The sequence below is a fragment of the Schistocerca americana genome, chromosome 7 (genome assembly GCF_021461395.2).
Source record: "Schistocerca americana isolate TAMUIC-IGC-003095 chromosome 7, iqSchAmer2.1, whole genome shotgun sequence".
Classification (NCBI taxonomy): domain Eukaryota; kingdom Metazoa; phylum Arthropoda; class Insecta; order Orthoptera; family Acrididae; genus Schistocerca; species Schistocerca americana.
In genome coordinates, this window is record NC_060125.1 from 58773675 (window position 1) to 58845763 (window position 72089).

A 72089-nucleotide genomic window follows, 5' to 3' on the forward strand; every position below is an offset into this window, starting at 1 on the left:
TCCCTTGGACCTTCTTATTGACGATAAAACACAGAAATTGCATCCCAATTTAATACAAAAGGCACAATGCCGACTTAAGTAGAAGAGGACTGACACTCTAACTTTCTATGATTTGAACCTCTCCTGCGAGTCCACTTGTAGATTCCGATGCTTCAATTCAGGTTTACTGTATACCTTGCAACATCTCATTGACAATGAAACACAGAAATTGCATCGGAATTAAATTCAAAAGGCACAATGACGACTTAAGTACAAGAGGACTGACTCTCTCCCTTTCTATGATTTGAACCTCTCCAGTGAGTCCAGTTTTAGATTCCGATGCTTCACTTCTGGGTTACTGTATACCTTGCAGCTTCTTATTAACGATGAAACACAGATATTGCATCGGAATTAATTTCAAAAACACAATGCCGACTTAAGTACAAGAGGACTGACACTCTAACTATCTATGATTTGAACCTCTCCTGTGAGTCGAGTTTTAGATTCCGATGCTTCACTTCAGGTTTACTGTATACCTTGCACCTTCTTATTGATGATGAAACACAGAAATTGCATCCGAATTTAATACAAAAGGCACAATGCCGACTTAAGTACAAGAGGACTGACACTCTCCTCTTCTATGATTTGAACCTCTCCTGTGAGTCCAGTTTTAGATTCCGTTGCTCCACTTCAGGTTTACTGTATCCCTTGGTCCTTCTTATTGATGATGAAACACAGAAATTGCATCCGAATTTAATACAAAAGACACAATGCCGCCTTAAGTAAAAGAGGACTGTTACTATCCCTTTCTAAGATTTGAACCTCTCCTGTGAGTCCAGTTATTGTTTCCGATGCTTCACTTCAGGTTTACTGTATACCTTGCACCTTCTTATTGACGATGAAACACAGAAATTGCATCCGAATTTAATACAAAAGGCACAATGCCGACTTAAGTAGAAGAGGACTGACACTCTCCCTTTCTATGATTTGAACCTCTCCTGTGAGTCCAGCTTTCGATTCCGATGCTTCACTTCAGGTTTACTGTATCCCTTGGACCTTCTTATTGGCGATGAAACACAGAAATTGGATCGGAATTTAGTACAAAATGCACAATGCCGACTTAAGTAAAAGAGGACTGTCACTCTCTCTTTCTATGATTTGAACCTCTCCTGTGAGTCCAGTTTTAGATTCCGATGCTTCACTTCAGGTTTACTGTATACCTTACGCCTTCTTATTGACGATGAAACACAGAAATTGCATCGGAATTTAATACAAAAGGCACAATGCCGACTTAAGTACAAGAGGATTGTCACTCTGACTTTCTATGATTTGAACCTCTCCTGTGATTCCAGTTTTAGTTTCCGATGCTTCACTTCAGGTTTACTGTATACCTAGGACCTTCTTATTGACGATGAAACACAGAAATTGCATCCGAATGTAATACAAAACGCACAATGCCGACTTAAGTACAAGAGGACTGACACTCTTACTTTCTATGATTTGAACCTCTCCTGTGACTCCAGTTTTAGATTCCGTTGCTTTACTTCAGGTTTACTGTATACCTTGCACCTTCCTATTGACGATGAAACACAAAAATTTCATCGGAATTTAATACAAAAGGCACAATGTCGACTTAAGTACAAGAGGACTGACACTGACACTTTCTATGATTTGAGCCTCTCCTGTGAGTCCAGTTTTAGATTCTGATGCTTCACTTCAGGTTTACTGTACCCCTTGGACCTTCTAAATTAAAGATGAAACACTGAAATTGCATCCGAATTTAATACAAAAGGCACAATGCCGACTTAAGTAAAAGAGGACTGTCACTATCTCTTTCTATGATTTGATACTCTCCTGTGAGTCCAGTTTTTGTTTCCGATGCTTCACTTCAGGTTTAGTGTATACCTTGCACCTTCTTACTGACGATGAAACACAAAAATTTCATCGGAATTTAATACAAAAGGCACAATGTCGACTTAAGTACAAGAGGACTGACACTGACCCTTTCTATGATTTGAACCTGTCCTGTGAGTCCAGTTTTAGATTCCGATGCTTCACTTCAGGTTTACTGTACCCCTTGGACCTTCTAATTTAAAGATGAAACACTGAAATTGCATCCGAATTTAATACAAAAGGCTCAATGCCGACTTAAGTAAAAGAGGACTGTCACTCTCTCTTTCTATGATTTGATACTCTCCTGTGAGTCCAGTATTAGATTCCGATGCTTCACTTCAGGTTTACTGTATCCCTTGGACCTTCTTATTGATGATGAAACACAGAAATTGCATCGGAATGTAATACAAAAGGCACAATGCCGACTTAAGTACAAGAGGACTGTCACTCTGACTTTCTATGATTTGAACCTCTCCTGTGATTCCAGTTTTAGATTCCGATGCTTCACTTCAGGTTTACTGTATACCTAGGACCTTCTTATTGACAATGAAACACAGAAATTGCATCCGAATGTAATACAAAACGCACAATGCCGACTTAAGTACAAGAGGACTGACACTCTTACTTTCTATGATTTAAACCTCTCCTGTGACTCCAGTTTCAGATTCCGATGCTTCACTTCAGGTTTACTGTATACCTTGCACCTTCTTATTGACGATGAAACACAAAAATTTCATCGGAATTTAATAGAAAAGGCACAATGTCGACTTAAGTACAAGAGGACTGACACTGACCCTTTCTATGATTTGAACCTCTCCTGTGAGTCCAGTTTTAGATTCCGATGCTTCACTTCAGGTTTACTGTATACCTAGGATCTTCTTATTGACGATGAAACACTGAAATTGCATCCGAATTTAATACAAAAGGCACAATGCCGACATAAGTAAAAGAGGACTGTCACTCTCTCTTTCTATGATTTGATACTCTCCTGTGAGTCCAGTTTTGGATTCCGATGCTTCACTTCAGGTTTACTGTGTACCTTGCACCTTCTTATTGACGATGAAACACTAAAATTTCATCGGAATTTAATACAAAAGGCACAATGTCGACTTAAGTACAAGAGGACTGACACTGACCCTTTCTATGATTTGAACCTCTCCTGTGAGTCCAGTTTTAGATACCGATGCTTCACTTCAGGTTTACTGTATCCCTTGGACCTTCTTATTGACGATGAAACTCAGAGTTTGCATCCGAATTTAATACAAAAGGCACAATGCCGACTTAACTACAAGAGGACTGACAATCTAAATTTCTATGATTTGAACCTCTCCTGTGAGTCCAGTTTTAGATTCCGATGCTTCGCTTCAGGTTTACTGTATTCCTTGGACCTTCTTATTGTCGATGAAACACAGAAATTGAATCTGAATTTAATACAAAAGGGACAATGCTGACTTAAGTAAAAGAGGATTGACACTCTCTCTTTCTATGATTTGAACCTCTCCTGTGAGTCCAGTTTTAGATTCCGATGCTTCACTTCATGTTTGCTGTATCCCTTGGACCTTCTTATTGACGATGAAACACAGAAATTGCATCCCAAATTAATACACAAGGCACAATGCCAACTTAAGTAAAAGAGGACTGACACTCTCACTTTCTGTGATTTGAACCTCTCCTGTGAGTCCAGTTTTAGATTCCGATGCTGCACTTCAGGTTTACTGTATACCTTGCACCTACTTATTGACGATGAAACACAGAAATTGCATCGGAATGAAATTCAAAAGGCACAATGCCAACTTAAGTAGATTTTAGATTCCGATGCTTCACTTCAGGTTTACTGTATACCTTGCACCTTCTTATTGACGATGAAACACAGAAATTGCATCTCAATTTAATACAAAAGGCACAATGCCAACTTAAGTAAAAGAGGACTGACACTCCCCCTTTCTATGATTTGAACTTCTCCTGTGAGTCCAATTTTAGATTCCGATGCTTCACTTCAGGTTTACCGTGTCCCTTGGACCTTCTTATTGATGATGAAACACAGAAATTGCATCCGAATTTAATACAAAAGGCACAATGCCGACTTAAGTAAAAGAGGACTGAAACTCACACATTCTATGATTTGAACCTCTCCTGTGATTCCAGTTTTAGATTCCGATGCTTCACTTCAGGTCTACTGTATACCTTGCACCTTGTTATTGACGATGAAACACAGAAATTGCATCCGAATTCAATACAAAAGCACAATGCCGACTTCAGTAAAAGATACCTGGCACTCTCTCTTTCTATGAGTTGAACCTCTCCTGTAAGTCCAGTTTTAGATTCCGTTGCTTCACTTCAGGTTTACTGTATACCTTGCAACATTTTATTGTCGATGAAACACAGAAATTGCATTGGAATTTAATACACAAGGCACAATGCCGACTTAAGTAAAAGAGGACTGGCACTCTCACTTTCTATGATTTGAACCTCTCCTGTGATTCCAGTTTTAGATTCCGATGCTTCACTTCAGGTCTACTGTATACCTTGCACCTTGTTATTGACGATGAAACACAGAAATTGCATCCGAATTCAATACAAGAGGCACAATGCCGACTTAAGTACAAGAGGACTAACACTTACCCTTTCTATGATTTGAACCTCTCCTGTGAGTCCAGTTTTAGATTCCGATGCTTCATTTCAGGTTTACTGTATCCCTTTGACGTTCTTACTGACGATGAAACACAGAAATTGCATCCGAACTTAATACAAAGGCACAATGCCGAATAAGTACAAGAGGACTGACACTCCCCCTTTCTATGATTTGAACTTCTCCTGTGAGTCTAGTTTTAGATTCCGATGCTTCACTTCAGGTTTACTGCATCCCCTGGACCTTCTTATTGATGATGAAACACAGAAATTGCATCCGAAGTTAATACAAAAGGTACAATGCCGACTTAAGTTAAAGAGGACTGAAACTCACACTTTCTATGATTTGAACCTCTCCTGTGATTCCAGTTTTAGATTCCGATGCTTCACTTCAGGTTTACTGTATACCTTGCACCTTCTTATTGACGATGAAACACAGAAATTGCATCCCAATTTAATACAAAAGGCACAATGCCAACTTAAGTAAAAGAGGACTGACACTCTCACTTTCTGTGATTTGAACCTCTCCTGTGAGTCCAGTTTTAGATTCCGATGCTGCACTTCAGGTTTACTGTATACCTCGCACCTACTTATTGACGATGAAACACAGAAATTGCATCGGAATGAAATTCAAAAGGCACAATGCCAACTTAAGTAGAAGAGGACTGACACTCTAACTTTCTATGATTTGAACCTCTCGTGTGAGTCCACTTTTAGATTCCGATGCTTTATTTCAGGTTTACTGTATACCTTGCAACTTCTTATTGACAATGAAACACAGAAATTGCATCGAAATTAAATTCAAAAGGCACAATGACGACTTAAGTACAAGAGGACTGACACTCTAACTCTCTATGGTGTGAACCTCTCCTGTGAGTCCAGTTTTAGATTCCGATGCTTCACTTCTGGGTTACTGTATACCTTGCAGCTTCTTATTAACGATGAAACACAGATATTGAATCGGAATTAATTTCAAAAACACAATGCCGACTTAAGTACAAGAGTACTGACAATCTAACTATCTATGATTTGAACCTCTTCTGTGAGTCCAGTTTTAGATTCCGATGCTTCACTTCAGGTTTACTGTATACCTTGCACCTTCTTATTGACGATGAAACACAGAAATTGCATCCGAATTTAATACAAAAGGCACAATGCCGACTTAAGTACAAGAGGACTGACACTCTCCCTTTCTATGATTTGAACCTCTCCTGTGAGTCCAGTTTTAGATTCCGATGCTCCACTTCAGGTTTACTGTATCCCTTGGTCCTTCTTATTGATGATGAAACACAGAAATTGCATCCGACTTTAATACAAAAGGCACAATGCCGCCTTAAGTAAAAGAGGACTGTCACTATCTCTTTCTAAGATTTGAACCTCTCCTGTGAGTCCAGTTATTGATTCCGATGCTTCACTTCAGGTTTACTGTATACCTTGCACCTTCTTATTGACGATGAAACACAGAAATTGCATCCGAATTTAATACAAAAGGCACAATGCCGACTTAAGTAGAAGAGGACTGACACTCTCCCTTTCTATGATTTGAACCTCTCCTGTGAGTCCAGTTTTCGATTTCGATGCTTCACTTCAGGTTTACTGTATCCCTTGGACCTTCTTATTGACGATGAAACACAGAAATTGGATCGGAATTTAATACAAAATGCACAATGCCGACTTAAGTAAAAGAGGACTATCACTCTCTCCTTCTATGATTTGAAACTCTCCTGTGAGTCCAGTTTTAGATTCCGATGCTTCACTTCAGGTTTACTGTATACCTTGCACCATCTTATTGACGATGAAACACAGAAATTGCATCGGAATTTAATACAAAAGGCACAATGCCGACTTAAGTACAAGAGGACTGTCACTCTGACTTTCTATGATTTGAACCTCTCCTGTGATTCCAGTTTTAGATTCCGATGCTTCACTTCAGGTTTACTGTATACCTAGGACCTTCTTATTGACGATGAAACACAGAAATTGCATCCGAATGTAATACAAATGGCACAATGCCGACTTAAGTACAAGAGGAGTGACACTCTTACTTTCTATGATTTGAACCTCTCCTGTGACTCCAGTTTTAGATTCCGATGCTTCACTTCAGGTTTACTGTATACCTACCACCTTCTAATTGACGATGAAACACAAAAATTTCATCGGAATTTAATACAAAAGGCACAATGTCGACTTAAGTACAAGAGGACTGACACTGTCCCTTTCTATGATTTGAACCTCTTCTGTGAGTCCAGTTTTAGATTCAGATGCTTCACTTCAAGTTTACTGTACCCCTTGGACCTTCTTATTGACGATGACACACTGAAATTGCATCCGAATTTAATACAAAAGTCACAATGCCGACTTAAGTAAAAGAGGACTGTCACTCTCTCTTACTATGATTTGATACCCTCCTGTGAGTCCAGTTTTAGATTCCGATACTTCACTTCAGGTTTACTGTGTCCCTTGGATCTTCTTATTGATGATGAAACACAGAAATTGCATCCGAATTTAATACAAAAGGCACAATAACGACTTAAGTAAAAGAGGACTGAAACTCACACATTCTATGAGTTGAACCTCTCCTGTGATTCCAGTTTTAGATTCCGATGCTTCACTTCAGGTCTACTGTATACCTTGCACCTTGTTATTGACGATGAAACACAGAAATTGCATCCGAATTCAATACAAAAGGCACAATGCCGACTTAAGTACAAGAGGACTAACACTTATACTTTCTATGATTTGAACCTCTCCTGTGAGTCCAGCTTTAGATTCCGATGCTTCATTTCAGGTTTACTGTATCCCTTTGACCTTCTTACTGACGATGAAACACAGAAATTGCATCCGAACTTAATACAAAGGCACAATGCCGACTTAACTACAATAGGACTGACACTCTAACTTTCTATGATTAGAACCTCTCCTGTGAGTCCAGCTTTAGATTCCGATGCTTCACTTCAGGTTTACTGCATCCCTTGGACCTACTTATTGACGATGAAACACAGAAATTGCATCCCAATCAAATACACAAGGCACAATGCCGACTGAAGTAAAAGAGGACTGACACTCTCACTTTCTGTGATTTGAACCTCTCCTGTGAGTCCAGTTTTAGATTCCGATGCTTCACTTCAGGTTTACTGTATACCTTGCACCTTCTTATTGACGATGAAACAAAGAAATTGCATCGAAATGAAATTCAAAAGGCACAATGCCGACTTAAGTAGAAGAGGACTGACACTCTAACTTTCTATGATTTGAACCTCTCCTGTGAGTCCACTTTTAGTTTCCGATGCTTCAATTCAGGTTTTCTGTATACCTTGCAACTTCGTATTGGCAATAAAACACAGAAATTGCTCGGAATTAAATTCAAAAGGCACAATGACGACTTAAGTATAAGAGGACTGACACTGTAACTCTCTATGATGTGAACCTCTCCTGTGAGTCCAGTTTTAGATTCCGATGGTTCACTTCTGGGTTCCTGTATACCTTGCAGCTTCTTATTAACGATGAAACACAGAAATTGCATCGGAATTACCTTCTAAAACACAATGCCGACTTAAGTACAAGAGGACTGAGACTCTAACTATCTATGATTTGAACCTCTCCTGTGAGTCCAGTTTTAGATTCCGATGCTTCACTTCAGGTTTACTGTATACCTTGCAACTTCTTATTGACGATGAAACACAGAAATTGCATCCGAATTTAATACAAAAGGCACAAGGCCGACTTAAGTACAAGAGTACTGACACCCTCCCTTTCTATGATTTGAACCTCTCCTGTGAGTCCAGTTTTAGATTCCGATGCTCCACATCAGGTTTACTGTATCCCTTGCACCTTTTTATTGACGATGAAACGCAGAAATTGCATTGGAATTTAATACATAAGGCACAATGCCGACATAAGTAAAAGAGGACTGACACTCTCACTTTCTATGATTTGAACCTCTCCTGTGAGTCCAGTTTTAGATTCCGATGCTACACTTCAGGTTTACTGTATCCCTTGGACCTTCTTATTGACGATGAAACACAGAGTTTGCATCCGAATTTAATAGAAAAGGCACAATGCCGACTTAACTACAAGAGGACTGACACTCTAACTTTCTATGATTAGAACTTCTCCTGCGAGTCCAGTTTTAGATTCCGATGCTTCACTTCAGGTCTACTGTATCCCTTGGACCTTCTTATTGACGATGAAACACAGAAATTGCATCCCAATTAAATACACAAGGCACAATGCCGACTTAATTAAAAGAGGACTGGCACTCTCACTTTCTGTGATTTGAACCTCTCCTGTGAGTCCAGTTTTAGATTCCTATGCTTCACTTCAGGTTTACTGTATACCTAGGTCCTTCTTATTGACGATGAAACACAGATATTGCATCCGAATTTAATACAAAACGCACAATGAAGACTTAAGTACAAGAGGACTGACACTGTCACTCTCTATGATTTGAACCTCTCCTGTGAGTCCACTTTTAGATTCCGGTGCTTCAATTCAGGTTTACTGTATACCTTGCAACTTCTTATTGACAATGAAACACAGAAATTGCATCGGAATTAAATTCAAAAGGCACAATGACGACTTAAGTACAAGAGGACTGACACTCTAACTCTCTATGATGTGAACCTCTCCCGTGAGTCCAGTTTTAGATTCCGATGCTTCACTTCTGGGTTACTGTATACCTTGCAGCTTCTTATTAACGATGAAACACAGATATTGCATCGGAATTAATTTCAAAAACACAATGCCGACTTAAGTACAAGAGGACTGACACTCTAACTATCTATGATTTGAACCTCTCCTGTGAGTCCAGTGTTAGATTCCGATGCTTCACTTCAGGTTTACTGTATACCTTGCACCTTCTTATTGACAATGAAACACAGAAATTGCATCCGAATTTAATACAATAGGCACAATGCCGACTTAAGTACAAGAGGACTGACACTCTCCCTTTCTATGATTTGAACCTCTCCTGTGAGTCCAGTTTTAGATTCCGATGCTCCACTTCAGGTTTACTGTATCCCTTGGTCCTTCTTATTGATGATGAAATACAGAAATTGCATCTGAATTTAATACAAAAGGCACAATGCCGCCTTATGTAAAAGAGGACTATCACTATCTCTTTCTAAGATTTGAACCTCTCCTGTGAGTCCAGTTATTGATTCCGCTGTTTCACTTCAGGTTTACTGTATACCTTGCACCTTCTTATTGACGATGAAACACAGAAATTGCATCCGAATTTAATACAAAAGGCACAATGCCGACTTAAGTAGAAGAGGACTGACACTCTCCCTTTCTATGATTTGAACCTCTCCTGTGAGTCCAGTTTTCGATTCCGATGCTTCACTTCAGGTTTACTGTATCCCTTGGACCTTCTTATTGACGATGAAACACAGAAATTGGATCGGAATTTAATACAAAATGCACAATGCCGACTTAAGTAAAAGAGGACAGTCACTCTCTCTTTCTATGATTTGAACCTCTCCTGTGAGTCCAGTTTTAGATTCCGAAGCTTCACTTTAGGTTTATTGTATACCTTGCACCATCTTATTGACGATGAAACACAGAAATTGCATCGGAATTTAATACAAAAGGCACAATGCCGACTTAAGTACAAGAGGACTGTCACTCTGACTTTCTATGGTGTTGAACCTCTCCTGTGATTCCAGTTTTAGATTCCGATGCTTCACTTCAGGTTTACTGTATACCTAGGACCTTCTTATTGACGATGAAACACAGAAATTGCATCCGAATGTAATACAATACGCACAATGCCGACTTAAGTACAAGAGGACTGACACTCTTACTTTCTATGATTTGAACCTCTCCTGTGAGTCCAGTTTTAGATTCCGATGCTTCACTTCAGGTTTACTGTATACCTTGCACCTTCTTATTGACGATGAAACACAAAAATTTCATCGGAATTTAATACAAAAGGCACAATGTCGACTTAAGTACAAGAGGACTGACACTGTCCCTTTCTATGATTTGAACCTCTCCTGTGAGTCCAGTTTTAGATTCCGATGCTTCACTTCAGGTTTACTGTACCCCTTGGACCTTCTTATTGACGATGAAACACTGAAATTGCATCCGAATTTAATACAAAAGGCACAATGCCGACTTAAGTAAAAGAGGACTGTCACTCTCTCTTTCTATGATTTGATACTCTCCTGTGAGTCCAGTTTTACATTCCGATGCTTCACTTCAGGTTTACTGTATCCCTGGGACCTTCTTATTGATGATGAAACACAGAAATTGCATCCGAATTTAATACAAAAGGCACAATGCCGACTTAAGTAAAAGAGGACTGAAACTCACACATTCTATGATTTGAACCTCTCCTGTGATTCCAGTTTTAGATTACGATGCTTCACTTCAGGTTTACTGTATACCTAGGACCTTCTTATTGACGATGAAACACAGAAATTGCATCCGAATGTAATACAATACGCACAATGCCGACTTAAGTACAAGAGGACTGACACTCTTACTTTCTATGATTTGAACCTCTCCTGTGAGTCCAGTTTTAGATTCCGATGCTTCACTTCAGGTTTACTGTATACCTTGCACCTTCTTATTGACGATGAAACACAAAAATTTCATCGGAATTTAATACAAAAGGCACAATGTCGACTTAAGTACAAGAGGACTGACACTGTCCCTTTCTATGATTTGAACCTCTCCTGTGAGTCCAGTTTTAGATTCCGATGCTTCACTTCAGGTTTACTGTACCCCTTGGACCTTCTTATTGACGATGAAACACTGAAATTGCATCCGAATTTAATACAAAAGGCACAATGCCGACTTAGGTAAAAGAGGACTGTCACTCTCTCTTTCTATGATTTGATACTCTCCTGTGAGTCCAGTTTTAGATTCCGATGCTTCACTTCAGGTTTACTGTACCCCTTGGACCTTCTTATTGACGATGAAACACTGAAATTGCATCCGAATTTAATACAAAAGGCACAATGCCGACTTAAGTAAAAGAGGACTGTCACTCTCTCTTTCTATGATTTGATACTCTCCTGTGAGTCCAGTTTTAGATTCCGATGCTTCACTTCAGGTTTACTGTATCCCTGGGACCTTCTTATTGATGATGAAACACAGAAATTGCATCCGAATTTAATACAAAAGGTACAATGCCGACTTAAGTAAATGAGGACTGAAACTCACACATTCTATGATTTGAACCTCTCCTGTGATTCCAGTTTTAGATTACGATGCTTCACTTCAGGTTTACTGTATACCTAGGACCTTCTTATTGACGATGAAACACAGAAATTGCATCCGAATGTAATACAATACGCACAATGCCGACTTAAGTACAAGAGGACTGACACTCTCACATTCTATGATTTGAACCTCTCCTGTGAGTCCAGTTTTAGATTCCGATGCTTCACTTCAGGTTTACTGTATACCTTGCACCTTCTTATTGACGATGAAACACAAAAATTTCATCGGAATTTAATACAAAAGGCACAATGTCGACTTAAGTACAAGAGGACTGACACTGTCCCTTTCTATGATTTGAACCTCTCCTGTGAGTCCAGTTTTAGATTCCGATGCTTCACTTCAGGTTTACTGTACCCCTTGGACCTTCTTATTGACGATGAAACACTGAAATTGCATCCGAATTTAATACAAAAGGCACAATGCCGACTTAAGTAAAAGAGGACTGTCACTCTCTCTTTCTATGATTTGATACTCTCCTGTGAGTCCAGTTTTAGATTCCGATGCTTCACTTCAGGTTTACTGTACCCCTTGGACCTTCTTATTGACGATGAAACACTGAAATTGCATCCGAATTTAATACAAAAGGCACAATGCCGACTTAAGTAAAAGAGGACTGTCACTCTCTCTTTCTATGATTTGATACTCTCCTGTGAGTCCAGTTTTAGATTCCGATGCTTCACTTCAGGTTTACTGTATCCCTGGGACCTTCTTATTGATGATGAAACACAGAAATTGCATCCGAATTTAATACAAAAGGCACAATGCCGACTTAAGTTAAAGAGGACTGAAACTCACACTTTCTATGATTTGAACCTCTCCTGTGATTCCAGTTTTAGATTCCGATGCTTCACTTCAGGTTTACTGTATACCTTGCACCTTCTTATTGACGATGAAACACAGAAATTGCATCCGAATTTAATACAAAAGGCACAATGCCGACTTCAGTAAAAGATACCTGGCACTCTCTCTTTCTATGAGTTGAACCTCTCCTGTGAGTCCAGTTTTAGATTCCGATGCTTCACTTCAGGTTTACTGTATACCTTGCACATTTTTATTGACGATGAAACACAGAAATTGCATTGGAATTTAATACATAAGGCACAATGCCGACTTAAGTAAAAGAGGACTGACACTCTCACTTTCTATGATTTGAACCTCTCCTGTGAGTCCAGTTTTAGATTCCGATGCTTCACTTCAGGTTTACTGTATCCCTTGGACCTTCTTATTGACGATGAAACACAGAGTTTGCATCCGAATTTAATAGTAAAGGCACAATGCCGACTTAACTACAAGAGGACTGACACTCTAACTTTCTATGATTAGAACCTCTCCTGTGAGTCCAGTTTTAGATTCCGATGCTTCACTTCAGGTTTACTGTATCCCTTGGACCTTCTTATTGACGATGAAACGCAGAAATTGCATCCCAATTTAATACACAAGGCACAATGCCGACTTAAGTAAAAGAGGACTGACACTCTCACTTTCTGTGATTTGAACCTCTCCTGTGAGTCCAGTTTTAGATTCCGATGCTTCACTTCAGGTTTACTGTATACCTTGCACCTTCTTATTGACGATGAAACACAGAAATTGCATCGAAATGAAATTCAAAAGGCACAATGCCGACTTAAGTACAAGAGGACTGACACTCTAACTATCTATGATTTGAACCTCTCCTGTGAGTCCAGTTTTAGATTCTGATGCTTCACTTCAGGTTTACTGTATACCTTGCAACTTCTTATTGCGATGAAACACAGAAATTGCATCCGAATATAATACAAAAGGCACAATGCCGACTTAAGTAAAAGAGGACTGTCACTATCTTTTTCTAAGATTTGAACCTCTTCTGTGAGTCCAGTTATTGATTCCGATGCTTCACTTCAGGGTGACTGTATACCTTGCACCTTCTTATTGACGATGAAACACAGAAAGAAATTGCATCCGAATTTAATACAAAAGGCACAATGCCGACTTAAGTACAAGAGGACTGACACTCTCCCTTTCTATGATTTGAACCTCTCCTGTGAGTCCAGATTTCGATTCCGATGCTTCACTTCAGGTTTACTGTATCCCTTGGACCTTCATATTGACGATGGAACACAGAAATTGCATCGGAATTTAATACAAAAGGCACAATGCCGACTAAAGTAAAACAGGACCGTCACTCTCCCATACTATGATTTGAACCTCTCCTGTGAGTCCAGTTTTAGATTCCTATGCTTCACTTCAGGTTTACTGTATAACTTGCACCTTCCTATTGACTATGAAACACAGAAATTGCATCGGAATTTAATACAAAAGGCACAATGCCGACTTAAGTACAAGAGGACTGACACTCTCACTTTCTATGATTTGAACCTCTCCTGTGATTCCAGTTTTAGATTCGAATTCTTCACTTCAGGTTTACTGTATACCTAGGACCTTCTTATTGACGATGAAACACAGAAATTGCATCCGAATTTAATACAAAACGCACAATGAAGACTTAAGTACAAGACGACTGACACTCTCACTCTCTATGATTTGAACCTCTCCTGTAACTCCAGTTTTAGATTTCGATGCTTCACTTCAGGTTTACTGTATACCTTGCACCTTCTTATTGACGATGAAACACAGAAATTTCATCGGAATTTAATTCAAAAGGCACAATGCCGACTTAAGTAAAAGAGAACTGTCACTCTCTCTTTCTATGATTTGAAACTCTCCTATGAGTCCAGTTTTAGATTCCGATGCTTCACTTCAGGTTTACTGTACTCCTTGGACCTTCTTAATGACGATGAAACACTGAAATTGCATCCGAATTTAATACTAAAGGCACAATGCCGACTTAAGTAAAAGAGAACTGTCACTCTCTCTTTCTATGATTTGAAACTCTCCTGTGAGTCCAGTTTTAGATTCCGATGCTCACTTCAGGTTTACTGTATACCTTGGACCTTCTTATTGACGATGAAACACAGAAATTGCATCGGAATTTAATACAAAAGGCACAATGCCGACTTAAGTACAAGAGGACTGACACTCTCACTTTCTATGATTTGAACCTCTCCAGTGGTTCCAGTTTTAGATTCCGAAGCTTCACTTCAGGTTTACTGTATACCTTGCACCTTCTTAATGACGATGAAACAGAGAAATTGCATCCGAATTTAATACAAAAGGCACAATGCCGACTTAAGTACAAGAGGACTGACACTCTACCTTTCTATGATTTGAACATCTCCTGTAAGTCCAGTATTAGATTCCGATGCCTCACTTCAGGTTTACTGTATACCTTGGACCTTCTTATTGACGATGAAATACTGAAATTGCATCCGAATTAAATACAAAGGCACAATGCCGACTTAAGTACAAGAGGACTGACACTCTAACATTCTATGATATGAACCTCTCCTGTGAGTCCAGTTTTAGATTCCGATGCTTCACTTCAGGTTTACTGTAAACCTTGCACCTTCTTATTGACGATGAAACACAGAAATTGCATCGGAATTAAATACAAAAGGCACAATGCCGACTTAAGTGCAAGTGGACTGACACTCTAACTATCTATGATTTGAAACTCTCCTGTGTGTCCAGTTTTTGTTTCCGATGCTGCACTTCAGGTTTACTGTATCCCTTGGACCTTCTTATTGACGATGAAACACAGAAATTGTATCTGAATTTAATACAAAATGTACAATGCCGACTTAAGTAAATGAGGATTGACACTCTCTCTTTCTATGATTTGAACCGCTCCTGTGGGTCCAGTTTTAGATTCCGATGCTTCACTTCAGGTTTACTGTATCCCTTGGACCTTATTATTGACGATGAAACACAGAAATTGCATCGGAATTTAATACAAAAGGCACAATGCCGACTTAAGTAAAAGAGGACTGTCACTCTCTCTTTCTATGATTTGAACCTCCTCTGTGAGTCCAGTTTTAGATTCCGATGCTTCACTTCAGGTTTACTGTTTACCTTGCACCTTCTTATTGACGATGAAACACAGAAATTGCATCGGAATTAAATTCTAAAGGCACAATGCCGACTTAAGTATAAGAGGACTGACACTCTAAGTTTCTATGATTTGAACCACTCCTGTGAGTCCACTTTCAGATTCCGATGCTTCAATTCAGCTTCACTGCATACCTTGCAACTTCTTACTGACAATGAAACACAGAAATTGCACCGGAATTAAATTCAAAAGGCACAATGACGACGTAAGTACAAGAGGACTGACACTCTAACTCTCTATGATGTGAACCTCCCCTGTGAGTCCAGTTTTAGTTTTCGATGCTTCACTTCTGGGTTACTGTATACCTTGCAGCTTCTTATTAACGATGAAACACAGAAATGGCATCGGAATTAATTTCAAAAACACAATGCCGACTTAAGTACAAGAGGACTGACACTCTCCCTTTGTATGATTTGAACCTCTCCTGTGAGTCCACTTTTCGATTCCGATGCTTCACATCAGGCTTACTGTATCCCTTGGACCTTCTTATTGACGATGAAACACAGAAATTGTATCGGAATTTAATACAAAAGGCACAATGCCGACTTAAGGAAAAGAGGACTGTCACTCTCTCTTTCTATGATTTGAACCTCTCCTGTGAGTCCAGTTTAGGATTCCGATGCTTCACTTCACGTTTACTGTATACCTTGCACTTTCTTATTGACGATGAAACACAGAAATTGCATCGGAATTTAATACAAAAGGCACAATGCGACTAAAGTACAATAGGACTGACACTCTCACTTTCTATGATTTGAACCTCTCCTTTGATTCCAGTTTTAGATTCCGATGCTTCACTTCAGGTTTACTGTATACCTTGGACCTTCTTATTGACGATGAAACACAGAAAGTGCATCCGAATTTAATACAAGACACACAATGCCGACTTAAGTACAAGAGTACTGACACTCACACTTTCTATGAATTGAACCTCTCCTGTGAGTCCAGTTTTAGATTCCGATGGCACACTTCAGGTTTACTGTATACCTTGCACCTTCTTAATGACGATGAAACACAGAAATTTCATCGGAATTTAATAGAAAAGGCACAATGTCGACTTAAGTACAAGAGGACTGACACTGTCCCTTTGTATGATTCGAACCTCTCCTGTGAGTCCAGTTTTAAATTCCGATGCTTCACTTCAGGTTTACTGTACCCCTTGGACCTTCTTATTGACGATGAAACACTGAAATTGCATCCGAATTTAATACAAAAGGCACAATGCCGACTTAAGTAAAAGAGGACAGTCACTCTCTCTTTCTATGATTTGAACCTCTCCTGTGAGTCCAGTTTTAGATTCCGATGCTTCACTTCTGGGTTACTGTATACCTTGCAGCTTCTTATTAACGATGAAACACAGATATTGCATCGGAATTAATTTCAAAAACACAATGCCGACTTAAGTACAAGAGGACTGACACTCTAACTATCAATGATTTGAACCTCTCCTGTGAGTCCAGTTTTAGATTCCGATGCTTCACTTCAGGTTTACTGTATACCTTGCACCTTCTTATTGACGATGAAACACAGAAATTGCATCCGAATTTAATACAAAAGGCACAAGGCCGACTTAAGTACAAGAGGACTGACCCTCTCCCTTTCTATGATTTGAACCTCTCCTGTGAGTCCAGTTTTAGATTCCGATGCTCCACATCAGGTTTACTGTATCCCTTGCAGCTTTTTATTGACGATGAAACACAGAAATTGCATTGGAATTTAATACATAAGGCACAATGCCGACATAAGTAAAAGAGGACTGACACTCTCACTTTCTATGATTAGAACCTCTCCTGTGAGTCCAGTTTTAGATTCCGATGCTTCACTTCAGGTCTACTGTATCCCTTGGACCTTCTTATTGACGATGAAACACAGAAATTGCATCCCAATTAAATACACAAGGCACAATGCCGACTTAAGTAAAAGAGGACTGGCACTCTCACTTTCTGTGATTTGAACCTCTCCTGTGAGTCCAGTTTTAGATTCCGATGCTTCACTTCAGGTTTACTGTATACCTAGGACCTTCTTATTGACGATGAAACACAGAAATTGCATCCGAATTTAATACAAAACGCACAATGAAGACTTAAGTACAAGAGGACTGACACTCTCACTCTCTATGATTTGAACCTCTCCTGTGAGTCCACTTTTAGATTCCGGTGCTTCAATTCAGGTTTACTGTAGACCTTGCAACTTCTTATTGACAATGAAACACAGAAATTGCATCGGAATTAAATTCAAAAGGCACAATGACGACTTATGTACATGAGGACTGACACTCTAACACTCTATGATGTGAACCTCTCCCGTGAGTCCAGTTTTAGATTCCGATGCTTCACTTCTGGGTTACTGTATACCTTGCAGCTTCTTATTAACGATGAAACACAGATATTGCATCGGAATTAATTTCAAAAACACAATGCCGACTTAAGTACAGGAGGACTGACACTCTAACTATCTATGATTTGAACCTCTCCTGTGAGTCCAGTGTTAGATTCCGATGCTTCACTTCAGGTTTACTGTATACCTTGCACCTTCTTATTGACGATGAAACACAGAAATTGCATCCGAATTTAATACAAAAGGCACAATGCCGACTTAAGTACAAGAGGACTGACACTCTCCCTTTCTATGATTTGAACCTCTCCTGTGAGTCCAGTTTTAGATTCCGATGCTTCACTTCAGGTTTACTGTACCCCTTGGACCTTCTTATTGACGATGAAACACTGAAATTGCATCCGAATTTAATACAAAAGGCACAATGCCGACTTAAGTAAAAGAGGACTGTCACTCTCGCTTTCTATGATTTGATACTCTCCTGTGAGTCCAGTTTTAGATTCCGATGCTTCACTTCAGGTTTACTGTATCCCTTGGACCTTCTTATTGATGATGAAACACAGAAATTGCATCCGAATTTAATACAAAAGGCACAATGCCGACTTAAGTAAAAGAGGACTGAAACTCACACATTCTATGATTTGAACCTCTCCTGTGATTCCAGTTTTAGATTACGATGCTTCACTTCAGGTTTACTGTATACCTTGCACCCTCTTATTGACGATGGAACACAGAAATTGCATCCGAATTCAATACAAAAGGCACAATGCCGACTTAAGTACAAGAGGACTAACACTTACCCTTTCTATGATTTGAACCCCTCCTGTGAGTCCAGTTTTAGATTCCGATGCTTCATTTCAGGTTTACTGTATCCCTTTGACCTTCTTACTGACGATGAAACACAGAAATTGCATCCGAATTTAATACAAAGGCACAATGCCGACTTAAGTACAAGAGGACTGACACTCTCCCTTTCTATGATTTGAACCTCTCCTGTGAGTCCAGTTTTAGATTCCGATGCTTCACTTCAGGTTTACTGCATCCCCTGGACCATCTTATTGATGATGAAACACAGAAATTGCATCCGAATTTAATACAAAAGGCACAATGCCGACTTAAGTTAAAGAGGACTGAAACTCACACTTTCTATGATTTGAACCTCTCCTGTGATTCCAGTTTTAGATTCCGATGCTTCACTTCAGGTTTACTGTATACCTTGCACCTTCTTATTGACGATAAAACACAGAAATTGCATCCGAATTTAATACAAAAGGCACAATGTCAACCTAAGTACAAGAGGACTGACACTGTCCCTTTCTATGATTTGAACCTCTCCTGTGAGTCCAGTTTTAGATTCCGATGCTTCACTTCAGGTTTACTGTACCCCTTGGACCTTCTTATTGACGATGAAACACTGACATTGCATCCGAATTTAATACAAAAGGCACAATGCCGACTTCAGTAAAAGATACCTGGCACTCTCTCTTTCTATGAGTTGAACCTCTCCTGTGAGTCCAGTTTTAGATTCCGATGCTTCACTTCAGGTTTACTGTATACCTTGCACATTTTTATTGACGATGAGACATAGAAATTGCATTGGAATTTAATACATAAGGCACAATGCCGACTTAAGTAAAGGAGGACTGACACTCTCACTTTCTATGATTTGAACCTCTTCTGTGAGTCCAGTTTTAGATTCCGATGGTTCACTTCAGGGTTACTGTATACCTTGCAGCTTCTTATTAACGATGAAACACAGAAATTGCATCGGAATTAATTTCAAAAACACAATGCCGACTTAAGTACAAGAGGACTGACACTCTAACTATCTATGATTTGAACCTCTCCTGTGAGTCCAGTTTTAGATTCCGATGCTTCACTTCAGGTTTACTGTATACTTTGCAACTTCTTATTGCGATGAAACACAGAAATTGCGTCCGAATTTAATACAAAAGGCACAATGCCGACTTAAGTAAAAGAGGACTGTCACTGTCTCTTTCTAAGATTTGAACCTCTTCTGTGAGTCCAGTTATTGATTCCGATGCTTCACTTCAGGGTGACTGTATACCTTGCACCTTCTTATTGACGATGAAACACAGAAAGAAATTGCATCCGAATTTAATACAAAAGGCACAATGCCGACTTAAGTACAAGAGGACTGACACTCTCCCTTTCTATGATTTGAACCTCTCCTGTGAGTCCAGATTTCGATTCCGATGCTTCACTTCAGGTTTACTGTATCCCTTGGACCTTCTTATTGACGATGGAACACATAAATTGCATCGGAATTTAATACAAAAGGCACAATGCCGACTTAAGTAAAACAGGACCGTCACTCTCCCTTACTATGATTTGAACCTCTCCTGTGAGTCCAGTTTTAGATTCCTATGCTTCACTTCAGGTTTACTGTATACCTTGCACCTTCTTATTGACTATGAAACACAGAAATTGCATCGGAATTTAATACAAAAGGCACAATGCCGACTTAAGTACAAGAGGACTGACACTCTCACTTTCTATGATTTGAACCTCTCCTGTGATTCCAGTTTTAGATTCGAATTCTTCACTTCAGGTTTACTGTATACATTGCACCTTCTTATTGACTATGAAACACAGAAATTGCATCGGAATTTAATACAAAAGGCACAATGCCGACTTAAGTACAAGACGACTGACACTCTCACTCTCTATGATTTGAACCTCTCCTGTAACTCCAGTTTTAGATTTCGATGCTTCACTTCAGGTTTACTGTATACCTTGCACTTTCTTATTGACGATGAAACACAGAAATTTCATCGGAATTTAATTCAAAAGGCACAATGCCGACTTAAGCAAAAGAGAACTGTCACTCTCTCTTTCTATGATTTGAAACTCCCCTGTGAGTCCAGTTTTAGATTCCGATGCTTCACTTCAGGATTACTGTATCCCTTTGACCTTCTTACTGACGATGAAACACAGAAATTGCATCCGAATTTAATACAAAGGCACAATGCCGACTTAAGTACAAGAGGACTGACACTCTCCCATTCTATGATTTGAACCTCTCCTGTAAGTCCAGTTTTAGATTCTGATGCTTCACTTCAGGTTTACTGTCTCCCTTGGACCTTCTTATTGACGATGAAACACAGAAATTGCATCGGAATTAAATTCAAAAGGCACAATGCCGACTTAAGTACAAGAGGACTGACACTCTCCCTTTCTATGATTTGAACCTGTCCTGTGAGTCCAGTTTTCGATTCCGATGCTTCACTTCAGGTTTACTGTATCCCTTGGACCTTCTTATTGACGATGAAACACAAAAATTTCATCGGAATTTAATACAAAAGGCACAATGTCGACATAAGTACAAGAGGACTGACACTGTCCCTTTCTATGATTTGAACCTCTCCTGTGAGTCCAGTTTTAGATTCCGATGCTTCACTTCAGGTTTACTGTACCCCTTGGACCTTCTTATTGACGATGAAACACTGAAATTGCATCCGAATTTAATACAAAAGGCACAATGCCGACTTAAGTAAAAGAGGACTGTCACTCTCTCTTTCTATGATTTGATACTCTCCTGTGAGTCCAGTTTTAGATTCCGATGCTTCACTTCAGGTTTACTGTATCCCTTGGACCTTCTTATTGATGATGAAACACAGAAATTGCATCCGAATTTAATACAAAAGGCACAATGCCGACTTAAGTAAAAGAGGACTGAAACTCACACATTCTATGATTTGAACCTCTCCTGTGATTCCAGTTTTAGATTACGATGCTTCACTTCAGGTTTACTGTATACCTTGCACCTTCTTATTGACGATGGAACACAGAAATTGCATCCGAATTCAATACAAAAGGCACAATGCCGACTTAAGTACAAGAGGACTAACACTTACCCTTTCTATGATTTGAACCTCTCCTGTGAGTCCAGTTTTAGATTCCGATGCTTCATTTCAGGTTTACTGTATCCCTTTGACCTTCTTGCTGACGATGAAACACAGAAATTGCATCCGAATTTAATACAAAGGCACAATGCCGACTTAAGTACAAGAGGACTGACACTCTCCCTTTCTATGATTTGAACCTCTCCTGTGAGTCCAGTTTTAGATTCCGATGCTTCACTTCAGGTTTACTGCATCCCCTGGACCATCTTATTGATGATGAAACACAGAAATTGCATCCGACTTTAATACAAAAGGCACAATGCCGACTTAAGTTAAAGAGGACTGAAACTCACACTTTCTATGATTTGAACCTCTCCTGTGATTCCAGTTTTAGATTCCGATGCTTCACTTCAGGTTTACTGTATACCTTGCACCTTCTTATTGACGATGAAACACAGAAATTGCATCCGAATTTAATACAAAAGGCACAATGCCGACTTCAGTAAAAGATACCTGGCACTCTCTCTTTCTATGAGTTGAACCTCTCCTGTGAGTCCAGTTTTAGATTCCGATGCTTCACTTCAGGTTTACTGTATACCTTGCACATTTTTATTGACGATGAAACACAGAAATTGCATTGGAATTTAATACATAAGGCACAATGCCGACTTAAGTAAAGGAGGACTGACACTCTCACTTTCTATGATTTGAACCTCTCCTGTGAGTCCAGTTTTAGATTCCGATGGTTCACTTCAGGGTTACTGTATACCTTGCAGCTTCTTATTAACGATGAAACACAGAAATTGCATCGGAATTAATTTCAAAAACACAATGCCGACTAAAGTACAAGAGGACTGACACTCTAACTATCTATGATTTGAACCTCTCCTGTGAGTCCAGTTTTAGATTCCGATGCTTCACTTCAGGTTTACTGTATACTTTGCAACTTCTTATTGCGATGAAACACAGAAATTGCATCCGAATTTAATACAAAAGGCATAATGCCGACTTAAGTAAAAGAGGACTGTCACTATCTCTTTCTAAGATTTGAACCTCTTCTGTGAGTCCAGTTATTGATTCCGATGCTTCACTTCAGGGTGACTGTATACCTTGCACCTTCTTATTGACGATGAAACACAGAAAGAAATTGCATCCGAATTTAATACAAAAGGCACAATGCCGACTTAAGTACAAGAGGACTGACACTCTCCCTTTCTATGATTTGGACCTCTCCTGTGAGTCCAGATTTCGATTCCGATGCTTCACTTCAGGTTTACTGTATCCCTTGGACCTTCTTATTGACGATGGAACACATAAATTGCATCGGAATTTAATACAAAAGGCACAATGCCGACTTAAGTAAAACAGGACCGTCACTCTCCCTTACTATGATTTGAACCTCTCCTGTGAGTCCAGTTTTAGATTCCTATGCTTCACTTCAGGTTTACTGTATACCTTGCACCTTCTTATTGACTATGAAACACAGAAATTGCAGCGGAATTTAATACAAAAGGCACAATGCCGACTTAAGTACAAGAGGACTGACACTCTCACTTTCTATGATTTGAACCTCTCCTGTGATTCCAGTTTTAGATTCGAATTCTTCACTTCAGGTTTACTGTATACCTTGCACCTTCTTATTGACTATGAAACACAGAAATTGCATCGGAATTTAATACAAAAAGCACAATGCCGACTTAAGTACAAGACGACTGACACTCTCACTCTCTATGATTTGAACCTCTCCTGTAACTCCAGTTTTAGATTTCGATGCTTCACTTCAGGTTTACTGTATACCTTGCACTTTCTTATTGACGATGAAACACAGAAATTTCATCGGAATTTAATTCAAAAGGCACAATGCGGACTTAAGCAAAAGAGAACTGTCACTCTCTCTTTCTATGATTTGAAACTCTCCTGTGAGTCCAGTTTTAGATTCCGATGCTTCACTTCAGGTTTACTGTACTCCTTGGACCTTCTTATTGACGATGAAACACTGAAATTGCATCCGAATTTAATACTAAAGGCACAATGCCGACTTAAGTAATAGAGAACTGTCACTCTCTCTTTCTATGATTTGAAACTCTCCTGTGAGGCCAGTTTTAGATTCCGATGCTTCACTTCAGGTTTACTGTATACCTTGGACCTTCTTATTGACGATGAAACACAGAAATTGCATCGGAATTTAGTACAAAAGGCACAATGCCGACTTAAGTACAAGAGGACTGACACTCACCCTTTCTATGATTTGAACCTCTCCTGTGAGTCCAGTTTTAGATTCCGATGCTTCACTTCAGGATTACTGTATCCCTTTGACCTTCTTACTGACGATGAAACACAGAAATTGCATCCGAATTTAATACAAAGGCACAATGCCGACTTAAGCACAAGAGGACTGACACTCTCCCATTCTATGATTTGAACCTCTCCTGTAAGTCCAGTTTTAGATTCTGATGCTTCACTTCAGGTTTACTGTCTCCCTTGGACCTTCTTATTGACGATGAAACACAGAAATTGCATCGGAATTAAATTGAAAAGGCACAATGCCGACTTAAGTAGAAGAGGACTGACACTCTCACTTTCTATGATTTGAACCTCTCCTGTGATTCCAGTTTTAGATTCCGAAGCTTCAATTCAGGTTTACTGTAAACCTTGCACCTTCTTATTGACGATGAAACACAGAAATTGCATCGGAATTAAATTCAAAAGGCACAATGCCGACTTAAGTGCAAGTGGACTGACACTCTAACTATCTATGATTTGAAACTCTCCTGTGTGTCCAGTTTTTGTTTCCGATGCTGCACTTCAGGTTTACTGTATCCCTTGGACCTTCTAATTGACGATGAAACACAGAAATTGTATCTGAATTTAATACAAAATGTACAATGCCGACTTAAGTAAAAGAGGATTGACACTCTCTCTTTCTATGATTTGAACCGCTCCTGTGGGTCCAGTTTTAGATTCCGATGCTTCACTTCAGGTTTACTGTATCCCTTGGACCTTATTATTGACGATGAAACACAGAAATTGCATCGGAATTTAATACAAAAGGCACAATGCCGACTTAAGTAAAAGAGCACTGTCACCCTCTCTTTCTATGATTTGAACCTCCTCTGTGAGTCCAGTTTTAGATTCCGATGCTTCACTTCAGGTTTACTGTTTACCTTGCACCTTCTTATTGACGATGAAACACAGAAATTGCATCGGAATTATATTCAAAAGGCACAATGCCGACTTAAGTATAAGAGGACTGACACTCTAAGTTTCTATGATTTGAACCACTCCTGTGAGTCCACTTTCAGATTCCGATGCTTCAATTCAGGTTTACTGCATACCTTGCAACTTCTTACTGACAATGAAACACAGAAATTGCACCGGAATTAAATTGAAAAGGCACAATGACGACGTAAGTACAAGAGGACTGACACTCTAACTCTCTATGATGTGAACCTCTCCTGTGAGTCCAGTTTAGGATTCCGATGCTTCACTTCAGGTTTACTGTATACCTTGCACTTTCTTATTGTCGATGAAACACAGAAATTGCATCGGAATTTAATACAAAAATCACAATGCGACTAAAGTACAAGAGGACTGACACTCTCACTTTCTATGATTTGAACCTCTCCTTTGATTCCAGTTTTAGATTCCGATGCTTCACTTCAGGTTTACTGTATACCTTGGACCTTCTTATTGACGATGAAACACAGAAAGTGCATCCGAATTTAATACAAGACGCACAATGCCGACTTAAGTACAAGAGGACTGACACTCACACTTTCTATGATTTGAACCTCTCCTGTGAGTCCAGTTTTAGATTCCGATGGCACACTTCAGGTTTACTGTATACCTTGCACCTTCTTATTGACGATGAAACACAGAAATTTCATCGGAATTTAATAGAAAAGGCACAATGTCGACTTAAGTACAAGAGGACTGACACTGTCCCTTAGTATGATTTGAACCTCTCCTGTGAGTCCAGATTTAAATTCCGATGTTTCACTTCAGGTTTACTGTACCCCTTGGACCTTCTTATTGACGATGAAACACTGAAATTGCATCCGAATTTAATACAAAAGGCACAATGCCGACTTAAGTAAAAGAGGACTGTCACTCTCTCTTTCTATGATTTGAACCTCTCCTGTGAGTCCAGTTTGAGATTCCGATGCTTCACTTCAGGTTTACTGTATACCTTGGACCTTCTTATTGATGATGAAACACGGAAATTGCATCGGAATTTAATACAAAAGGCACAATGCCGACTTCTTTACAAGAGGACTGAAACTCACACTTTGTATGATTTGAACCTCTCCTGTGATTCCAGTTTTAGATTCCGATGCTTCATTTCAGGTTTACTGTATACCTTGCACCTTCTAAATTGACGATGAAACACAGAAATTGCATCCGAATTCAATACAAAAGGCACAATGCCAACTTACGTACAAGAGGACTGACACTCACCCTTCCTATGATTTGAACCTCTCCTGTGAGTCCAGTTTTAGATTCCGATGCTTCACTTCAGGTTTACTGTATCCCTTTGACCTTCTTACTGACGGTGAAACACAGAAATTGCATCCGAATTTAATACAAAGGCACAATGCCGACTTAAGTACAAGAGGACAGGCACTCTCCCTTTCTATGATTTGAACCTCTCCTGTGAGTCCAGTTTTAGATTCCGATGCTTCACTTCAGGTTTACTGTATCCCTTGGACCTTCTTATTGACGATGAAATACTGAAATTGCATCCGAATTAAATACAAAAGGCACAATGCCGACTTAAGTAAAAGAGGACTGACACTCTAACTTTCTATGATATGAACCTCTCTGATGAGTCCAGTTTTACATTCCGATGCTTCACTTCAAGTTTACTGTAAACCCTGCACCTTCTTATTGACGATGAAACACAGAAATTGCATCGGAATGAAATTCAAAAAGCACAATGCCGACTTAAGTGAAAGAGAACTGACACTCTAACAATCTATGATTTGAAACTCTCCTGTGAGTCCAGTTTTAGATTCCGATGCTTCACTTCAGGTTTACTGTATACCTTGCACCTTCTTATTGACGATGAGACACAGAAATTTCATCGGAATTTACTACAAAAGGCACAATGTCGACTTAAGTACAAGAGGACTGACACTGTCCCTTTCTATGATCTGAACCTCTCCTGTGAGTCCAGTTTTAGATTCCGATGCTTCCCTTCAGGTTTACTGTATCACTTGGACCTTCTTATTGACGATGAAACACAGAAATTGCATCGGAATTTAATACAAAAGGCACAATGCCGACTTAAGTACAAGAGGACTGAAACTCACTCTTTCTATGATTTGAACCTCTCCTGTGATTCCAGTTTTAGATTCCGATGCTTCACTTAAGGTTTACTGTATACCTTGCACGTTCTTATTGACGATGAAACACAGAAATTGCATTCGAATTCAATACAAAAGGCACAATGCCGGTTTAGGTACAAGAGGACTGACATTCTCCCTTTCTATGATTTGAACCTCTCCTGTGAGTCCAGTTTTAGATTCTGATGCTTCCCTTCAGGTTTACTGTATCACTTGGACCTTCTGATTGACGATGAAACACAGAAATTGCATCGGAATTTAATACAAAGGCACAATGCCTACTTAAGTACAAGAGGACTGACACTGTCCCTTTCTATGATTTGAACCTCTCCTGTGAGTCCAGTTTTAGATTCCGATGCTTCACTTCAGGTTTACTGTATACCTTCTACCTTCTTACTGACGATGAAACACAGAATTTGCATCCGAATTTAATACAAAAGGCACAATGCCGACTTAAGTACAAGAGGACTGACACTCTCACTTTCTATGATTTGAACCTCTCCAGTGATTCCAGTTTTAGATTCCGATGCTTCACTTCTGGTTTACTGTATCCCTTGGACCTCCATATTGACGATGAAACACAGAAATTGCTTCCGAATTTAATACAAAACGCACAATGCCGGCTTAAGTAAAAGAGGATTGTCGCTCTCTCTATCTATGATTTGAACCTCTCCTGTGAGTCCAGTTTTAGATTACGATGCTTCACTTCAGGTTTACTGTATACCTTGCACCTTTTTATTGACGATGAAACACAGAAATTGCATCCGAATTCAATACAAATGGCACAATGCCGACTTAAGTACAAGAGGACTGATACTCTCCCTTTCCATGAATTGAACCTCTCCTGTGAGTCGAGTTTTAGATTCCGATGCTTCACTTCAGGTTTACTGTATCCCTTGGACCTTCTTATTGACGATGAAACACAGAAATTGCATCCGAATTTAATACAAAGGCACAATGCCGACTTAAGTACAAAAGGACTGACACTCTCCCTTTCTATGATTTGAACCTCTCCTGTGAGTCCAGTTTGAGATTCCGATGCTTCACTTCAGGTTTACTGTATACCTTGGACCTTCTTATTGACGATGAAACACGGAAATTGCATCGGAATTTAATACAAAAGGCACAATGCCGACTTAATTACAAGAGGACTGAAACTCACACTTTCTATGATTTGAACCTCTCCTGTGATTCCAGTTTTAGATTCCGATGCTTCATTTCAGGTTTACTGTATACCTTGCACCTTCTAAATTGACGATGAAACACAGAAATTGCACCCGATTTCAATACAAAAGGCACAATGCCAACTTAAGTACAAAAGGACTGACACTCACCCTTCCTATGATTTGAACCTCTCCTGTGAGTCCAGTTTTAGATTCCGATGCTTCACTTCAGGTTTACTGTATCCCTTTGACCTTCTTACTGACGGTGAAACACAGAAATTGCATCCGAATTTAATACAAAGGCACAATGCCGACTTAAGTACAAGAGGACAGGCACTCTCCCTTTCTATGATTTGAACCTCTCCTGTGAGTCCAGTTTTAGATTCCGATGCTTCACTTCAGGTTTACTGTATCCCTTGGACCTTCTTATTGACGAGGAAACACAGAAATTGCATCCGAATTTAATACAAAAGGCACAATGCCGACTTAAGTACAAGAGGACTGACACTCTCCCTTTCTATGATTTGAACCACTCGTGTAAGTCCAGTCTTAGATTCCGATGCTTCACTTCAGGTTTACTGTATCCCTTGGACCTTCTTATTGACGATGAAATACTGAAATTGCATACGAATTAAATACAAAAGGCACAATGCCGACTTAAGTACAAGAGGACTGACACTCTAACTTTCTATGATATGAACTTCTCCGATGAGTCCAGTTTTACATTCTGATGCTTCACTTCAAGTTTACTGTAATCCTTGCACCTTCTTATTGACGATGAAACACAGAAATTGCATCGGAATGAAATTCAAAAAGCACAATGCCGACTTAAGTGAAAGAGGACTGACACTCTAACAATCTATGATTTGAAACTCTCCTGTGAGTCCAGTTTTAGATTCCGATGCTTCACTTCAGGTTTACTGTATACCTTGCACCTTCTTATTGACGATGAGACACAGAAATTTCATCGGAATTTACTACAATAGGCACAATGTCGACTTAAGTACAAGAGGACTGACACAGTCCCTTTCTATGATTTGAACCACTCCTGTGAGTCCAGTTTTAGATTCCGATGCTTCCCTTCAGGTTTACTGTATCACTTGGACCTTCTTATTGACGATGAAACACAGAAATTGCATCGGAATTTAATACAAAAGGCACAATGCCGACTTAAGTACAAGAGGACTGAAACTCACTCTTTCTATGATTTGAACCTCTCCTGTGATTCCAGTTTTAGATTCCGATGCTTCACTTAAGGTTTACTGTATACCTTGCACCTTCTTATTGACGATGAAACACAGAAATTGCATTCGAATTCAATACAAAAGGCACAATGCCGGTTTAGGTACAAGAGGACTGACATTCTCCCTTTCTGTGATTTGAACCTCTCCTGTGAGTCCAGTTTTAGATTCTGATGCTTCCCTTCAGGTTTACTGTATCACTTGGACCTTCCGATTGACGATGAAACACAGATATTGCATCGGAATTTAATACAAAGGCACAATGCCGACTTAAGTACAAGAGGACTGACACTGTCCCTTTCTATGATTTGAACCTCTCCAGTGATTCCAGTTTTAGATTCCGATGCTTCACTTCTGGTTTACTGTATCCCTTGGACCTCCATATTGATGATGAAACACAGAAATTGCTTCCGAATTTAATACAAAAGGCACAATGCCGGCTTAAGTAAAAGAGGATTGTCACTCTCTCTATCTATGATTTGAACCTCTCCTGTGAGTCCAGTTTTAGATTCCGATGCTTCACTTCAGGTTTACTGTATCCCTTGGACCTTCTTATTGACGATGAAACACAGAAATTGCATCGGAATTACATTGAAAAGGCCCAATGACGACTTAAGTACAAGACGACTGACACTCCAACTCTCTATGATTTGAACCTCTCCTGTGAGTCCTGTTTTAAATTCCGATGCTTCACTTCTGGGTTACTGTATACCTTGCAGCTTCTTATTAACGATGAAACACAGAAATTGCATCGGAATTAAATTCAAAAACACAATGCCGACTTAAGTATAAGAGGACTGACACTGTAACTATCTATGATTTGTACCTCTCCTGTGAGTCCAGTTTTAGATTCCGATGCTTCACTTCAGGTTTACTGTATCCCTTGGACCTTCTTATTGACGATGAAACACAGTAATTGCATCGGAATTTAATACAAAAGGCACAATGCCGACTTATGAACAAGAGGACTGACACACACACTTTCTATGTTATGAACCTCTCCTGTGAGTCCAGTTTTAGATTCCGATGCTTCACTTCAGGTTAACTGTATACCTTGCACCTTCTTATTGACGATGAAACACAGAAGTTGCATCCGAATTTAATACAAAGGCACAATGCCGACTTAAGTACAAAAGGACTGACGCTCTCCCTTTCTATGATTTGAACCTCTCCTGTGAGTCCAGTTTTAGATTCCGATGCTTCACTTCAGGTTTACTGTATCCCTTGGACCTTCTTATTGACGATGAAACACAGAAATTGCATCGGAATTACATTCAAAAGGCCCAATGACGACTTAAGTACAAGACGACTGACACTCCAACTCTCTATGATTTGAACCTCTCCTGTGAGTCCAGTTTTAGATTCCGATGCTTCACTTCTGGGTTACTGTATACCTTGCAGCTTCTTATTAACGATGAAACACAGAAATTGCATCGGAATTAAATTCAAAAACACAATGCCGACTTAAGTATAAGAGGACTGACACTGTAACTATCTATGATTTGTACCTCTCCTGTGAGTCCAGTTTTAGATTCCGATGCTTCACTTCAGGTTTACTGTATCCCTTGGACCTTCTTATTGACGATGAAACACAGTAATTGCATCGGAATTTAATACAAAAGGCACAATGCCGACTTATGAACAAGAGGACTGACACACACACTTTCTATGTTATGAACCTCTCCTGTGAGTCCAGTTTTAGATTCCGATGCTTCACTTCAGGTTAACTGTATACCTTGCACCTTCTTATTGACGATGAAACACAGAAATTGCATCCGAATTTAATACAAAGGCACAATGCCGACAGAAGTACAAGAGGACTGACACTCTCCCTTTCTATGATTTGAACCTCATCTGTGAGTCCAGTTTTAGATTCCGATGCTTCACTTCAGGTTTACTGTATCCCTTGGACCTTCTTATTGACGATCAAACACAGAAACTGCATCCGAATTTAATACAAAAGGCACATTGCCGACTTAAGTAAAAGAGGACTGTCACTCTCTCTTTCTATGATTTGAACCTCTCCTGTGATTCCAGTTTTAGATTCCGATGCTTCACGTCAGGTATTCTATATACCTTGCACCATCTTATTGACGATGAAACACAGAAATTTCATCGGAATTTAATACAAAAGGCACAATGTCGACTTAAGTACAAGAGGACTGACACTGTCCCTTTCTATGATTTGAACCTCTCCTGTGAGTCCAGTTTTAGATTCCGATCCTTCACTTCAGGTTTATTGTATCCCTTGGACCTTCTTATTGACGATGAAACACAGAAATTGCATCCGAATTTAACACAAAAGGCACAATGCTGACTTAAGTAAAAGAGGATTGTCACTCTCTCTTTCTATGATTTGAACCTCTGCAGTGAGCCAAGTTTTAGATTCCGATGGTTCACTTCAGGTTTACTGTATCCCTTGGACCTTCTTGTTGACGATGAAACACAGAAATTGCATCCGAATTTAATACAAAGGCACAATGCCGACTTAAGTACAAGAGGACTGACATTCTCCCTTTCTATGATTTGAACCTCTCCTGTGAGTCCAGTTTTTGATTCCGATGCCTCACTTCAGGTTTACTGTATCCCTTGGACCTTCGTATTGACGATGAAACACAGAAATTGCATCCGAATTTAATACAAAAGGCACAATGCCGACTTAAGTAAAAGAGGACTGACACTCTCACTTTCTGTGATTTGAACCTCTCCTGTGATTCCAGTTTTAGATTCCGATGCTTCACTTCAGGTTTACTGTATCCCTTGGACCTTCTTATTGACGATGAAACGCAGAAATTGCATCCCAATTTAATACACAAGGCACAATGCCGACTTAAGTAAAAGAGGACTGACACTCTCACTTTCTGTGATTTGAACCTCTCCTGTGAGTCCAGTTTTAGATTCCGATGCTTCACTTCAGGTTTACTGTATCCCTTGGACCTTCTTATTGACGATGAAGCGCAGAAATTGCATCCCAATTTAATACACAAGGCACAATGCCGACTTAAGTAAAAGAGGACTGACACTCTCACTTTCTGTGATTTGAACCTCTCCTGTGAGTCCAGTTTTAGATTCCGATGCTTCACTTCAGGTTTTCTGTATACCTTGCACCTTCTTATTGACGATGAAACACAGAAATTGCATCGAAATGAAATTCAAAAGGCACAATGCCGACTTAAGTAGAAGAGGACTGACACTCTAACTTTCTATGATTTGAACCTCTCCTGTGAGTCCACTTTTAGATTCCGATGCTTCAATTCAGGTTTACTGTATACCTTGCAACTTCTTATTGACATAGAAACACAGAAATTGCATCGGAATTAATTTCAAAAACACAATGCCGACTTAAGTACAAGAGGACTGACACTCTAACTATCTATGATTTGAACCTGTCCTGTGAGTCCAGTTTTAGATTCCGATGCTTCACTTCAGGTTTACTGTATACCTTGCAACTTCTTATTGACGATGAAACACAGAAATTGCATCCGATTTTAATACAAAAGGCACAATGCCGACTTAAGTAAAAGAGGACTGTCACTATCTCTTTCTAAGATTTGAACCTCTTCTGTGAGTCCAGTTATTGATTCCGATGCTTCACTTCAGGGTGACTGTATACCTTGCACCTTCTTATTGACGATGACACACAGAAAGAAATTGCATCCGAATTTAATACAAAAGGCACAATGCCGACTTAAGTACAAGAGGACTGACACTCTCCCTTTCTACGATTTGAACCTCTCCTGTGAGTCCAGATTTCGATTCCGATGCTTCACTTCAGGTTTACTGTATCCCTTGGACCTTCTTATTGACGATGGAACACAGAAATTGCATCGGAATTTAATACAAAAGGCACAATGCCGACTTAAGTAAAACAGGACCGCCACTCTCTCTTACTATGATTTGAACCTCTCCTGTGAGTCCAGTTTTAGATTCCTATGCTTCACTTCAGGTTTACTGTATACCTTGCAACTTCTTATTGACAATGAAACACAGAAATTGCATCGGAATTTAATACAAAAGGCACAATGCCGACTTAAGTACAAGAGGACTGACACTCTCACTTTCTATGATTTGAACCTCTCCTGTGATTCCAGTTTTAGATTCGAATTCTTCACTTCAGGTTTACTGTATACCTAGGACCTTCTTATTGACGATGAAACACAGAAATTGCATCCGAATTTAATACAAAACGCACAATGAAGCCTTAAGTACAAGAGGACTGACACTCTCACTCTCTATGATTTGAACCTCTCCTGTAACTCCAGTTTTAGATTTCGATGCATCACTTCAGGTTTACTGTTTACCTTGCACCTTCTTATTGACGATGAAACACAGAAATTACATCGGAATTTAATTCAAAAGGCACAATGCTGACTTAAGTAAAAGAGAACTGTCACTCTCTCTTTCTATGATTTGAAACTCTCCTGTGAGTCTAGTTTTAGATTTCGATGCTTCACTTCAGGGTTACTGTACCCCTTGGACCTTCTTATTGACGATGAAACACTGAAATTGCGTCCGAATTTAATACTAAAGGCACAATGCCGACTTAAGTAAAAGAGAACTGTCACTCTCTCTTTCTATGATTTGAAACTCTCCTGTGAGTCCAGTTTTAGATTCCGATGCTTCACTTCAGGTTTACTGTATACCTTGGACCTTCTTATTGACGATGAAACACAGAAATTGCATCGGAATTTAATACAAAAGGCACAATGCCGACTTAAGTACAAGAGGACTGACACTCACTCTTTCTATGATTAGAACCTCTCCTGTGAGTCCAGTTTTAGATTCCGATGCTTCACTTCAGGATTACTGTATCCCTTTGACCTTCTTACTGACGATGAAACACAGAAATTGCATCCGAATTTTATACAAAGGCACAATGCCGACTTAAGTACAAGAGGACTGACATTCTCCCTTTCTATGATTTGAACCTCTCCTGTGAGTCCAGTTTTAGATTCCGATGCCTCACTTCAGGTTTACTGTATCCCTTGGACCTTCTTATTCACGATGAAACACAGAAATTGCATCCGAATTTAATACAAAAGGCACAATGCCGACTTAAGTAAAAGAGGACTGACACTCTCACTTTCAGTGATTTGAACCTCTCCTGTGATTCCAGTTTTAGATTCCGATGCTTCACTTCAGGTTTACTGTATCCCTTGGACCTTCTTATTGACGATGAAACGCAGAAATTGCATCCCAATTTAATACACAAGGCACAATGACGACTTAAGTAAAAGAGGACTGACACTCTCACTTTCTGTGATTTGAACCTCTCCTGTGAGTCCAGTTTTAGATTCCGATGCTTCACTTCAGGTTTACTGTATCCCTTGGACCTTCGTATTGACGATGAAACGCAGAAATTGCATCCCAATTTAATACACAAGGCACAATGCCGACTTAAGTAAAAGAGGACTGACACTCTCACTTTCTGTGATTTGAACCTCTCCTGTGAGTCCAGTTTTAGATTCCGATGCTTCACTTCAGGTTTTCTGTATACCTTGCACCTTCTTATTGACGATGAAACACAGAAATTGCATCGAAATGAAATTCAAAAGGCACAATGCCGACTTAAGTAGAAGAGGACTGACACTCTAACTTTCTATGATTTGAACCTCTCCTGTGAGTCCACTTTTAGATTCCTATGCTTCAATTCAGGTTTACTGTATACCTTGCAACTTCTTATTGACATAGAAACACAGAAATTGCATCGGAATTAATTTCAAAAACACAATGCCGACTTAAGTACAAGAGGACTGACACTCTAACTATCTATGATATGAACCTGTCCTGTGAGTCCAGTTTTAGATTCCGATGCTTCACTTCAGGTTTACTGTATACCTTGCAACTTCTTATTGACGATGAAACACAGAAATTGCATCCGATTTTAATACAAAAGGCACAATGCCGACTTAACTAAAAGAGGACTGTCACTATCTCTTTCTAAGATTTGAACCTCTTCTGTGAGTCCAGTTATTGATTCCGATGCTTCACTTCAGGGTTACTGTATACCTTGCACCTTCTTATTGACGATGAAACACAGAAAGAAATTGCATCCGAATTTAATACAGAAGGCACAATGCCGACTTAAGTACAAGAGGACTGACACTCTCCCTTTCTATGATTTGAACCTCTCCTGTGAGTCCAGATTTCGATTCCGATGCTTCACTTCAGGTTTACTGTATCCCTTGGACCTTCTTATTGACGATGGAACACAGAAATTGCATCGGAATTTAATACAAAAGGCACAAGGCTGACTTAAGTGAAACAGGACCGTCCCTCTCTCTTACTATGATTTGAACCTCTCCTGTGAGTCCAGTTTTAGATTCCGATGCTTCACTTCAGGTTTACTGTATACCTTGGACCTTCTTATTGACGATGAAACACAGAAATTGCATCGGAATTTAATACAAAAGGCACAATGCCGACTTAAGTACAAGAGGACTGACACTCACTCTTTCTATGATTAGAACCTCTCCTGTGAGTCCAGTTTTAGATTCCGATGCTTCACTTCAGGATTACTGTATCCCTTTGACCTTCTTACTGACGATGAAACACAGAAATTGCATCCGAATTTAATACAAAGGCACAATGCCGACTTAAGTACAAGAGGACTGACACTCTCCCTTTCTATGATTTGAACCTCTCCTGTGAGTCCAGTTTTAGATTCCGATGCTTCGCTTCAGGTTTACTGTTTACCTTGCACCTTCTTATTGACGATGAAACACAGAAATTTCATCGGAATTTAATTCAAAAGGCACAATGACGACTTAAGTACAAGGGGACTGACACTCTCACTTTCTATGATTTGAACCTCTCCTGTGATTCCAGTTTTAGATTCGAATTCTTCACTTCAGGTTTACTGTATACCTAGGACCTTCTTATTGACGATGAAACACAGAAATTGCATCCGAATTTAATACAAAACGCACAATGAAGCCTTAAGTACAAGAGGACTGACACTCTCACTCTCTATGATTTGAACCTCTCCTGTAACTCCAGTTTTTGATTTCGATGCTTCACTTCAGGTTTACTGTTTACCTTGCACCTTCTTATTGACGATGAAACACAGAAATTTCATCGGAATTTAATTCAAAATGCACAATGACGACGTAAGTACAAGAGGACTGACAGTCACACTTTCTATGATTTGAACCTCTCCTGTGAGTCCAGTTTTAGATTCCGATGGTTCACTTCAGGTTTACTGTATACCTTGCACCTTCTTATTGACGATGAAACACAGAAATTTCATCGGAATTTAATAGAAAGGGCACAATGTCGACTTAAGTACAAGAGGACTGACACTGTCCCTTTGTATGATTTGAACCTCTCCTGTGAGTCCAGTTTTAAATTCCGATGCTTCACTTCAGGTTTACTGTACCCCTTGGACCTTCTTATTGACGATGAAACACTGAAATTGCATCCGAATTTAATACAAAAGGCACAATGCCGACTTAAGTAAAAGAGGACTGTCACTCTCTCTTTCTATGATTTGAACCTCTCCTGTGAGTCCAGTTTGAGATTCCGATGCTTCACTTCAGGTTTACTGTATACCTTGGACCTTCTTATTGACGATGAAACACGGAAATTGCATCGGAATTTAATACAAAAGGCACAATGCCGACTTAATTACAAGAGGACTGAAACTCACACTTTCTATGATTTAAACCTCTCCTGTGATTCCAGTTTTAGATTCCGATGCTTCATTTCAGGTTTACTGTATACCTTGCACCTTCTAAATTGACGATGAAACACAGAAATTGCTTCCGAATTCAATACAAAAGGCACAATGCCAACATAAGTACAAGACGACTGACACTCACCCTTCCTATGATTTGAACCTCTCCTGTGAGTCCAGTTTTAGATTCCGATGCTTCACTTCGGGTTTACTGTATCCCATTGACCTTCTTACTGACGGTGAAACACAGAAATTGCATCCGAATTTAATACAAAGGCACAATGCCGACTTAAGTACAAGAGGACAGGCACTCTCCCTTTCTATGATTTGAACCTCTCCTGTGAGTCCAGTTTTAGATTCCGATGCTTCACTTCAGGTTTACTGTATCCCTTGGACCTTCTTATTGACGATGAAACACAGAAATTGCATCCGAATTTAATACAAAAGGCACAATGCGACTAAAGTACAAGAGGACTGACACTCTCACTTTCTATGATTTGATCCTCTCCTTTGATTCCAGTTTTAGATTCCGATGCTTCACTTCAGGTTTACTGTATACCTTGGACCTTCTTATTGACGATGAAACACAGAAAGTGCATCCGAATTTAATACAAGACGCACAGTGCCGACTTAAGTACAAGAGGACTGACACTCACACTTTCTATGATTTGAACCTCTCCTGTGAGTCCAGTTTTAGATTCCGATGGTTCACTTCAGGTTTACTGTATACCTTGCACCTTCTTATTGACGATGAAACACAGAAACTTCATCGGAATTTAATGGAAAAGGCACAATGACGACTTAAGTACAAGAGGACTGACACTGTCCCTTTGTATGATTTGAACCTCTCCTGTGAGTCCAGTTTTAAACTCCGATGCTTCACTTCAGGTTTACTGTACCCCTTGGACCTTCTTATTGACGATGAAACACTGAAATTGCATCCGAATTTAATACAAAAGGCACAATGCCGACTTAAGTAAAGGAGGACTGTCACTCTCTCTTTCTATGATTTGAACCTCTCCTGTGAGTCCAGTTTGAGATTCCGATGCTTCACTTCAGGAATACTGTATACCTTGGACCTTCTTATTGACGATGAAACACGGAAATTGCATCGGAATTTAATACAAAAGGCACAATGCCGACTTAATTACAAGAGGACTGAAACTCACACTTTCTATGATTTGAACCTCTCCTGTGATTCCAGTTTTAGATTCCGATGCTTCATTTCAGGTTTACTATATACCTTGCGTCTTCTAAATTGACGATGAAACACAGAAATTGCATCCGAATTCAATACAAAAGGCACAATGCCAACTTAAGTACAAGACGACTGACACTCACCCTTCCTATGATTTGAACCACTCCTGTGAGTCCAGTTTCAGATTCCGATGCTTCACTTCAGGTTTACTGTATCCCTTTGACCTTCTTACTGACGGTGAAACACAGAAATTGCATCCGAATTTAATACAAAGGCACAATGCTTACTTCAGTACAAGAGGACAGGCACTCCCCCTTTCTATGATTTGAACCTCTCCTGTGAGTCCAGTTTTAGATTCCGATGCTTCACTTCAGGTTTACTGTATCCCTTGGACCTTCTTATTGACGATGAAACACAGAAATTGCATCCGAATTTAATACAAAAGGCACAATGCCGACTTAAGTACAAGAGGACTGACACTCTCCCTTTCTATGATTTGAACCACTCCTGTACGTCCAGTCTTAGATTCCGATGCTTCACTTCAGGTTTACTGTATCCCTTGGACCTTCTTATTGACGATGAAATACTGAAATTGCATCCGAATTAAATACAAAAGGCACAATGCCGACTTAAGTACAAGAGGACTGACACTCTAACTTTCTATGATATGAACCTCTCCGATGAGTCCAGTTTTACATTCCGATGCTTCACTTCAAGTTTACTGTAAACCTTGCACCTTCTTATTGACGATGAAACACAGAAATTGCATCGGAATGAAATTCAAAAAGCACAATGCCGACTTAAGTGAAAGAGGACTGACACTCTAACAGTCTATGATTTGAAACTCTCCTGTGAGTCCAGTTTTAGATTCCGATGCTTCACTTCAGGTTTACTGTATACCTTGGACCTTCTTATTGACGATGAAACACAGAAATTGCATCCGAATTTAATACAAAGGCACAATGCCGACTTAAGTACAAAAGGACTGACACTCTCCCTTTCTATGATTTGAACCTCTCCTGTGAGTCCAGTTTTAGATTCCGATGCTTCACTTCAGGTTTACTGTATCCCTTGGACCTTCTTATTGACGATGAAACACAGAAATTGCATCGGAATTACATTCAAAAGGCCCACTGACGACTTAAGTACAAGAGGACTGACACTCCAACTCTCTATGATTTGAACCTCTCCTGTGAGTCCAGTTTTAGATTCCGATGTTTCACTTCTGGGTTACTGTATACCTTGCAGCTTCTTATTATCGATGAAACACAGAAATTGCATCGGAATTAAATTCAATAACACAATGCCGACTTAAGTATAAGAGGACTGACACTCTAACTATCTATGATTTGTACCTCTCCTGTGAGTCCAGTTTTAGATTCCGATGCTTCACTTCAGTTTTACTGTATCCCTTGGACCTTCTTATTGACGATGAAACACAGAAATTGCATTCGAATTTAATACAAAAGGCACAATGCCGACTTAAGTAAAAGATGACTGTCACTCTCTCTTTCTATGATTTGAACCTCTCCTGTGATTCCAGTTTTAGATTCCGATGCTTCACGTCAGGTGTTCTGTATACCTTGCACCATCTTATTGACGATGAAACACAGAAATTTCATCGGAATTTAATACAAAAGGCACAATGTCGACTTAAGTACAAGAGGACTGACACTGTCCCTTTCTATGATTTGAACCTCTCCTGTGAGTCCAGTTTTAGATTCCGATGCTTCACTTCAGGTTTACTGTATCCCTTGGACCTTCTTATTGACGATGAAACACAGAAATTGCATCCGAATTTAACACAAAAGGCACAATGCCGACTTAAGTAAAAGAGGATTGTCACTCTCTCTTTCTATGATTTGAACCTCTCCAGTGAGCCAAGTTTTAGATTCCGATGCTTCACTTCAGGTTTACTGTATACCTTGCACCATCTTATTGACGATGAAACACAGAAATTGCATCGGAAATTAATACAAAAGGCACAATGCCGACTTAAGTACAAGAGGACTGAAACTCACACTTTCTATGATTTGAACCTCTCCTGTGATTCCAGTTTCAGATTCCGATGCTTTACTTCAGGTTTACTGTATACCTTGCCCCTTCGTATTGACGATGAAACATAGAAATTGCATCCGAATTCAATACAAAAGGCACATTGCCGACTTAAGTACAAGAGGACTGACACTCTCCCTTTCTATGATTTGAACCTCTCCTGTGAGTCCAGTTTTAGATTCCGATGGTTCACTTCAGGTTAACTGTATCCCTTGGACCTTCTTGTTGACGATGTAACACAGAAATTGCATCCGAATTTAATACAAAGGCACAATGCCGGCTTAAGTACAAGAGGACTGACATTCTCCCTTTCTATGATTTGAACCTCTCCTGTGAGTCCAGTTTTAGATTCCGATGCTTCACTTCAGGTTTACTGTATTCCTTGGACCTTCTTATTGACGATGAAACACAGAAATTGCATCCGAATTTAATACAAAAGGCAGAATGCCGACATAAGTAAAAGAGGACTGTCACTACTACTTTCTATGATTTGAACCTCTCCTGTGAGTCCAGTTTTAGATTCCGATGCTTCACTTCAGGTTTACTGTATACCTTGCACCTTCTTATTGACGATGATACACAGAAATTGCATCCGAATGATATACAAGGGCACAATGCCGACAGAAGTACAAGAGGACTGACACTCTCCCTTTCTATGATTTGAACCTCTCCTGTGAGTCCAGTTTTAGATTCCGATGCTTCACTACAGGTTTACTGTATCCCTTGGACCTTCTTATTGACGATGAAACACAGAAATTGCATCCGAATTTAATACAAAAGGCACAATGCCGACTTAAGTAAAAGAGGACTGTCACTCTCTCTTTCTATGATTTGAACCTCTCCTGTGAGTCCAGTTTTAGATTCCGATGCTTCACTTCAGGTTTACTGTATACCTCCTACCTTCTTATTGACGATGAAACACAGAAATTGCATCGGAATTTAATACAAATGGCACAATGCCGACTTAAGTGCAAGAGGACTGACACTCTCACTTTCTATGATTTGAACCTCTCCTGTGTTTCAAGTTTTAGATTCCGATGCTTCACTTCAGGTTTACTGTATACCTTGGACCTTCTTATTGACGATGAAACTCAGAAATTGCATCCGAATTTAATACAAAAGGCAGAATGCCGACTTAAGTACAAGAGGACTGATACTCTCACTATCTATGATTTGAACCTCTCCTGTGATTCCAGTTTTAGATTCCGATGCTTCACTTCAGGTTTACTGTATACCTTGCACCTTCTTATTGACGATGAAACACAGAAATTTCATCGGAATTTAATACAAAAGGCACAATGTCGACTTAAGTACAAGAGGACTGACAATGTCACTTTCTATGATTTGAACATCTCCTGTGAGTCCCGTTATAGATTCCGATGCTTCACTTCAGGTTTACTGTATCCCTTGGACCTTCTTATTGACGATGAAACACAGAAATTGCATCCGAATTTAATACAAAAGGCACAATGCCGACTTAAGTAAAAGAGGATTGTCACTCTCTCTTTCTATGATTTGAACCTCTCCAGTGAGCCCAGTTTTAGATTACGATGCTTCACGTCAGGTTTACTGTATACCTTGCACCATCTTATTGACGATGAAACACAGGAATTACATCGGAAACTAATACAAAAGGCACAATGCCGACTTAAGTACATGAGGTCTGAAACTCACACTTTCTATGATTTGAACCTCTCCTGTGATTCCAGTTTTAGATTCCGATGCTTCACTTCAGGTTTACTGTATACCTTGCACCATCTTATTGACGATGAAACACAGAAATTACATCCGAATTCAATACAAAAGGCACATCGCCGACTTAATTACAAGAGGACTGACACACTCCCTTTCTATGATTTGAACCTCTCCTGTGAGTCCAGTTTTAGATTCCGAAGGATCACTTCAGGTTTACTGTATCCCTTACACCTTCTTATTGACGATGAAACACAGAGATTGCATCCGAATTTAATACAAAGGCACAATGCCGACTTAAGTACAAGAGGACTGACACTCTCACTTTCTATGATTTGAACCTCTCCTGTGATTCCAGTTTTAGATTCCGATGCTTCACTTCAGGTTTACTGTATACCTTGCACCTTCTTATTGACGATGAAACACAGAAATTTCATCGGAATTTAATACAAAAGGGACAATGTCGACTTAAGTACAAGAGGACTGACACTGTCACTTTCTATGATTTGAACCTCTCCTGTGAGTCCCGTTTTAGATTCCGATGCTTCACTTCAGGTTTACTGTATCCCTTGGACCTTCTTATGGCCGATGAAACACAGAAATTGCATCCGAATTTAATACAAAAGGCACAATGCCGACTTAAGTAAAAGAGGATTGTCACTCTCTCTTTCTATGATTTCAGCCACTCCAGTGAGCCCAGTTTTAGATTACGATGCTTCACGTCAGGTTTACTGTATATCTTGCACCATCTTATTGACGATGAAACACAGAAATTGCATCGGAAATTAATACAAAAGGCACAATGCCGACTTAAGTACATGAGGTCTGAAACTCACACTTTCTATGATTTGAACCTCTCCTGTGATTCCAGTTTTAGATTCCGATGCTTCACTTCAGGTTTACTGTATACCTTGCACCTTCTTATTGACGATGAAACACAGAAACTACATCCGAATTCAATACAAAAGGCACATCGCCGACTTAAGTACAAGAGGACTGACACTCTCCCTTTCTATGATTTGAACCTCTCCTGTGTGTCCAGTTTTAGATTCCGAAGGATCACTTCAGGTTTACTGTATCCCTTACACCTTCTTATTGACGATGAAACACAGAAATTGCATCCGAATTTAATACAAAGGCACAATGCCGACTTAAGTAAAAAAGGACTGTCACACTCCCTTTCTATGATTTGAACCTCTCCTGTGAGTCCAGTTTTAGATTCCGATGCTACACTTAAGTTTTACTGTATCCCTTGGACCTTCTTATTGACGATGAAACACTGAAATCGCATCGGAATTAAATTCAAAGGGCACAATGCCGACTTAAGTACAAGAGGACTGACACTCTCACTTTCTATGATTTGAACCTCTCCTGTGATTCCAGTTTTAGATTCCGATGCTTCACTTCAGGTTTACTGTATCCCTCGGACCTTCTTATTGACGATGAAACTCAGAAATTTCATCGGAATTTAATACAAAAGGCGCAATGCCAACTTAAGTAAAAGAGGACTGTCACTCTCTCTCTCTATGATTTGAACCTCTCCTGTGAGTCCAGTTTTAGATTCCGATGCTTCACTTCAGGTTTACTGTATACCTTGCACCTTCTTATTCACGATGAAACAAAGAAATTGCATCGGAATTAAATTCAAAAGCACAATGCCGACTGAAGTGCAAGTGGACTGACACTCTAACTATCTATGATTTGAAACTCACCTGTGAGTCCAGTTTTAGTTTCCGATGCTTCACTTCAGGTTTACTGTATCCCTTGGACCTTCTTATTGACGATGAAACTCTGATATTGCATCGTAATTTAATACAAAAGGCACAATGATGACTTCAGTAAAAGAGAACTGGCACACTCTCTTACTATGATTTGAACCTCTCCCGTGAGTCCAGTTGTAGATTCCGATGCTTCACTTCAGGTTTACTGTATACCTTGCAAATTTTTATTGACGATGAAACACAGAAATTGCATCGGAATTTATTACATGAGGCACAATGCCGACTTAAGTAAAAGATGACTGACATTCTCACTTTCTATGATTTGAACCTCTCCTGTGAGTCCAGTTTCAGATTCCGATGCTTCACTTCAGGTTTAGTGTATACCTTGCACCTTATTATTGACGATGAAACACAGATATTGCATCGGAATTAAAGTCAAAAGGCACAATGCCGACTTAAGTAGAAGCGGACTGACACTCTAACTTTCTATGATTTGAACCTCTCCTGTGAGTCCAGTTTTAGATTCCGATGCTTCAATTCAGGTTTACTGTATCCCTTGGACCTTCTTATTGACGATGAAACACAGAAATTGCATCGGAATTAGATTCAAAAGGCACAATGACGACTTAAGTACAAGAGGACTGACACTCTAACTCTCTATGATTTTTACCTCTCCTGTGAGTCCAGTTTTAGATTCCGATGCTTCACTTCTGGGTTACTGTATACCTTGCAGCTTCTTATTAACGATAAAACACAGAAATTGCATCGGAATTAAATTCAAAAACACAATGCCGACTGAAGTACAAGAGGACTGACACTCTAACTATCTATGATTTGAACCTCTCCTGTGAGTCCAGTTTTAGATTCGATGCTTCACTTCACGTTTACTGTATCCCTTCGACCTTCTTATTGACGATGAAACACAGAAATTGCTTCCGAATTTAATACAAAAGGCACAATGCCGACTTAAGTACAAGTGGACTGACACTCTCCCTTTCTATGATTTGAACCTCTCCAGTGAGTCCAGTTTTAGATTCCGATGCTCCACTTCAGGTTTACTGTATCCCTTGGACCTTCTTATTGACGATGAAACACAGAAATTGCATCCGAATTTAATACAAAAGGCACAATGCCGACGTACGTAAAAGAGGACTGTCACTATCTCTTTCTAAGATTCGAACCTCTCCTGTGAGTCCAGTTTTAGATTCCGATGCTTCACTTCAGTTTAACTGTATACCTTGCACCTTCTTATTGACGATGAAACACAGAAATTGCATCCGAATTTAATACAAAAGCGCAATGCTGACTTAAGTACAAGAGGACTGACACTCTCCCTTTCTATGATTTGAACCTCTCCTGTGATTCCATTTTTAGATTCCGATGCTTCACTTCAGGTATACTGTATACCTTGGACCTTCTTATTGACGATGAAACTCAGAAATTGCATCCGAATTGAATACAAAAGGCTCAATGCCGACTTAACTACAAGAGGACTGACACACTCCCTTCCTATGATTTGAACCTCTCCTGTGACCGAGCGAGGTGGCGCAGTGGTAACACACTGGACTCGCATTCGGGAGGACGACGGTTCAATCCCGTCTCCAGCCATCCTGACTTAGGTTTTCCGTGATTTCCCTAAATCGTTTCAGGCAAATGCCGGGATGGTTCCTTTGATAGGGCACGGCCGATTTCCTTCCCAATCCTACCCTAACCCGAGCTTGCGCTCCGTCTCTAATGACCTCGTTGTCGACGGGACGTTATACACTAACCTAACTAACCTCTCCTGTGAGTCCAGTTTTAGATTCCGATGCTTCACTTCAGGTTTACTGTATACCTTGCACATTCTTATTGACGATGAAACACAGAAATTGCATCGGAATTAAATTCAAAAGGCACAATGCCGACTTAAGTGCAAGAGGACTGACACTCTAACTATCTATGATTTGAAACTCTCCTGTGAGTCCAGTTTTAGTTTCCGATGCTTCACTTCAGGTTTACTGTATCCCTTGGACCTTCATATTGACGATGAAACACTGAAATTGCATCGGAATTTAATACAAAAGGCACAATGATGACTTCAGTAAAAGAGAACTGGCACTCTCTCTTTCTATGATTTGAACCTCTCCTGTGAGTCCAGTTTTAGATTCCGATGCTTCACTTCAGGTTTACTCTATACCTTGCACCTTTTTATTGACGATGAATCACAGAAATTGCATCGGATTTTATTACATGAGGCGCAATGCCGACTTAAGTAAAAGAGGACTGACAGTCTCACTTTCTATGATTTGAACCTCCCTGTGAGTCCAGTTTTAGTCTCCGATGCTTCACTTCAGGTTTACTGTATCCCTTGGACCTTCTTATTGACGATGAAACACAGAAATTGCATCCGACTTTAATACAAAAGTCACAATGCCGACTTAACTACAAGAGGACTGACACTCTAACTTTCTATGATTAGAACCTCTCCTGTGAGTCCAGTTTCAGATTCCGATGCTTCACTTCAGGTTTACTGTATCCCTTGGACCTTCTTATTGACGATGAAACACAGAAATTGCATCTGAATTCAATACAAAAGGCACAATGCCGACTTAAGTAAAAGAGGATTGGCACTCTCTCTTTCTATGATTTGAACCTCTCCTGTGAGTCCAGATTTAGATTCCGATGCTTCACTTCAGGTTTACTGTATCCCTTGGACCTTCTTATTGACGATGAAACACAGAAATTGCATCGGAATTTAATACAAAAGGCACAATGCCGACTTCAGTAAAAGAGAAGTGGCTCTCTCTCTTTCTATGAGTTGAACCTCTCCTGTGATTCCAGTTTTAGATTCCGATGCTTCACTTCAGGTTTACTGTATCCCTTGGACCTTCTTATTAACGACGAAACACAGAAATTGCATCCGAATTTAATACAAAAGGCACAATGCCGACTTAAGTACAAGAGGACTGAAATTCTCACTTTCTATGATTTGAAACTCTCCTGTGAGTCCAGTTTTAGATTCCGATGCTTCACTTCAGGTTTACAGTATACCTTGGACCTTCTTATTGACGATGAAGCACAGAAATAGCAACCGAATTTAATACAAAAGGCACAATGCCGACTTAAATACAAGAGGACTGACACTCTCACTTTCAATGATTTGAACCTCTCCTGTGAGTCCAGTTTTAGATTCCGATGCTTTACTTCAGGTTTACTGTATACCTTGCACCTTCTTATTGACGATGAAACACAGAAATTGTATCCGAATTTAATACAAAAGGAACAATGCCGACTTAAGTACAAGAGGACTGACACTCTCACTTTCTATGATTTGAACCTCTGCTGTGAGTCCAGATTTAGATTCCGATGCTTCACTTCAGGTTTACTGTATCCCTTGGACCTTCTTATTGACGATGAAACACAGAAATTTAATCGGAATTTATTACAAAAGGCACAATGCCGACGTAAGTAAAAGAGGACTGTCTCTCTGCCTTTCTATGATTTGAACCTCTCCTGTGAGTCCAGTTTTAGATTCCGATGCTTCACTTCAGGTTTACTGTATACCATTCACCTTCTTATTGTCGATGATACAAAGAAATTGCTTCCGAATTTAATACAAAAGGCACAATGCCGACTTAAGTACAAGAGGACTGACACTCTCACTTTCTATAATTTGAACCTCTCCTGTGAGTCCAGTTTTAGATTCCGATGCTTCACTTCAGGTTTACTGTATACCTTGCAGCTTCTTATTGACGATGAAACACAGAAATTGCATCTGAAATTAATACAAAAGGCACAATGCCGATTTAAGTACAAGAGGACTGACACTCTCCCTTTCTATGATTTGAACCTCTCCTGTGAGTCCAGTTTTAGATTCCAATGCTTCACATCAGGTTTACTGTATACCTTGCACCTTCTTATGGACGATGAAACACAGAAATTGCATCCGATTTAGATACAAAAGGCACAGGCCTACTTAAGTACAAGAGGACTGACACTCTCCCTTTCTATGATTTGAACCTCTCCTGTGAGTCCAGTTTTAGATTCCGATGCTTCAATTCAGGTTTACTGTATCCCTTGGACCTTCTTATTGACGATGAAAAACAGAAATTTCATCGGAATTTAATACAAAAGGCACAATGCCGACTTAAGTACAAGAGGACTGACACTCTCACGTTCTATGATTTGAACCTCTCCTGTGAGTCCACTTTTAGATTCTGATCCTTCACCTCAGGTTTACTGTATACCTTGCACCTTCGTATTGACGATGAAACACAGAAATTTCATCGGGATTTAATACAAAAGGCACAATGCCGACTTAAGTGAAAGAGGACTGTCACTCTCTCTTTCTATGATTTGAACCTCTCCTGTGAGTCCAGTTTTAGATTCCGTTGCTTCACTTCAGGTTTACTGTATCCCTTGGACCTTCTTGTTGACGATGCAACACAGAAATTGCACCCGAATTTAATACAAAAGGCACAATGCCGACTTAAGTACAAGAGGATTGACACTCTCGGTTTCTATGATTTGAACCTCTGCTGTGAGTCCAGTTTTAGATTCCGATGCTTCATTTCAGGTTTACTGTATCCCCTGGACCTTCATATTGACGTTGAAACACAGAAATTGCATCGGAATTAAATTCAAAGGGCACAATGCCGACTTAAGTACAAGAGGACTGACACTCTCACTTTCTATGACTTGAACCTCTCCTGTGATTCCAGTTTTAGAATCCGAAGCTTCACTTCAGGTTAACTGTATTACTTGCACCTTCCTATTGACGATGAAACACAGAAATTGCATCCGAATTTAATACAAAAGTCACAATGCCGACTTAAGTACAAGAGGACTGACACTCTCCCTTTCTATGATTTGAACCTCTCCTGTGAGTCCAGTTTCAGATTCCGATGCTTCACTTCAGATTTACTGTATCCCTTGGACCTTCTTATTGACGATGAATCACGGAAATTGCATCCGAATTTAATACAAAAGGCACAATGCCGACTTAAGTGAAAGAGGACTGTCACTCTCTCTTTCTATGATTTGAACCTCTAATGTAAGTCCAGTTTTAGATTCCGATGCTTTACTTCAAGTTTACTGTATACCTTGCACCCTCTTATTGACGATAAAACACATATTTTGCATCGGAATTTAATACAAATGGCACAATGCCGACTTAAGTACAAGAGGACTGAAACTCACACTTTCTATGATTTGAACCTCTCCTGTGATTCCAGTTTTAGATTCCGATGCTTCACTTCAGGTTTACTGTATACCTTGCACCTTCTTATTGACGATGAAACACAATAATAGCATCCGAATTCAATACAAAAGGCACAATGCCGACTTAAGTACAAGAGGACTGACACTCTCCCTTTCTATGATTTCAACCTCTCCTGTGAGTCCCGTTTTAGATTCCGATGCTTCACTTCTGGTTTACTGTATCCCTTGGACCTTCTTATTGACGATGAAACACAGAAATTGCATCCGAATTTAATACAAAAGGCACAATTCCGACTAAAGTACAAGAGGACTGACACTCTCTGTTTCTATGATTTGAACCTTCCTGTGAGTCCAGTTTTAGATTCCGATGCTTCACTTCAGGTTTACTGTATCCCCTGGACCGTCATATTGACGTTGAAACACAGAAATTGCATCGGAATTAAATTCAAAGGGCACAATGCCGTCTTAAGTACAAGAGGACTGACACTCTCACTTTCTATGATTTGAACCTCTCCTGTGATTCCAGTTTTAGATTCCGATGCTTCACGTCAGGTTTACTGTATACCTTGCACCTTCTTATTGACTATGAAACACAGAAATTGCATCCGAATTTAATACATAAGGCACAATGCCGACTTAAGTACAAGAGGACTGACACTCTCCCTTTCTATGATTTGAACCTCTCCTGTGCGTCCAGTTTTAGATTCCGATGCTTTAATTCAGGTTTACTGTATCCCTTGGACCTTCTTATTGACGATGAAACACAGAAATTTCATCGGAATTTAATACAAAAGGCACAATGCCGACTTAAGTAAAAGTCTATTGTCACTCTCTCTTTCTATGATTTGAACCTCTCCTGTGAGTCCAGTTTTCGATTCCGATGCTTCACTTCAGGTTTACTGTATACCTTGCACCTTCTTTTTGACGATGAAACGCAGAAATTGCATCCGAATTTAATACAAAAGACACAATGCCGACTTAAGTACAAGAGGACTGACACTCTCACGTTCTATGATTTGAAACTCTCCTGTGAGTCCAGTTTTAGATTCCGATCCTTCACCTCAGGTTTACTGTATACCTTGCAACTTCGTATTGACGATGAAACACAGAAATTTCATCGGGATTTAATACAAAAGGCACAATGCCGACTTAAGTAAAAGAGGACTGTCACTCTCTCTTTCTATGATTTGAACCTCTCCTGTGAGTCCAGTTTTAGATTCCGTTGCTTCACTTCAGGTTTACTGTATACCTTGCACCTTCTTTTTGACGATGAAACTCAGAAATTTCATCGGAATTCAATACAAAAGGCACAATGCCGACTTAAGTACAAGAGCACTGACACTCTCGCTTTCTATGATTTGAACCTCTCCTGTGAGTCCAGTTTTAGATTCCGATGCTTCACTTCAGGTTTACTGTATCCCTTGGACCTTCTTATTGACGATGAAACACAGAAATTGCATCCGAATATAATACAAAAAGCACAATGCCGACTTAAGTACAAGAGCATTGACACTCTCGGTTTCTAAGATTTGAACCTCAGCTGTGAGTCCAGTTTTAGATTCCGATGCTTCACTTCAGGTTTACTGTATCCCTTGGACCTTCATATTGACGTTGAAACACAGAAATTGCATCGGAATCAAATTCAAAGTGCACAATGCCGACTTAAGTACAAGAGGACTGACACTCTCACTTTCTATGACTTGAACCTCTCCTGTGATTCCAGTTTTAGAAACCGATGCTTTACTTCAGGTTAACTGTATTACTTGCACCTTCCTATTGACGATGAATCACAGAAATTCCATCCGAATTTAATACAAAAGGCACAATGCCGTCTTAAGTACAAGAGGACTGACACTCTCCCTTTCTATGATTTGAACCTCTCCTGTGAGTCCAGTTTCAGACTCCGATGCTTCACTTCACGTTTACTGTATCCCTTGTACCTTCTTATTGACGATGAATTACGGAAATTGCATCCGAATTTAATACAAAAGGCACAATGCCGACTTAAGTGAAAGAGGACTGTCACTCTCTCTTTCTATGATTTGAACCTCTAATGTAAGTCCAGTTTTAGATTCCGATGCTTTACTTCAAGTTTACAGTATACCTTGCACCTTCTTATTGACGTAAAACACATATTTTGCATCGGAATTTAATACAAAAGGCACAATGCCGACTTAAGTACAAGGGGACTGAAACTCACACTTTCTATGATTTGAACCTCTCCTGTGATTCCAGTTTTAGATTCCGATGCTTCACTTCAGGTTTACTGTATACCTTGCACCTTCTTATTGACGATGAAACACAATAATAGCATCCGAATTCAATACAAAAGGCACAATGCCGACTTAAGTACAAGAGGACTGACACTCTCCCTTTCTAGGATTTCAACCTTTCCTGTGAGTCCAGTTTTAGATTCCGATGCTTCACTTCAGGTTTACTGTATCCCTTGGACCTTCTTATTGACGATGAAACACGGAAATTGCATCCGAATTTAATACAAAAGGCACAATGCCGACTAAAGTACAAGAGGACTGACACTCTCTGTTTCTATGATTTGAACCTCTCCTGTGAGTCCAGTTTTAGATTCAGATGCTTCACTTCAGGTTTACTGTATCCCCTGGACCTTCATATTGACGTTGAAACACAGAAATTGCATCGGAATTAAATTCAAAGGGCACAATGCCGACTTAAGTACAAGTGGACTGACACTATCACTTTCTATGATTTGAACCTCTCCTGTGATTCTAGTTTTAGATTCCGATGCTTCACGTCAGGTTTACTGTTTACCTTGCACCTTCTTATTGACGATGAAACGCAGAAATTGCATCCGAATTTAATACAAAAGGCACAATGCCGACTTAAGTACAAGAGGACTGACACTTTCTCGTTCTATGATTTGAACCTCTCCTGTGAGTCCACTTTTAGATTCCGATCCTTCACCTCAGGTTTACTGTATACCTTGCACCTTCGTATTGACGATGACACACAGAAATTTCATCGGGATTTAATACAAAAGGCACAATGCCGACTTAAGTGAAAGAGGACTGTCACTCTCTCTTTCTATGTTTTGAACCTCTCCTGTGAGTCCAGTTTTAGATTCCGTTGCTTCACTTCAGGTTTACTGTATCCCTTGGACCTTCTTGTTGACGATGCAACACAGAAATTGCATCCGAATTTAATACAATAGGCACAATGCCGACTTAAGTACAAGAGGATTGACACTCTTGGTTTCTATGATTTGAACCTCTGCTGTGAGTCCAGTTTTAGATTCCGATGCTTCACTTCAGGTTTACTGTATCCCCTGGACCTTCATATTGACGTTGAAACACAGAAATTGCATCGGAATTAAATTCAAAGGGCACAATGCCGACTTAAGTACAAGAGGACTGACACTCTCACTTGCTATGACTTGAACCTCTTCTGTGATTCCAGTTTTAAAATCCGATGCTTCACTTCAGGTTAACTGTATTACTTGCACCTTCCTATTGACGATGAAACACAGAAATTGCATCCGAATTTAATACAAAAGGCACAATGCCGACTTAAGTACAAGAGGACTGACACTCTCCCTTTCTATGATTTGAACCTCTCCTGTGAGTCCAGTTTCAGACTCCGATGCTTCACTTCAGATTTACTGTATCCCTTGGACCTTCTTATTGACGATGAATCACGGAAATTGCATCCGTATTTAATACAAAAGGCACAATGCCGACTTAAGTGAAAGAGGACTGTCACTCTCTCTTTCTATGATTTGAACCACTAATGTAAGTCCAGTTTTAGATTCCGATGCTTTACTTCAAGTTTACTGTATACCTTGCACCCTCTTATTGACGATAAAACACATATTTTGCATCGGAATTTAATACAAAAGGCACAATACCGACTTAAGTGCAAGAGGACTGAAACTCACACTTTCTATGATTTGAACCTCTCCTGTGAGTCCCGTTTTAGATTCCGATGCTTCACTTCAGGTTTACTGTATCCCTTGGACCTTCTTATTGACGATGAAACACAGAAATTGCATCCGAATTTAATACAAAAGGCACAATGCCGACTAAAGTACAAGAGGACTGACACTCTCTGTTTCTATGATTTGAACCTTCCTGTGAGTCCAGTTTTAGATTCCGATGCTTCACTTCAGGTTTACTGTATCCCCTGGACCTTCATATTGACGTTGAAACACAGAAATTGCATCGGAATTAAATTCAAAGGGCACAATGCCGTCTTAAGTACAAGAGGACTGACACTCTCACTTTCTATGATTTGAACCTCTCCTGTGAATCCAGTTTTAGATTCCGATGCTTCACGTCAGGTTTACTGTATACCTTGCACCTTCTTATTGACTATGAAACACAGAAATTGCATCCGAATTTAATACATAAGGCACAATGCCGACTTAAGTACAAGAGGACTGACACTCTCCCTTTCTATGATTTGAACCTCTCCTGTGCGTCCAGTTTTAGATTCCGATGCTTCAATTCAGGTTTACTGTATCCCTTGGACCTTCTTATTGACGATGAAACACAGAAATTTCATCGGAATTTAATACAAAAGGCACAATGCCGACTTAAGTAAAAGTCTACTGTCACTCTCTCTTTCTATGATTTGAACCTCTCCTGTTAGTCCAGTTTTAGATTCCGATGCTTCACTTCAGGTTTACTGTATACCTTGCACCTTCTTTTTGACGATGAAACGCAGAAATTGCATCCGAATTTAATACAAAAGACACAATGCCGACTTAAGTACAAGAGGACTGACACTCTCACGTTCTATGATTTGAAACTCTCCTGTGAGTCCAGTTTTAGATTCCGATCCTTCACCTCAGGTTTACTGTATACCTTGCACCTTCGTATTGACGATGAAACACAGAAATTTCATCGGGATTTAATACAAAAGGCACAATGCCGACTTAAGTAAAAGAGGACTGTCACTCTCTCTTTCTATGATTTCAACCTCTCCTGTGAATCCCGTTTTAGATTCCGTTGCTTCACTTCAGGTTTACTGTATACCTTGCAACTTCTTTTTGACGATGAAACACAGAAATTTCATCGGAATTTAATACAAAAGGCACAATGCCGACTTAAGTACAAGAGCACTGACACTCTCCCTTTCTATGATTTCAACCTCTCCTGTGCATCCCGTTTTAGATTCCGATGCTTCACTTCAGGTTTACTGTATCCCTTGGACCTTCATATTGACGATGAAACACAGAAATTGCATCCGAATTTAATACAAAAGGCACAATGCCGACTAAAGTACAAGAGGACTGACACTCTCTGTTTCTATGATTTGAACCTTCCTGTGAGTCCAGTTTTAGATTCCGATGCTTCACTTCAGGTTTACTGTATCCCCTGGACCGTCATATTGACGTTGAAACACAGAAATTGCATCGGAATTAGATTCAAAGGGCACAATGCCGTCTTAAGTACAGGAGGACTGACACTCTCACTTTCTATGATTTGAACCTCTCCTGTGATTCCAGTTTTAGATTCCGAAGCTTCACGTCAGGTTTACTGTATACCTTGCACCTTCTTATTGACTATGAAACACAGAAATTGCATCCGAATTTAATACATAAGGCACAATGCCGACTTAAGTACAAGAGGACTGACACTCTCCCTTTCTATGATTTGAACCTCTCCTGTGCGTCCAGTTTTAGATTCCGATGCTTCAATTCAGGTTTACGGTATCCCTTGGACCTTCTTATTGACGATGAAACACAGAAATTTCATCGGAATTTAATACAAAAGGCACAATGCCGACTTAAGTAAAAGTCTACTGTCACTCTCTCTTTCTATGATTTGAACCTCTCCTGTGAGTCCAGTTTTAGATTCCGATGCTTCACTTCAGGTTTACTGTATACCTTGCACCTTCTTTTTGACGAAGAAACGCAGAAATTGCATCCGAATTTAATACAAAAGACACAATGCCGACTTAAGTACAAGAGGACTGACACTCTCACGTTCTATGATTTGAAACTCTCCTGTGAGTCCAGTTTTAAATTCCGATCCTTCACCTCAGGTTTACTGTATCAATTGCACCTTCGTATTGACGATGAAACAAAGAAATTTCATCGGGATTTAATACAAAAGGCACAATGCCGACTTAAGTAAAAGAGGACTGTCACTCTCTCTTTCTATGATTTGAACCTCTCCTGTGAGTCCAGTTTTAGATTCCGTTGCTTCACTTCAGGTTTACTGTATACCTTGCAACTTCTTTTTGACGATGAAACACAGAAATTTCATCGGAATTCAATACAAAAGGCACAATGCCGACTTAAGTACAAGAGCACTGACACTCTCCCTTTCTATGATTTGAACCCCTCCTGTGAGTCCAGTTTTAGATTCCGATGCTTCACTTCAGGTTTACTGTATCCCTTGGACCTTCTTATTGACGATGAAACACAGAAATTGCATCCGAATTTATTACAAAAGGCACAATGCCGACTTAAGTACAAGAGGATTGACACTCTCGGTTTCTAAGATTTGAACCTCAGCTGTGAGTCCAGTTTTAGATTCCGATGCTTCACGTCAGGTTTACTGTATCCCCTGGACCTTCATATTGACGTTGAAACACAGAAATTGCATCGGAATCAAATTCGAAGTGCACAATGCCGACTTAGGTACAAGAGGACTGACACTCTCACTTTCTATGACTTGAACCTCTCCTGTGATTCCAGTTTTAGAAACCGATGCTTCACTTCAGGTTAACTGTATTACTTGCACCTTCCTATTGACGATGAATCACAGAAATTCCATCCGAATTTAATACAAAAGGCACAATGCCGACATAAGTACAAGAGGACTGACACTCTCCCTTTCTATGATTTGAACCTCTCCTGTGAGTCCAGTTTCAGACTCCGATGCTTCACTTCAGGTTTACTGTATCCCTTGTACCTTCTTATTGACGATGAATTACGGAAATTGCATCCGAATTTAATACAAAAGGCACAATGCCGACTTAAGTGAAAGAGGACTGTCACTCTCTCTTTCTATGATTTGAACCTCTAATGTAAGTCCAGTTTTAGATTCCGATGCTTTACTTCAAGTTTACTGTATACCTTGCACCTTCTTATTGACAATAAAACACATATTTTGCATCGGAATTTAATACAAAAGGCACAATGCCGACTTAAGTACAAGGGGACTGAAACTCACACTTTCTATGATTTGAACCTCTCCTGTGATTCTAGTTTTAGATTCCGATGCTTCACGTCAGGTTTACTGTATCCCTTGGACCTTCTTATTGACGATGAAACACAGAAATTGCATCCGAATTTAATACAAAAGGCACAATGCCGACTTAAGTACAAGAGGACTGACACTCTCCCTTTCTATGATTTGAACCTCTCCTGTGAGTCCAGTTTTAGATTCCGATGCTTCACTTCAGGTTTACAGTATACCTTGGACCTTCTTATTGACGATGAAGCACAGAAATTGCAACCGAATTTAATACAAAAGGCACAATGCCGACTTAAATACAAGAGGACTGACACTCTCACTTTCTATGATTTGAACCTCTCCTGTGAGTCCAGTTATAGATTCCGATGCTTCACTTCAGGTTTACTGTATACCTTGCACCTTCTTATTGACGATGAAACACAGAAATTGCATCCGAATTTAATACAAAAGGCACAATGCCGACTTAAGTACAAGAGGACTGACACTCTCACTTCCTATGATTTGAACCTCTTCTGTGAGTCCAGATTTAGATTCCGATGCTTCACTTCAGGTTTACTGTATCCCTTGGACCTTCTTATTGACGATGAAACACAGAAATTTAATCCGAATTTATTACAAAAGGCGCAATGCCGACATAAGTAAAAGAGGACTGTCTCTCTCTCTTTCTATGATTTGAACCTCTCCTGTGAGTCCAGTTTTAGATTCCGATGCTTCACTTCAGGTTTACTGTATACCTTGCACCTTCTTATTGTCGATGAAACACAGAAATTGCATCCGAATTTAATACAAAAGGCACAATGCCGACTTAAGTACAAGAGGACTGACACTCTCCCTTTCTATGATTTGAACCTCTCCTGTGAGTCCAGTTTTAGATTCCGATCCTTCACCTTAGGTTTACTGTATACCTTGCACCTTCGTATTGACGATGAAACACAGAAATTTCATCGGGATTTTATACAAAAGGCACAATGCCGACTTAAGTAAAAGAGGACTGTCTCTCTCTCTTTCAATGATTTGAACCTCTCCTGTGAGTCCAGTTCTAGATTCCGTTGCTTCACTTCAGGTTTACCGTATACCTTGCACCTTCTTATTGACGATGAAACACAGAAATTTCATCGGCATTTAATACAAAAGGCACAATGCCGACTTAAGTAAAAGAGGACTGTCACTCTCTCTTTCTGAGATTTGAACCTCTCCTGTGAGTCCAGTTTTATATTACGATGCTTCACTTTAGGTGTACTGTATTCCTTGGTCCTTCTTATTGACGATTAAACACAGAAATTTCGCCGGAATTTAATACAAAAGGCACAATGCTGACTTAAGTAAAAGAGGACTGTCTCTCTCTCTTTCTATGATTTGAACCTCTCCTGTGAGTCCAGTTTTAGATTCCGAGGCTTCACTTCAGGTTTACTGTATACCTTGCACCTTCTTATTGTCGATGAAACACAGGAATTGCATCCGAATTTAATACAAAAGGCACAATGCCGACTTAAGTACAAGAGGACTGACACTCTCACTTTCTATGATTTGAACCTCTCCTGTGAGTCCAGTTTTAGAATCCGATGCTTCACTTCAGGTTCACTGTATACCTTGCACCTTCTTATTGACGAGGAAATACAGAAATTGCATCCGAAATTAATACAGAAGTCACAATGCCGACTTAAGTACAAGAGGACTGACACTCTCACTTTCTATGATTTGATCCTCTCCTGTGATTCCAGTTTTAGATTCCGATGCTTCACTTCAGGTTAACTCTATACCTTGCACCTTCTTAATGGACGATGAAACACAGAAATTGCATCCGAATTTAATACAAAAGGCACAGGCCGACTTAAGTACATGAGGACTGACACTCTCCCTTTCTATGATTTGAACCCCTCCTGTGAGCCCAGTTTAAGATTCCTATGCTTCAATTCAGGTTTACTGTATCCCTAGTACCTTCGTATTGACGATGAAACACAGAAATTTCATCGGAATTTAATACAAATAGCTCAATGCCGACTTAAGTAAAACAGGACTGTCACTCTCTCTTACTATGTCTTGAACCTCTCCTGTGAGTCCAGTTTTAGATTCCGATGCTTCACTTCCGGTTTACTGTATCCCTTGGACCTTCTTATTGACGATGAAACGCAGAAATTGCATCCGAATTTAATACAAAAGACACAATGCTGACTATGCTTCAATTCAGGTTTACTGTATCCGTAGGACCTTCTTATTGACGATGAAACACAGATATTTCATCGGAATTTAATACAAAAGGCTCAATGCCGACTTAAGTAAAACAGGACTGTCACTCTCTCTTTCTATGTCTTGAACCTCTCCTGTGAGACCAGTTTTAGATTCCGATGCTTCACTTCCGGTTTACTGTATCCCTTGGACCTTCTTATTGACGATGAAACGCAGATATTGCATCCGAATTTAATACAAAAGACACAATGCCGACTTAAGTACAAGAGGACTGACACTCTCATGTTCTATGATTTGACCCTCTCCTGTGAGTCCAGTTTTAGATTCCGATCCTTCACCTCAGGTTTACTGTATACCTTGCACCTTCGTATTGACGATGAAACACAGAAATTTCATCGGAATGTAATACAAAAGGCACAATGCCGACTCAAGTAAAACAGGACTGTCACTCTCTCTTTCTATGATTTGAACCCCTCCTGTGAGTCCAGTCTTAGATTCCGATGCTTTACTTCAGGTTTACTGTATACCTTTCACCTTCTTATTGACGATGAAACACAGAAATTGCATCCGAATCTAATACAAAAGGCACAATGTCGACTTAAGTACAAGAGGACTGGCTCACTCACTTCCTATGACTTGAACCTCTCCTGTGAGACCAGTTTTAGATTCCGATGCTTCACTTCAGGTTTACTGTATACCTTGCACCTTCTTATTGACGATGAAACACAGAAATTGCATCCGAATTTAATACAAAAGGCACAATGCCGACTCAAGTAAAAGAGGACTGACTCTCTCCCTTTCTATGATTTGAACCTCTCCTGCAAGTCCAGTTTTAGATTCCGATGCTTCACTTCAGGTTTACTGTATACCTTGCACCTTCTTATTGACGATGAAACACAGAAATTGCATCCGAATTTAAGACAAAAGGCACAATGCCGACTTAAGTACAAGATTACTGACACTCTCACTTTCTATGATTTTAACCTCTCCTGTGAGTCCAGTTTTAGATTCCGATGCTTCACCTCAGGTTTACTCTATACCTTGCACCTTCTTATGGACGATGAAACACAGAAATTGCATCCGAATTTGATACAAAAGGCACAGGCCGACTTAAGTATAAGAGGACTGACACTCTCCCTTTCTATGATTTGAACCTCTCCTGTGAGTCCAGTTTTAGATTCCGATGCTTCACTTCAGGTAAACTGTATACCTTGCACCTTCTTATTGACGATGAAACACAGAAATTGCATCCGAATTTAATACAAAAGGCACAATGCCGACTTAAGTACAAGAGGACTGACACTCTCACTTTCTATGATTTGAACCTCTCCTGTGAGTCCAGTTTTAGATTCCGATGCTTCACTTCAGGTTTACTGTATACCTTGCACCTTCTTACTGATGTTGAAACACAGGAATTGCATCCGAATTTAATACAAAAGGCACAATGCCGACTTAAGTACAAGAGGACTGACACTCTCACTTTCTATGATTTGAACCTCTCCTGTGAGTCCAGTTTTAGATTCCGATGCTTCACTTCAGGTTCACTGTATACCTTGCACCTTCCTACTGACGATGAAACACAGAAATTGCATCCGAATGTAATACAAAAGGCACAATGCCGACTTCAGTACAAGACGACTGACACTCTCCCATTCTATGATTTGAACCTCTCCTGTGAAACCAGTTTTAGAATCCGATGCTTCACTTCAGGTTTACTGTATACCTTGCACCTACTTATTGACGAGGAAATACAGAAATTGCATCGGAATTTAATACAAAAGGCACAATGCCGACTTAAGTAAAAGAGGACTGTCACTCTCTTTTCTATGATTTGAACCTCTCCTGTGTGTCCAGTTTTAGATTCTGATGCTTCACTTCAGGTTTACCGTATACCTTGCACCTTCTTATTGACGAGGAAATACAGAAATTGCTTCCAAATTTAATACAAAAGGCACAATGCCGACTTAAGTACAAGAGGACTGACACTCTCACGTTCTATGATTTGAACTTCTCCTGTGAGTCCAGTTTTAGATTCCGATCCTTCACCTCAGGTTTACTGTATACCTTGCACCTTCGTATTGACGATGACACACAGAAATTTCATCGGGATTTAATACAAAAGGCACAATGGCGACTTAAGTAAAAGAGGACTGTAACTCTCTCTTTCTACGATTTGAACCTCTCCTGTGAGTCCAGTTTTAGATTCCGTTGCTTCACTTCAGGTTTACTGTATACCTTGCACCTTCTTATTGACGATGAAACACAGAAATTTCATCGGAATTTAATACAAAAGGCACAATGCCGACTTAAGTAAAAGAGGACACTCACTCTCTCTTTCTATGAATTGAACCTCTCCTGTGAGTCCAGTTTTAGATTCCGCTTCACTTCAGGTTTACTTTATCCCTTGGACCTTCTTATTGACGATGAAACACAGAAATTTCATCAGAATTTAATAAAAAAGGCACAATGCCAATTTAAGTAAAAGAGGACTGTCACTCTCTCTTTCTAAGATTTGAACCTCTCCTGTGGGTCCAGTTTTATACTCCGATGCTTCACTTCAGGTTTACTGTATACCTTGCACCTTCTTATTGACGATGAAACTCAGAAATTGCATCCGAATTTAATACAAAAGGCACAATGCCGACTTAAGTAAAAGAGGACTGACACTCTCCCTTTCTATGATTTGAACCACTCCTGTGAGTCCAGTTTTAGATTCCGATGCTTCACTTCAGGTTTACTGCATCCCTTGGACCTTCTTATTGACGATGAAACACAGAAATTTCATCGGAATTTAATACAAAAGGCACAATGCAGACTTAAGTAAAAGAGGACTGTCTCTCTCACTTTCTATGATTTGAACCTCTCCTGTGAGTCCAGTTTTAGTTTCCGATGCTTCACTTCAGGTTTACTGTATACCTTGCACCTTCTTATTGTCGATGAGACACAGAAATTGCATCCGAATTTAATACAAAAGGCACAATGCCGACTTAAGTACAAGAGGACTGACACTCTCACTTTCTATAATTTGAACCTCTCCTGTGAGTCAAGATTTAGATTCCGATGCTTCACTTCAGGTTTACTGTATACCTTGCACCTTCTTATTGACGATGAAACACAGAAATTTCATCGGAATTTAATACAAAGGCACAATGCCGACCTAAGTACAAGAGGACTGCCACTCTCTCTTTCTATGATTTGAACCTCTCCTGTGAGTCCAGTTTTAGATTCCGATGCTTTACTTCAGGTTAACTGTATACCTTGCACCTTCTTATTGACGATGAAACACAGAAATTGCATCTGAATTTAATACAAAAGGCACAATGCCGACTTAAGTACAAGAGGACTGACTCTCTCCCTTTCTATGATTTGACCCTCTCCTGTGAGTCCAGTTTTACATTCCGATGCTTCACTTCAGGTTTACTGTATACCTTGCACCTTCTTATTGACGATGAAACACAGAAATTGCATCCGAATTTAATACAAAAGGCACAATGCCGACTTAAGTACAAGAGGACTGACACTCTCACTTTCTATGATTTGAACCTCTCCTGTGAGTCCAGTTTTAGATTCCGATGCTTCACTTCTGGTTTACTGTATACATTGCAACTTCTTAGTGAAGATGAGACACAGAAATTTTATCGGAATTTAATACAAAAGGCACAATGCCGACTTAGGTACAAGAGGACTGACACTCTCACTTTCTATGATTTGAACCTCTCCTGTGAGTCCATTTTTAGATTCCGATGCATCACTTCAGGTATACTGTATACCTTGCACCTTCTTATTGACGATGAAACACAGAAATTGCATCCGAATTAAATACAAAAGGCACAATGCCGACTTAAGTACAGGAGGACTGACACTCTCACTTTCTATGATTTGAACCTCTCCTGTGAGTCCAGTTTTAGATTCCGATGCTTCACTTCAGGTTTACTGTATACCTTGAACCTTCTTACTGACGATGAAACACAGGAATTGCATCCGAATTTAGTACAAAAGGCACAATGCCGGCTTAAGTACAAGAGGACTGACACTCTCACTTTCTATGATTTGAACCTCTCCTGTGAGTCCAGTTTTAGATTCCGATGCTTCACTTCAGGTTCACTGTATACCTTGCACCTTCTTACTGACGATGAAACGCAGAAATTGCGTCCGAATTTAATACAAAAGGCACAATGCCGACTTCCGTACAAGACGACTGACACTCTCCCTTTCTATGATTTGACCGTCTCCTGTGAAACCAGTTTTAGAATCCGACGCTTCACTTCAGGTTTACTGTATACCTTGCACCTTCTTATTGATGAGGAAATACAGAAATTGCATCGGACTTTAATACAAAACGCACAATGCCGACATAAGTAAAAGAGGACTGCCACTCTCTCTTTCTATGATTTGAACCTCTCCTGTGTGTCCAGTTTTAGATTCTGATGCTTCACTTCAGGTTTAAGGTATACCTTGCACCTTCTTATTGACGAGGAAAAACAGAAATTGCATCCGAATTTAATACAAAAGGCACAATGCCGACTTAAGTACAAGAGGACTGACACTCTCACTTTCTATGATTTGAACCACTCCTGTGAGTCCAGTTTTAGATTCCGATGCTTCACCTCAGGTTTACTCTATACCTTGCACCTTCTTATGGACGATGAAACACAGAAATTGCATCCGAATTTAATACAAAAGGCACAGGCCGACTTAAGTATAAGAGGACTGACACTCTCCCTTTCTATGATTTGAACCTCTCCTGTGAGTCCAGTTTTAGATTCAGATGCTTCAATTCAGGTTTACTGTATACCTTGGACCTTCTTATTGACGACGAAACACAGAAATTTCATCGGAATTAAATGCAAAAGGCACAATGCCGACTTAAGTAAAAGAGCACTGTCACTCTCCCTTTCTATGATTTGTACCACTCCTGTGAGTCCAGTTTTAGACTCCAATGCTTCACTTTAGGTTTACTGAATACTTTGCACCTTCTTATTGACGAAGAAACACAGAAATTGCATCCGAAATTAATACAAAAAGCACAATGCCGACTGAAGTACAAGAGGACCGACACTCTCACTTTCTATGATTTGAACCTCTCCTGTGAGACCAGTTTTAGATTCCGATCCTTCACTTCAGGTTAACTCTATACCTTGCACCATCTTATTGACGATGAAACACAGAAATTTCATCGGAATTTAATACAAAAGGCACAGGCCGACTTAAGTGCAAGAGGACTGTCACTCTCTCTTTCTATGATTTGAACCTCTCCTGTGAGTCCAGATTTAGAATCCGATGCTTCAATTCAGGTTTACTGTATCCCTTGGACCTTCTTAATGACGATGAAACACAGAAACTTCATCGGAATTTAATACAAAAGGCACAATGCCGACTTATGTAAAAGCGGACTGTCACTCTCTCTTTCTATGATTTGAACCTCTCCCGTGAGTCCAGTTTTAGACTCCAATGCTTCACTTCAGGTTTATTGTATACCTTGCACTTTCTTATTGACGATGAAACACAGAAATTGCATCCGAATTTAATGCACAATGCCGACTTAAGTACAAGAGGACTGACACTCTCCCCTTCTATGATTTGAACCTCTCCGGTGAGTCCAGTTTTAGATTCCGATGCTTCACTTCAGGTTTACTGTATCCCTTGGAACTTCTTATTGACGATGAAACACAGTAATTTCATCGGAATTTAATACAAAAGGCACAATGACGACTTAAGTAAAAGAGGATTGTCACTCTTTCTATAATTTGAACGGCTCCTATGAGTCCAGTTTTAGATTCCGATGCTTCACTTCTGGTTTACTGTATACCTTGCACCTTCTTATTGACGATGAAACACAGAAATTGCATCCGAATTTAATACAAAAGGCACAATGCCGACTTAAGTACAAGAGGACTGACACTCTCACTTTCTATAATTTGAACGTCTCCTATGAGTCCAGTTTTAGATTCCGATGCTTCACTTCTGGTTTACTGTATACCTTGCACCTTCTTATTGACGATGAAACACAGATATTGCATCCGAATTTAATATAAAAGGCACAATGCCGACCTAAGTACAAGAGGACTGACACTCGCCCATTCTATGATTTGAACCTCTCCTGTGAGTCCAGTTTTGGAATCCGATGCTTCACTTCAGGTTTACTGTATACCTTGCACCTTCTTATTGACGAGGAAATACAGAAATTGCATTCGAATTTAATACAAAAGGCACAATGCCGACTTAAGCACAAGAGTACTGACACTCTCACTTTCTATGATTTGACCCTCTCCTGTGATTCCAGTTCTAGATTCTGATGCTTCACTTCAGGTTTACTGTATACCTTGCACCTTCTTAATGACGATGAAACACAGAAATTGCATCCGAATTTAATACAAAAGGCACAATGCGGACTTAAGTACAAGAGTACTGACACTCACACTTTCTATAATTTGAACGTCTCCTGTGAGTCCAGTTTTAGATTCCGATGCTTCACTTCAGGTTTAATGTATCCCTTGGACCTTCTTATTGACGATGGAACACAGAAATTTCATCGGATATTAATACAAAAGGCACAATGCCGACTTAAGTAAAAGAGGACTGTCACTCTCTCTTTCTATGATTTGAACCTCTCCTGTGAGTCTAGTTTTAGATTCCGATGCTTCAGTTCAGGTTTACTGTATACCTTGCACCTTCTTATTGACGATGAAACACAGAAATTGCATCCGAACTTAATACAAAAGGCACAATGCCGGCTTAAGTTTAAGAGGACTGACACTCTCACTTTCTATGATTTGAACCTCTCCTGTGAGTCCAGTTTTAGATTCCGATGCTTCACTTCAGGTTTACTGTATACCTTGCACCTCCTTATTGACGATGAATCACAGAGATTTCATCGGAATGTAATACATAAGGCACAATGCCGACTTAAGTAAAAGAGGACTGTCACTCACTCTTTCTATGATTTGAACCTCTCCTGTGAGTCCAGTTTTAGATTCCGATGCTTCACTTCAGGGTTACTGTATCCCTTGGACCATCTTATTGACGATGAAACACAGAAATTGCATCCGAATTTAATACTAAAGGCACAATGCGGACTTAAGTACAAGAGGACTGACACTCTCCCTCTCTATGTATTGCACCTCTCCATTAAGTCCAGTTTTAGACTCCAATGCTTCACTTCAGGTTTACTGTATACCTTGCACTTTCTTATTGACGATGAAACACAGAAAGTGCATCCGAATTTAATACAAAAGGCACAATGCCGACTTAAGTACACGAGGACTGACATTCTCATTTTCTATGATTCGAACCTCTCCTGTGAGTCCAGTTTTAGATTCCAATGCTTCACTTCAGGTTTACTGTATACCTTGCATCTTCTTATTGACGATGAAACACAGAGATTTCATCGGAATTTAATACAAAAGGCACAATGCCGACTTAAGTAAAAGGACTACTGTCACTCTCTCTTTCTATGATTTGAACCACTCCTGTGAGTCCAGTTTTAGACTCCAATGCCTCACTTCAGGTTTACTGTATACCTTGCACCTTCTTCATTGTCGATGAAACACAGAAATTGCATCCGAATTTAATACAAAAGGCACAATACTGACTTAAGTACAAGAGGACAGACACTCTCACTTTCTATGATTTGAACCTCTCCTGTGAGTCCAGTTTTAGATTCCGATCCCTTCACTCAGGTTTACTCCATACCTTGCTCCTTCTTATGGACGATGAAACACGGAAATTGCATTCGGAATTTAATACAAAAGGCACAAGGCCGACTTAAGTACAAGAGGACAGACACTCTCCCTTTCTATGGTTTGAACCTGTCCTGTGAGTCCAGTTTTAGATTCCGATGCTTCAATTCAGGTTTACTGTATCCCTTGGACCTTCTTATTGACGATGGAACACAGAAATTTCATCGGAATGTAATACAAAAGGCACAATGCCGACTTAAGTAAAAGAGGACTGTCACTCTCTCTTTCTATGATTTGAACCTCTCCTGTGAGTCCAGTTTTATATTCCAATGCTTCAGTTCAGGTTTACTGTATACCTTGCACCTTCTTATTGACGATGAAACACAGAAATTGCATCCGAATTTAATACAAAAGGCACAATGCCCGACTTAAGTTTCAGAGGGACTGACACTCTCACTTTCTATGATTTGAACCTCTCCTGTGAGTCCAGTTTTAGATTCCGATGCTTCACTTCAGGTTTACTGTATACCTTGCACCTCCTTATTGACGATGAAACACAGAGATTTCATCGGAATTTAATACAAAAGGCACAATGCCGACTTAAGTAAAAAGAGGACTGTCACTCTCTCTTTCTATGATTTGAACCTCTCTGTGTGTCCAGTTTTAGATTCTGATGCTTCACTTCAGGTTTACTGTATACCTTGCACCTTCTCATTGACGATGAAAAAAAGAAATTGCATCCGAATTTAATACAAAAGGCACAATGTCGACCTAAGTACAAGAGGACTGACACTCACACTTTCTATGATTTGAACCTCTCCTGTGAGTCCAGTTTTAGATTTCGATGCTTCACTTCAGGGTTACTGTATCCCTTGACCTTCTTATTGACGATGAAACACAGAAATTGCATCCTAATTTAATACAAAAGGCACAATGCCGACTTAAGTACAAGAGGACTGACACTCTCCCTTTCTACTGATTTGAACCTCTCCATTGAGTCCAGTTTTAGACTCCAATGCTTCACTTCAGGTTTACTGTATACCCTCGCACTTTCTTATTGACGATGAAACACAGAAAGTGCATCCGAATTTAATACAAAAAGGCACAATGCCGACTTAAGTACAAGAGGACTGACATTCTCACTTTCTATGATTCAAACCTCACCTGTGAGTCCGGTTTTAGATTCCGATGCTTCACTTCAGGTTTACTGTATACCTTGCACATTCTTATTGACGATGAAACACAGAAATTTCATCGGAATTTAATACAAAAGGCAACAATGCCGACTTAAGTAAAAGACCACTGTCACTCTCTCTTTCTATGATTTGAACCTCTCCTGTGAGTCCAGTTTTAGATTCCGATGCTTCACTTCAGGTTTACTGTATCCCTTGGAACTTCTTATTGACGATGAAACACAGTAATTTCATCGGAATTTAATACAAAAGGCACAATGGCGACTTCAGTAAAAGAGGACTGTCACTCTCTTTCTATGATTCGAACCTCTCCTGTGATTCCAGTTTTAGATTTCCGATGCTTCACTTCAGGTTTACTGTATACCTTGCACCTTCTTATTGACGATGAAACACAGAAATTGCATCCGAATTTAATACAAAAGGCACAATGCCGACTTAAGTACCAGAGGACGGACACTCTCACATTCTATAATTTGAACCTCTCCTGTGAGTCCAGCTTTAGATTCCGATGCTTCACTTCAGGTTTACTGTATACCTTGCACCTTCTTATTGACGATGAAACACAGAAATTGCATCCGAATGTAATACAAAAGGCACAATGCCGACTTAAGTACACGAGGACTGACACTCTCCCATACTATGATTTGAACCTCTCCTGTGAGTCTAGTTTTAGAATCCGATGCTTCACTTCAGGTTTACTGCATACCTTGCACCTTCTTATTGACGAGGAAATACAGAAATTGCATTCCAATTTAATACAAAAGGCACAATGCCGACTTAAGTACAAGAGGACTGAAACTCTCACTTTCTATGATTTGAACCTCTACTGTGATTCCAGTTTTAGATTCCGATGCTTCACCTCAGGTTTTCTGTATACCTTGCACCTTCTTATTGACGATGAAACAAAGAAATTGCATCCAAACTTAATACAAAAGGCACAATGCCGACTTAAGTACAAGAGGACTGACACTCTCAGTTTCTATAATTTGAACGTCTCCTGTGAGTCCAGTTTTAGATTCCGATGCTTCACTTCAGGTTTACTGTATACCTTGCACCTTCTTATTGACGATGAAACACAGAAATTGCATCTGAAATTAATACAAAAGGCACAATGCCGACTTAAGTTTAAGAGGACTGATACTCTCACTTTCTATGATTTGAACCTCTCCTGTGAGTCCAGTTTTAGATTCCGATGCTTCACTTCAGGTTTACTGTATACCTTGCACCTCCTTATTGACGATGAGACACAGAAATTTCATCGGAATTTAATACAAAAGGCACAATGCCGACTTAAGTAAAAGACTACTGTCACTCTCTCTTTCTATGATTTGAACCACTCCTGTGAGTCCACTTTTAGACTCCAATGCTTCACTTCAGGTTTACTGTATACCTTGCACCTTCTTATTGACGATGAAACACAGAAATTGCATCCGAATTTAATACAAAAGGCACAATGCCGACTTAAGTACAAGAGGACTGACACTCTCACTTTCTATGATTTGAACCTCTCCTGTGAGTCCACTTTCCGATTCCGATCCTTCACTTCAGGTTTACTCTATACCTTGCACCTTCTTATTGACGATGAAACACAGAAATTTCCTCGGAATTTAATACAAAAGGCACAGGCCGACTTAAGTGCAAGAGGACTGTCACTCTCTCTTTCTATGATTCGAACCTCTCCTGTGAGTCCAGTTTTAGATTCCGATGCTTCTCTTCAGGTTCACTGTATCCCTCGGACCTTCTTATTGACGATGAAACACAGAAATTTCATCGGAATTTAATACTAACGGCACAATGCCGACTTAAGTAAAAATGGACTGTCATTCTCTCTTTCTATGATTTGAACCCCTCCTGTGCGTCCAGTTTTAGATTCCGATGCTTCACTTCTGGTTTATTATATACTTTGCACCTTCTTATTGACGATGAAACACAGAAATTGCATCCGAATTTAATACAAAAGGCACAATGCCGACTTAACTACAAGAGGACTGACACTCTCATTTTCTATGATTTGAACCTCTCCTGTGATTCCAGTTTTAGATTCCGATGCTTCACCTCAGGTTTACTCTATAACTTGCTCCTTCTTATGGACGATGAAACACAGAAATTGCATTCGAATTTAATACAAAAGGCACAAGGTCGACTTAAGTACAAGAGGACAGACACTCTCCCTTTCTATGGTTTGAACCCCTCCTGTGAGTCCAGTTTTAGATTCCGATGCTTCAATTCAGGTTTACTGTATCCCTTGGACCTTCGTATGGACGATGGAACACAGAAATTTCATCGGAATTTAATACAAAAGGCAGAATGCCGACTTAAGTAAAAGAGGACTGTCACTCTCTCATTCTATGATTTGAACCTCTCCTGTGAGTCCAGTTTTAGATTCCGATGCTTCAGTTCAGGATTACTGTGTACCTTGCACCTTCTTATTGACGATGAAACACAGAAATTGCATCCGAATTTAATACAAAAGGCACAATGCCGACTTAAGTTTAAGAGGACTGACACTCTCACTTTTTTTATTTGAACCTCTCCTGTGAGTCCAGTTTTAGATTCCGATGCTTCACTTCAGGTTTACTGTATACCTTGCACCTCCTTATTGACGATGAAACACAGAAATTTCATGGGAATTGAATACAAAAGGCACAATGCCGATTTAAGTAAAAGAGGACTGTCACTCTCACTTTCTATGATTTGAACCTCTCCTGTGTGTCCAGTTTTAGATTCTAATGCTTCACTTCAGGTTTACAGTATAGCTTGCACCTTCTTATTGACGATGAAACACAGAAATTGCATCCGAATTTAATACAAAAGGCACAATGCCGACCTAAGCACAAGAGGACTGACACTCTCCCTTTCTATGATTTGAACCTCTCCTGTGAGTCCAGTTTTAGATTCCGATGCTTCACTTCAGGGTTACTGTATCCCTTGGCCCTTCTTATTGACGATGAAACACAGTAATTGCATCCGAATTTAATACAAAAGGCACAATGCCGACTTCAGTACAAGAGGACTGACACTCCCACATTCTATGATTTGAACCTCACTATTGAGTCCAGTTCTGGATTCCGATGCTTCACTTCAGGTTTACTGTATAACTTGAACCTTCTTATTGACGAGGAAATACAGAAATTGCATCCGAATATGATACAAAAGGCACAATGCCGACTTAAGTACAAGAGGACTGACACTCTCACTTTCTATGATTTGAACCTCTCCTGTGAGTCCAGTTTTAGATTCCGATGCTTCACTTCAGGTTTTCTGTATACCTTGCACCTTCTTATTGACGATGAAACACAGAAATTGCATCCGAATTTAATACAAAAGCCACAATGCCGACTTAAGTACAAGAGGACTGACACTCTCAATTTCCATGATTTGAACCTCTCCTGTGAGTCCAGTTTTAGATTCCGATGCTTCACTTCAGGTTTACTGTATACCTTGCACCTTCTTATTGAAGATGAGACACAGAAATTTCATCGGAATTTAATAAAAAGGCACAATACCGACGTAAGTACAAGAGGACTGACACTTTTTCTTTCTATGATTTGAACCTCTCCTGTGAGTCCAGTTTTAGATTCCGATGCTTAATTTCAGGTTTACTGTATAACTTGCACCTTCTTATTGACGATGAAACACAGAAATTGCATCCGAATTTAATACAAAAGGCACAATGCCGACTTAAGTACAAGAGGACTGACTATCTCCCTTTCTATGATTAGAACCTCTCCTGTGAGTCCTGTTTTAGATTCCAATGCTTCACTTCAGGTTTACTGTAAAACCTTGCACCTTCTTATTGACGATGAAACACAGAAATTGCATGCGAATTTTATACAAGAGGCACAATGCCGACTTAAGAACAAGAGGACTGACACTCTCACTTTCTATGATTTGAACCTCCCCTGTGTGTCCAGTTTTAGATTCCGATGCTTCACTTCAGGTATACTGTATACCTTGCACCTTCTTATTGACGATGAAACACAGAAATTGCATCCGAATTTAATACAAAAGGCATAACGCCGACTTAAGAACAAGAGGACTGACACTCTCACTTTCTATGATTTGAACCTCTCCTGTGAGTCCAGTTTTAGATTCCGATGCTTCACTTCAGGTTTACTGTATACCTTGCATCTTCTTATTGTCGATGAAACACAGAAATTTCATCGCCATTTAATACAAAAGGCACAATGCCGATTTAACTAAAAGAGGACTGTCACTCTCTCTTTCTTTGATTTGAATCTCTCCTGTGAGTCCAGTTTTAGATTCCGATGCTTCACTTCAGGTTTACTGTATCCCATGCACCTTCTTATTGACGATGAAACACAGAAATTGCATCCGAATTTAATACAAAAGGCACAATGCCGACTTAAGTACAAGAGGACTGACACTCTCAATTTCCATGATTTGAACCTCTCCTGTGAGTCCAGTTTTAGATTCCGATGCTTCACTTCAGGTTTACTGTATACGTTGCACCTTCTTATTGAAGATGAGACACAGAAATTTCATCGGAGTTTAATACAAAAGGCACAATGCTGACTTAAGTACAAGAGGACTGACGCTTTCTCTTTCTATGATTTGAACCACTCCTGTAAGTCCAGTTTTAGATTCCGATGCTTCACTTCAGGTTTACTGTATAACTTGCACC